Source organism: Monodelphis domestica, chromosome 5 (assembly GCF_027887165.1).
Source record: "Monodelphis domestica isolate mMonDom1 chromosome 5, mMonDom1.pri, whole genome shotgun sequence".
Lineage (NCBI taxonomy): Eukaryota > Metazoa > Chordata > Mammalia > Didelphimorphia > Didelphidae > Monodelphis > Monodelphis domestica.
Window position 1 is genome coordinate 6089737 of NC_077231.1, and position 68931 is coordinate 6158667.

The window sequence follows — 68931 nt, forward strand, 5'->3', positions numbered from 1 at the left end:
TGTACCATGTGCTGCTAAAAAGAAGGTATATTACTTTTTGTCCCTATTCAATTTTTTCCAGTTATCTGTTAACTCTAACTTTTCTAAAATTTAATTCACTTCCCTTACTTCTTTCTTCTTTCTTTTTTTTGTTGGGTTTATCTAGTTCTGATAGGGGAGGGTTGAGGTCCCTCACTAGTATAGTTTTACTATCTATTTCATCCTTGAGCTCTTTTAGTTTCTCCTTTAAAAATCTGGATGCTATACCCTTTGGTGTATGTATGTTGAGTACTCATATTTCTTCTTTATCTATACCACCTTTTATCCAGATGTAATTACCTTCCTTATCTCTTTTAATCAAATCTATTTTTTGCTTTACCTTTGTCATAATTGCTACTCCTGTCTTCTTTTTCTCCACTGAAGCCCAATAGATTCTGCTCCAGCCTCTTACCTTTACTCTGTGTGTTTCTTGTATACAACATATGGTAGGATTTGGGTTTTTAATCCACTCTGCTATCTGCTTCCGTTTTATTTGTGAGTTCATCCCATTTACATTCACAGTTATGATTACCATTATTAGAGGTTGATAACTTGAAGCTCATCTAGATATAGATCTGAGTGCCCTTTATCAAGAGGTCGAAACTCAAAGTCTGTCTGAGAGTGAGCCCAAGTACCCTCTCTCTCTCTCCCCTTCTTTAGGCCTGTCATAGTAATACATATCTGTTCCTGGCAAAGACATGCTGTTGCTGACCTTTCTATGAACCTTGAATTGTGCTTACCCCAAGTGCCTATCTGCATTTCTTGGAAATATTCTCTCACCCTATTTCCTGGAATCTTTATCCTGCACCAGGTGTCATATCTACCATCCTTGTTGCATTTTCCCAAGGACTGTCTCAGCCCTTTCCCAGGGATCTGTCTCAAAGGAACTCTTTCATTCTGTGTTATCTGTACATTTAAAAATCCTTAGCTGTCTGCAATAAATCATATTTGTCTGCTATCAGTGGGCAAAACCCTTCTGACTCCAACCTTTTATATTCTCTCCTATTTTCCTTTGACCTTACCTTCGAAGCTCTGGTCCAAGTCTGGTCCGCTGTCCACATACCATCTGCATATTCACCTCCATCTTGATTTCCTTTTTTAATCCTGCCCTTTCTCCTTTCACTCATTACCTTCACATCAATGTTTTGCTTTTAATTACTTTACCCTTTCCCCTCCCTTATTTTACTCCCCTTCCCACCACCTCCCTTCTTATTTCCCTCCTACTTCTCTATGGGGTCTTTTAATCACTACCCCCAACTTTTCCCTCCCTTATATTACCCCCTCCCCATAACGCCCTTACTTATTCCCCTTATACTTCTCTATAGGATAATATAGGATCTAATACTCTAGTTAGAATAAGATTTAAGTATTGCCCATCACCACCCTTATCCTCTTATCCTTGTCATAGTATTCTACTCCCCCTGCACCTCTTTATGTGATAAAATTTGCCTCATTTTACTTCTTCCTCCCATTTCTTTCAGTATAATCCTTTTCTTTTTTCTAATCCTATTTTTTACATATCATCCTAAACTACTACCACACCCTCTGTCTATGTATACTTCTAATTACTATGATAATTATAACAATTTTTAAGAATTACAAATGTCATCTTTCCATATAGGAACATGAACAATTTAACCTTTCTGAAGTCCTTAAATTTTTTCTCTTTCTTATTTACTTTTTTCTGATTCTCTTGAATTTTGTATTTGGACATCAAATTTTCTGTTTCAGTCTGGTTTTTTCTTCACGAGTGCTTGGAAATCTTTTTTATTAAATAATCATACTTTCCCCTGAAATATAGAGTTAATTTTGATGGGTAGGTGATTCTTGGTTGTAAACCCAGTTCTCTTGCCTTTCAGAATATCATATTCAAGACTTGTAGTCCTTCAATGTGGAAACTTCTGGATCCTGTGTAATCCTGATTGTGGCTCCATGATATCTGAATTCTTTCTTTCTGGCCATTTATATTATTTTCTCCTTGGCCTGGCAGCTCTTGAACTTGGCTATAACATTCCTGGGAGTTTTCATTTGGGGATTTATTGTAGGAGGTGACCTATGGATTCTTTCAATGTCTATTTTGCCCTCTTTTTAAAAATTATCCCAGAAGTTTTTTGGATAATTTCTTGTAATAAGATGTCTAGGCTTTTTTTTTTTTGTCATGTGATTTTCAGGTATTCCAATAATTCTCATATGTCTGACCTGGATCTATTTTCCAGGTCTGTTGTCTTTTTCAATGTGATATTTCATATTTTATTCTATTTTTTCATTATTTTTATTTTCTTTTATTGTTTTTTGATGTCTAGTGAACTCATTAGTTTCTATTTACCCAATTCTCATTTTTAAAGACAGTTTTTTCCATTACTTTTTTCTTCCTTTTCTAGTTTTTTCCATTTTACTTTTTATGACACTCTTTTCTTCATTTTTTTGGTCTCCTTTTCCAGTAGGTCAATTCTGATTTTTAAACAATTTATTTCTTCATTGACTATTTGTACCTTTTTTGCCACTTGACCAATTTAGCTTATTAAGACATTATTTCTTTTTGCAGTACTTTCATTTCTTTTCCCCATTTTTCTTCAATCTGTCTTATTTGATTTTTTAATTTCTTTTTTAGTTCTTCCAGAGCTTGCCACCAGTTCTCTGTTTTTTTGGATATTTTGGACGTGGTTGCTTGAATTTCACCATTTTCTATTGTTTTTCTTATTAGCTCTTTATTCCCATAGACATTTTCTAGGGTCAAGAGTATTTTTTGCTACTGTTTGCTCATTTTGCCACCAGTGGACTGGGAAATTTGAATGTTGCTGGCTAGTTCTGTCTTAGCTTCTGGTTCACAGGGTTTTGCCCTAGGGCTGTCTTCACTGCTGCTGAAGAGACTTGAGAGTGCCCAAAGATATTGCCCTCTGGGTCTTACTGCCAGGGTCTGGAACTTTGAGGCATGGTTCTGAGGTGCTCTTTTGTTGGTGTATCCCAGGACTCAGGATCCTGAAGTTGCCTATGCCCAGGTTCTGAGTTTGGCATGGTAGGTGGGGGGTGCCCTTTTCTTTTTTTATATATATATATTTTTTAATTTTATAGTATTTTATTTGATCATTTCCATGCATTTTTCATTAAAGACAAAGATCATTTTCTTTTCCTCCCTCCCACCCCCCCCCCCCGTGGCCGACGCGTGATTCCACTGGTATCATATGTGTTCTTGACTTGAACCCATTGCCATGTTGTTAGTATTTGCATCAGAGTGTTCGCTCCGAGTCTTTCCTCTGTCATGTCCCCTCAGCCATTGTAGTCAGGCAGTTGCTTTTCCTTGGTGTTTCTATTCCCTCAGTTTGTCCTCTGCTTTTGGATAGTGTTTTTTTTCTCCTTGATCTCTGCAGATTGTGCAGGGACATTACACCGCCACTAATGGAGAAATCCATTACGTTCGATTATACCACAGTGTATTAGTCTCTGTGTACAATGTTCTCCTGGTTCTGCTCCTCTCGCTCTGCATCACTTCCTGGAGGTTGATCCAGTTCACATGGAAATCCTCCACTTTATTGTTCCTTTGAGCACAATAGTATTCCATCACCAACATATACCACAATTTGTTCAGCCATTCCCCAATTGATGGGGGGGTGCCCTTTTCTGTTTGCAGTTTTGCTTCTGATTCCCCCCTTATATTGTAGAAATCCATTCTCTCTGTCTATGTTTCACATTGTACTCAATGGGAGAGCCCCCTCACTCATCCTGCTTTGGCTCCTGTACTTTTGAGGTGCCTTTTAAAGATCAGTTTGGAAGGATATTCAGAGCAGTTTCAGACTTTCACTGATTCTAAGCCACCATCTTGGTTCCACCAATACATCGATTATTTCAAGCATTCCTGATGAAAAAACCAAAATTCCGTAGAAAATTTCGCTTTCACAAGAGAAAGCATAAAGGATTCAATCAGATTAAATTGTTTACATTCCTATGTGGATAGAAGATCCTTGTAACTGCTAAGAACTTTATGATTATGAGGGCAGTTAGAAGGAGTTTGCATAAATGAAAGGTATGGGTATGAATTGAATATGGTGGGGTGATTTTTTTAAAGAATAAAATTAAGGATGAGAAAGAAGAATGGACTGAGGAAAAGAGGAAGAGAGAGGTAGAATAGGGCAAATAATCCAACCTAAAAGAGACATGACCACTTTTATAGTACAGGGGAAGATGGGGGAGGGGAAGGGAAGCACCTGAACCTAAATTTCATTGGAACTAGCTCCAAGAGAAAATGAGATACACACTCAGTTGTGTATGCAAATCTATTGTGGCCTATAGGAAAGTAGGATGGAAAGGAGATAAGAAAAGTAGAGAGTTTGTAGAAGGGAAAAAGGATTGTACAAGGCAGTAGCCAGAAGCAAATTACTTTTGAAGATAGAGTAAAAGGAGAGAAAATAGGATAAACAGGGAAAGGGAATAAAATGGAGGGAAATACAGAGTAATCATAACTATAAAAATTTTTTACAATATTTCTCTCATAAAGGACTCATTTCTCAAATATATAGAGAACCAAATCACATTTATAAGAATTCAAGACATTCCCCAATTGATAAATAGTAAAAAAAAAAAAAAGTGAACCAAGGGCAGCTGGGTAGCTCTAGTGGATTGAGAGCCAGGTCTAGAGACAGGAGGTCCTGGGTTCCAATCTGGCCTCAGACACTTCCCAGCTATGTGACCCTGGGCAAATCACTTGACCCCCATTGCCTAGCCCTTACCACTGTTCTGCCTTGGAACCAATACACAATATTGATTCCAAGATGGAAAGTAAAGGTTTTTTAAAAAAAGATATGAACCTAGCAATTTTTGAATGAAATATTAAAGCTTTCTATATTCATATGGAAACGTACTCTAAATTCCTGTTGACTAGAGAAATGAAAATGAAAACAACTCTGAGGTACCACCTCACTCTTATCAGATTGAGTAACATGACAGAAAGAGAAAATATTGGAGAGGATGGAAAAACTGAAGCACCAATTCTCTTTTTGTGGAATTATGAACCATTGGACTCAACCATTCTGGAGAGCAATTTGGAACTATGCCCAGAGAAAACGATGAGCAGGCTGGTTTCAGAAAAGACCTGGAAAGATTTACATGAACTGATGCAAAGTGAAGTGAGCAGACCCAGGAGAACATTGCACACAATGATAGCAATATCATACAATGATCAACTGTGAACAACTTAACTATCCTCAACAATACAATGATCTAGGACAGCTCTGAAGGACTTATGATGAAAAATGCTACCCCCCTCCAGAGAAAGAATTGATGGAATCTGAATGAAGACTGAAGCATATTATTATTTTAATTTTAATTTTTCTTTGTTTTGGCTTTGGGAGAGGTTGTGTTTTCTTTCAGAACATGACTAATATGAAAATATGTTTTGCATGACTGCACATATATAATCTAAATCAAGTTACTTGAATTTTCAAGGAGGGGGAAAGGAGAGAGACTGGAACTTAAAAATAAAAAATGTTTTAAATGTTACATGTAATTAGGAAAAAAATAAAATGTTTAAGTTTTGAGAAAAGGATAAAAAGGAAAAGCTTGATGCCCTTTGTCCATTTCCAAAACGTAGGTTACTGATTGGGGTTCAGGATTTGCACCTATGAATTCCCTATTTATGCTGAGAAAGTGTAGGTAAGTTAACGGCAACGCAATATTCTCTTGCCATTCTCTCACTTATCTTCATGGAACCTTGGAGTTGAAAGGAACATCAGAGATATGTAGTCCAACCTGTACTTACAGGACTCCTGAATTGCGCTCATCCAGCCACTGCTTGAAACTCTCACTATATAGCCAAGGAGCCCATTCCACTTCGGGAAAGCTGTAATTAGCAGGAACTTTTTCTCAACATTGAACCGAAATCCAGCTCTCTGAAATTTCCTACCGAATGCAAATGAAAGCACACAATTTTTCATTTATTTGGATATATGTTGTTGGGGGCTGGCTTTATAACATTAATCATTTACAAAAAAGGAACAATATGGAAATATGTTTTGCATGATAATGCATATATAACCCAGACTGAATTGCTTGCCAGCTCCAGAAGAAGGGAGGGAAGGAAGGAGGGAGACAATTTGGATCATATAACTTCAAAAATTTAAGTGGAAATTGTTATTACATATAATTTGTAAAAATAAAATAAAAGAGGGAGCAGCTGGGTAGCTCAGTGGATTGAGAGCCAGGCCTAGAGACAGGAGGTCCTAGGTTTAAATCTGGTCTCAGAGACTTCCTAGCTGTGTGACCCTGGGCAAGTCACTTAACCCCTATTGCATAGACCTTACCACTCTTATATCTTAGAACCAAAAAAAAATTATTGATTCTAAAGTGGAAGGTAAGGGTTTAAAAATAATAATAATAATAATAACATAAAATAAATTATTTAAAATGTCCTCCCATCATTTTGAGCATTGTTCACTGGGACCAAGCACAGCAAGTCGAATTTTTCTTCGGCATGACAGCCCTTGAAATACTTGAAGACAATGGCCATCTCCCATGCCCCCGATCTTCTCTTCTCAAGGTTTAACATCTTCAGTTCCTTCAGTTGATCTTCACATGGCCTGGCCTCTAATCTTCTCATTTGTCCTGGGTTTCCATTCCATATTAAGCACTCTCATTTTCTACTCTGAGGATTATTCTTCTTATTAGAGAAAAGAAAAGCTTGTTGAAATGGTGTATTTCCACATTCCCTCAGTTATATTCTTATCATCCCATACACGCCAAGGAGGGTTCTTCTCCCTTGTTCTTTCATTTTATTCAACATGGTTTTGAAACCTTTTTATAAAAATTGTCCTTAGCCTTTTTTTGCCAGCTTTAGTTCATGCTGGGCTTTAGCTTTTCTAATACTATTCTTATAGGACTGTGCCACTTTTAGTTTCGTCCTCAGGCATATGCCCTGGCTTCTACCTTTTAAATAAACTTGAATGTACCCTTTGAAATGTGAGCTCATTGGCGAGCTCCCCATGCAGTAATGCAGGTCTCTTCAGAAGCTGCAGCCTCTTCTTCATCAGAATTCTCTCCTGAGAATTTCCTCTCTCTCTTCAGCTATCTCCCCTTGGGAGCTTCAGGCCTCTCTTTTTTCCGAACTTTTAGAAATATGCTGTCCGAAAGTTCCAAGTAGATGCCCATCTGTGACCTCATCTACCTTCTCTGCCAGGAGCCCTAAAGCTAATGACTTGCTGAAATAAGCTTGTACCTGTCCAGGTGATTATTACATTTTCTGGGTGAGCAATTAGACCTCAAAAAATAACCACTACTACCAACCAGGGGCGTAATTTATTCTTTTATTGATTTCTAGACTTTAAAAAGTGATAGAAGATGTCAATAAATCATATTAAATTTTAAATTATGCCATGCATACATTTCCCACCCCCAACCCCAAGAACCAGCTATTAAACATTTGCTAAAGCCACTTTGGCCAAGAAAATTAATGCTTTTTCTTCACTCTTCTTGATGTTCCTCATTGTCCAGGATTAGTTCCAGGCCCTCCCTCTTTCCCTTATACTCTGAAAAGTCACGTTATCGCCGTTTTAAGAGTCTTAGCTGTTCTGTCTTGAGCAGAGTCAGACTTCAAGCAGATTTTTGGAGAGCTAAAATCTTCTATTAAAACAGAATTCCCCATGCGCCATTTTCGAGAGTCATTTCATTCATTATCATCCATTTCCTCCTTCTAGCCAGCTAGTCTATTAGATATTCCAACCATGAAAGTACCTTGTGTTTCTCCCTCCTTTTAGCTATATCTGAATGTTTTGCCTTTGCTTCTTCCCCAAGGTTTGTAATTTTCTATATAGGAAAATGCATTCACTTATTTATTCAAGTGCCTACTGGTGCTTAATACAGCACTGTGATGGAGGAATGGGAATTCACATTTTATTTTATCTTTTATTTCATTTTTTAATAACCTTTACCTTCCATCTTAGAATCAATACTGTGTACTGATTGGTTCCAAGGCAGAAGAGAGGTAAGGACTAGGCAATGGGGGTTAAGTGACTTGCCCAGGATCACACAGCTGGGAAATGTCTGAGTCCAGATTTGGACCCAGGACCTCTCATCTCTGGGCCTGGCTCTCAATCCACTGAGCCACTCAGTTGCCCCCAGTATACACATTTTAGATCAAACTTGATGCCTGTCCTAATTGCAATCATAGATCAACGTCTGATTACAACACACATTATAATCACTATATAATATATAGATTGTTATACTACACATTCTAGAATGCATGTTTACAAGAGGGGCAAAATCAAATGCTTTGTGAGGTACCCAGGTTAGAAGTGTTACTGAAGGAAAGATCAAGGAAGGCTTGGAGGAGATGAGATTTGAGATGGGATTTAAAAGGGGGCAAGAATACCAAAGGTGAAGAGTGAACATTCTGGACCTGGGGAACAGAGAGAGCAAAGGAATGGAGGAAGATTCCTAGAGCTTCTAGATAGGCCATCTAGTTCAACCCCTTTATTTCACAGAGAGGAAAACTGAGGTCCAGAGAAAATTAACTGCCTAACTTTTATGAATTGATACAAAGTGAAGTGAGCAGAAACAGGAGAACATTGTACATAGTAATAGCAACATTGTACAATGGCCAAGTGTGAAAAATTTCACTCTTCTGATCAATACAACAATCTAAGACAATTCATAAGGACTCATAATAGAAAATACTATGCACCTTCAAAGTAAAAAACGGATGGAGTCTGAATGCAGATCAAAGCATAAATTTTTTCACTTTATTTTTCTTGCATCTTTTTTTTTTACAACTTAGCTAATATGAAAATATGTTTTGCAGGCCAAGACACAAATTCAGAAGAAAACATGAAAACAGCTACAAGCAAAGCCTAAAAGAAAAATGCTAATGGGATACAATTCCAAGAATTCTTGAAAGAGTTAAAAAAGGAGATGAGAGTGGTACTGGAAAATTGAGATAATAATTGAGAGTGAGGAAAGAAAATAAAGGGGAAAATAGCTTTTTAAAAGAGGGACAGGGGGCACCTGGGTGGCTCAGTAGATCGAGAGCCAGGCCTAGAGATGGGAGGCCCCAGGTTCAAATCTGGCCTCAGACACTTCCTAGCTGTGTGAGCCTGGGCAAGTCACTTAACCCCCATTGCCTAGCCCTTACCACTCTTCTGCCTTGAAGCCAATACACAATATTGATTCCAAGATAGAAGGTAAGGGTTTTTTTAAAAAGAGGCACAGACTCTAAATCACTAAAGAAAGGAACTTCTTAAAAATCATAAATGGCCAAATGGAAAAAAGAGGTACAAAAGTTCAATTAAGAAAATGATTTTTTTAATTAAAATTAGGCAACTGAGCTAATGACTCCATGAGGCATCAAGAAAAAAATAAAATAAAATTCAAAAAAATAAAAAAAGAAGAAAATGTAAACTATCTCTTTGGAAAAATAATTGATCTGGGGAATAGATAAAGGAGAGATAATTTAATCAGGGGAGAAGCTAGGCAGTTCAGTGGATTAAAAATCATGCCTGAAGATGAAAAGTCCTGGGTTCAAATCTGGACTCACAGTTTCTAAACTGTGTGATCATGGCCAAATCATTTAACCCCAATTGTCTAGCCCTTGCTGCTTTCTTGCCTTGAAATGATACATAGTATTTATTTAAGATGGAAAGTAAAGTTTTTTTTTTTTTTAAAGAATTCTTGGTCTACCTAAAAGTCATAATCAAAAAAAAAAAAAAGCCGAGACATAATTTTTCAAGGAATTATCAAGGAAAATTGCCTCATTATTCTAGCTCCCTATAATATTATAGAAATTGAAAGAATCCACCAATCCTAAAAGAGTTCCCAAAATGAAAACTCCCAGTAATGTTATAGAAAAATTCCAGAACTTCCATTTCAAGGAGAAAATATTACAAGCAGCCAGAAGGAAATCATTCAAATATCATAGAGCCATAGTCAGGATCATGCAAGATTTAGCTTCCACATTAAAGGCTTAAGTGCTTAAAATATGATGTTTCACAGGGCAGAGGATTAGGATTATAACCAAAAATCACCTATCCAGCAAAACTAAGTCTAATTTCTTGGGGGAGAGGGGAAATAGATATTTAATAAAGTAAAAAACTTTCAAGCATTTCTGTTAAAGATCAAAGTTGAATAAAAAATTTGGCATTCAAACAGAAGTCTCAAAAGGAGCATTAATAAGTAAACACAAGAGAGAAATCATCAAGGATTCAATAAGGTTAAACTGTTTTCATTCTTAGATGGAAAAATAACATGTAACTGCTAAGACATTTATAATTATGAGAGCAGTTAGAAGGTGTCTATATAGACAGAGGACACAGATGTGAACACCCTCTCCTCCAGATTATATTGGGATGATCTCAAAAGAAATTGAAGGGGTGAGAAATAGGTATGCTCTGGGAGAAGGAGGAAAAGAGGAAGAATTGGGGTAAATTACCTCACATAAAAGAGGAACACAAGAAAATTTTACAATGGAAGAAGAGGGAATTGGGCAATGCTTGAACTTCAATTTCATTGGAATTGGTTCAAAAAGGGAAGAACACACAAGTACACATACACACACACACACCTTTAGGTTTAGGAAGATCTAATGCAACAGGGAAGTTGGAAGGGAAAAGGAAGAGAATGGAGCAAGGGAATGATAAAAGGGAAGATAGATCAAGGGAAGCAGTAGTCAGAAGCAAAACAGACTTTTAAGGGAGAATAAAGTAAAAAGATAAAGAGAATGATAAACAGAAGAAGGGAAGAGGGAGGGAAATACACAGTTAATAATCATAACTGTGAATGTGAATCAGATTAACTCATCCATAAAATGGAAATGGAGAGCAGAATGTATTAGAAACAAGAATCCAACAATATATTCTTTACAAGAGTCACCCCTGAGTTAAAATAAAGGACTAGAGCAGAATCTATTATGCTGCAACCAAAGTATAAAAAGACAGGGATAGCAATCATGATCTCAGGCAAAGCAAATGCAAAGAATTAATAGAGATAATCAGAGAAACTACATTTTTCTAATAAGTACCCCAGAGAATGAAATAATATATTTAAAATTACAGGGATTTTAAAGGTCTCATTTCTCAAATATATAGGGAACGGAGGCAAATTTATAGAAGTAAGAGTCATTTCCTGATTGAAAAACAATTAAAGGAAATGAACAGGTAGTTTTCAGAAGAAGAAATCAAAACTATCTATAATCATATGAAAAAATGCTCCAAATCATTGCTGATTAGAGAAATGCAACTCTGAAGTACCACTTCATATCTACCAGACTGGCCCACAACACACAAGGAAAATAATATAAAAGGAAAACAACAAATGCTGAAGGGGGTGTGAACAAATAAGTATATTCATGCCCTGTTTATAGAGCTGTGAACTGGTTCAAATACTCTGGAGGAAAATTTGGAACTTTACCCAAAGAACTATAAAACGGTTCATACTCTTTGATTTGGCAATACCACTACTAGGTCTGTATCCCAAAGGGATCAAAGAAAAAGGAAAAAGGACCTACATGTACAAAAATATTTATAGCAGCTCTTTTTGTGGCAAAGAATTCGAAATGGAGGAGATGCCATCAATTGAGGAATGGCTGAACCCGCTGTGGTATAGGATGTGATGGAATATATTGTGCTATAAGAAATGACAAGGGAAAGGGTTTCAGAAAAACCGGAGGAGATCTAGAGGAACTGATACACGTGAGCAGAACTAGATCCTTGCACATAGCAAGAGCAACATTGTAATGAGAATCAACTATGAAAGACTTGGTTATTCGGATTCATACAAAAATCCAAGACAGTTCCAAAGGACTCGTGATGAAAAACGTTAGGTATCTCCAGAGAGAGAATTACTGAACTCTCAGTGCCAAGTGAGTTATAATTTGGTTTGGTTTTCTTGATTTTTCTCATTTTTTGTGACATGGCCAACACGGAAATGTTTTACACACAAATGTGTAACTGACGTATTCCTTCCCTTCTCAATAGATGGGTTTGTGGCTGGAAGAAGGGGAAAATCTGGAACGAAAAAAAACCTTTTAGAATGATAAAAAGAATTGATTTTTTAAAGAAGAAAGGTGATGGCTGCTGCCATTACCCTGATAACTTCCACCCTTCCCCTCCAGAGCTATCTAGAGATAGGAGAGAAGTAAGAAGTTCCCTGCTCTAATGCTACGGAAGTCATCTGAGTAAAAGTCCCACAAACTCTCCCCAGTATCTAATCCTAGTAGCGATTTCTCTATTAATCCTGCTACCTGCCCCCTTCACATCATTCATCCTAGCTTAATCCAGCAATCCTCTCCCTCCCTCCCCCCCCTCCACACACCTTACATTAATTCACTTCCTCCATCCCACAATTCTATAGAAGCCTTCTCTTGACTTCCCTCCTTTATCTAGTTTTATCTAACCTCCTTCCTCTGCTCCTTAGGCCCCTCCACCCACATCAGCCTACTGAAGTTGCTCAGTCCTCCTGAACCAGTCAGTCTGACCTGGCTGCTCACTCACTCCTTCCTTCTTGCTGCCCCGTTCTTTGAAAATATTGAGGGTGTGTGTTTTATGTAAGCTCTCAACTCTCCATCTTCCGTCTCTGTTTCTTTGCACTAGCTGTCCCCCCTTTGGGGGATGCTTTTCTTCTTCATTTCTTACTCATATCAACTTGGGCTTCCTTTAAGACTCATCTGGAACGCTGTCTTTTACAGATGGCTTTACCCAGTCCCTCTGTCTACTTGAACCTCCCCCGGCAAGTTAATTCCATCCACTCAGTAGTATTTTATATGTTGTCATGTAACGAGTTATTTACATGTTGCCTCTTCCAATATAAGCTCTTTGAAGGCAAAAATGCAAACCGTTTTGTAGCCCCATGACACGAGGTAAAAACCGTCAGTCCCACTGACAGGTTCAACCCAAGGCAAATGAGGCAAGAGTGGAGGAAAAGAGGGGGCAAAGGGCAAAGGCCAATGGCAGTAGGAATGGCAGTGGAGTGGGGGTGGGTGGAGAGGAAGGAGGAAGAGCCCAAAACCAGTGGATGGTTAGGGGTCTCCACCAGGGTGGAGATGGAGGCAATCTCTGAGAGTGTGGTTGGTTGTCTGGGATGAAGTAATCTGGGTTGCCTCTACTGGAAAAAGTTGGGCTACTTGAGTCCAGTTCATTGGATGTCCATGAAGGGGTTGGCTTTGGGAACGAGGGCTTTTGGTTCCCAGGCTTGTATAGCCCTTAGTATGGTACAGACCGTGTAAGTCCAGAACATCAATCCATCATGGATTTGTCAGGTCACAGCATGGGCAGTAACAGTGCCCTATGAAGTGGAACCACTGCTTTGTTCTGGGGTTCGAGCAGGTGCAGGGGAAGATACTGAAGGTCTCAGCAGGGATTGGGGGAAGGGGGGGCTTTGGTCCCAGGGTCACCTTTTTTTAAACCCTGACTTTCTGTCTTAGAATCAATTCTAAGCATTGGGTTTCAAGGTAGAAGAGTGGTAGCAGCTAGGCAATTGGAGTGAAGTGATTTGCCCAGGGTCACACAGCCGGGAAATGTCTGTAGTCAAATCTGAACCCTGAACCTCCCTTTTCCAGGCCTGGCTCTCTATTTACTGAGCCACCTTGTTGACTGATTGGTAATGACACTTTCCTGATCCTCCCACCACTATCCCTCTAACCACTCTTCTATCTCCTTTATATTTATATACTAGTGCTTTGGAGTTTGTAGTGTTCTCCTTAAAAACAGTACTGGAAACAGATTATTAACAGAGTGTTATTTTGCCATTTAGTGGAAAGGAAGTTCAGGATCCCAGTGAGAAAGTGGCCTGCCCACAGTTCCAGGTCATGGTCACAGGCCTTCTGCTTTGAGTTCAGACAATCCTTCTTCCAGAAACTTTCGTGTGGGTGGACTCCCCCCAACCCCCTCCCCCAAGGATCTTCTCTTCTCTTCTCTTCTCTTCTCTTCTCTTCTCCTCTCTTCTCTTCTCTTCTCTTCTCTTCTCTTCTCTTCTCCTCTCTTCTCTTCTCTTCTCTTCTCTTCTCTTCTCCTCTCTTCTCCTCTCTTCTCTTCTCTTCTCTTCTCTTCTCTTCTCTTCTCTTCTCTTCTCTTCTCTTCTCCTCTCTTCTCTTCTCTTCTCTTCTCTTCTCTTCTCTTCTCTTCTCCTCTCTTCTCTTCTCCTCTCTTCTCTTCTCTTCTCTTCTCCTCTCTTCTCCTCTCTTCTCTTCTCTTCTCTTCTCTTCTCTTCTCTTCTCTTCTCTTCTCTTCTCTTCTCTTCTCCTCTCTTCTCTTCTCCTCTCTTCTCTTCTCTTCTCTTCTCTTCTCTTCTCTTCTCTTCTCTTCTCCTCTCTTCTCTTCTCCTCTCTTCTCTTCTCTTCTCTTCTCTTCTCTTCTCTTCTCTTCTCTTCTCCTCTCTTCTCTCAGCCCCTCATCTCATTTCTCCACTCCATCCTAACTCATGCCCATTAGTTTCTCTGAGGCGGATTCCCAGGGCTATATCCCTGGCCCCACTCCTGGCCAGAGGTTTAGCTTGCCATTTGCATAACTGATATAACCCCCAACCTCCTCAGACTCCTTAAGTCTAAAACCAAACTTGCTCTTAGAGCCATTTCTCCATCTGATTTCCCATCTCTGCCCAGCATATCTCTCAATTTCAATTTGTTCTAAATAGTTCTTCTAGCCCCCACCCACCCACCCACCCCCCTGCTTTCCTCTACTATTCTTTCTGAATTTGTAGCCAGTCTTGTCCTTTTGAAATAAACTGACATGCTCCTGGAGTCTCAAGAGCACACAGTGGGGAAAAGGGAAAGAAGGGATAGAGGTCACAACTGGGGACAGGAGCAGGCAAATCTCTGGGCCTCCAGAGCCACCCGGAGGACTGGAGGAGAATGGCCTGAAGCCATGTGGGCCAGATCTGACAAGGAACCCCACCCACCCCACCCCACCTGGGGCAATAAGATCTATGATCCTGGAGGGCTAGAGTCCTCATGGCCTTTCTCTCCTTAGTCTCTGGGTCTCTTTCTCTAGTCAGGAGTGAGGAGCTAAATTGTGTTCTTCCAATTCCCATAAAGAAGGGGTCCAGCCTTCTCATCTGGGGAGGCTGACAGAGTAAAAAAATTCATAGGGAGCCACAGTAGCCTACAGAGCCCCCAAGTTCTATCACCCCCCCCCCCGACCCTGTCACTTCCCCTTCTAAAAAAGTACACCAGAAAAAAACAAGGATCACACCAAGCAGATAGTTTATTGAGGGCCCCTTGGGCCAGGCCTGGATATACAGCATGGGGAGGGGGCAAATACACTCGCACTAGACAGCTGTGAGCAGGCCAGTGGCGGCAAAGCAACGGTGTGGTCAGGCACAGCAGGGCCAGGGAGATGCTGAGGGACCCCCTCCCCTAGACTCTGCAGGGGGGCCTTTCTGTGTCCCCCAGGCTCTGGGGGGGGACAAAAAAGCTCTCCCTGTGTCTCCCAGGCTCTTCTAGGAACTGAGAACACCAGTGTGTCTCCTGGGATCATTGAGGGACAAAGAATCCCTCTACCTACCTCCTGGACTCCCCAAAGGGTGGGACAGGGAACTTCCTTTCTGTATCACCTGGGTTCTAGGGGAGCTGAGAACTCCCTCGGTCTCCTGGGCTCTAGGGGAGTATAGAACCCATTTTGTAATTCCTGGTTTTAGGAAGGACTGAGATTCCCCCATACACACACCCTTGGGGTATGCCCTGAGCCTGGCCAAGCTGGGCAGAGCAGGATGGGAAAGACAGCTAGCTGATGATCTCTCTAAATTCTCTATAAAAATTAAAACTCCTTTAGAAATAAATAGGAAGGGAAATTGAGGAGGGAAATCCTTTGTGGGGTAGGGTCATCTCACACAGAAGAGTACCCTATCAGAGCCCCTAATTCTGACCAAAAGCTAGTGGAGGGGCAGCGGCAGACACGAGGAGAGATAGAGGTAAAGAAATACACAGAAAGAGAGAACTATGCCAAGGGAAAAGACACACAGAGGGAGAGACACAGAGAGAGGGGAGACAGAGAAAGAGGGAGAGACTCAGAAAGACAAACACAGAAAGGGATAGCCAAAGAGAAGGGAGGAACATGGAAGGGGGAGGTCTCAAGTGACTCCTGGATCTGCTCAGGGCCCCTATTCCCTCACAGAGAAGGCCAGTGTCTCCCCCTTAATGTGTCCTAGGTGGGGAGGGGAAAGGAATAAGGGCCAGAGTTCCCAGTGCAGCCTCAGAGATCTCTAAGCACATAAGGTCACTCCCTCCTCCTGGCCCAGGCATGACTACTCCAGGTAAATATCTTCTGTGGGGCACGCATATTCCAGGTGTTCTTGATAATATTCCAGGAAGGCTCGGCTAGGAGAAGAGCAGGACAGAATAAAAAAAGGGAGAGCCCCAAGCTCAGTCAACTCTCTTCTTCCAACCCTCTACCTGCCACCCTACTTTTCCCACCTCTTTATTCCCATCCTTGGATGCTTCAATTCATTCTCTGAACACCTTCTACTCACCCCACACTCTGGGCAACAGGCCGCATGGATTCTTGGGAGACAAACACATGGCAAGCAAAGCGGCTGAGAACTGGATGTTTGGTAATGAAGCCAAAGTAGCTGTGAAGAAAGAGGTGAAGAGGAGAAGGCTGGAGGTAGGAGATAGGGCTCTTCTGGAATGCTCCTCCCCTTCCCTTCAAGGCCTCTGGATGTATCAACATCCACTTTGATGACTGCATTCACAGTCTATCCTCCTAGTGTCTCCAATTCATTCACTCTTGTGACCTCTATCTACTTCTAGGGAAGAGGAGGAATTAAGGGGAAAGAGGGGAAATGTCCCCTTAAGCACCTTACCATCATTCACAATTGTTCATCCTGAGCCCTGGAATTCCCCTCTGACCACAGTATCATACTTTCCATTTCTCTTTACCCCCTCCTTGTCAAATATATTTCTTTATCTTCATTATTCATTGCCTTCAGGATCACAGTTTCTCTTTATGGTCTCATTCTATTAACCCTAACCTGATCTTACTTCCTTCTGCAGCTTGACACAATGATCAAAGACTCCAGGAATGCCCTCTTTTTCACATTTAAATCCCTTGACCCCCTGACCTTATGCCTTGATAACTCTCAAAACTGGTTAACTTCCCTACCACCTCTCCCTACTCCTGAAATTGAGAGCAAAAATCATGAAACCATGTTTCCTTCATCTGGGTCCTCACTACTGCATGGCAAAGCTTTTCCTCATCTATGAATAACTATCAAATTCTCCCAACTGGCTATTTTAAGCTTTCCTCTCTCTTCAAGTCCTTAACTTCACCCTTTCTCCTCCTATTCTCAGAAAAAAATTTTTCCTCTTTACTGAATCCAACTTTACTGATCCAACATGAATTACTTTGGTCTTTTCCTCTTGGCCTCTCAATGACCTCCCATGGATCCTTCCTCCAAATTCCAGTCTCAGAAGAAGATATAGCCCTCCTCTTGAGAAAGCTACCACCTCTACCTGTACCCTTTATTCTAACTCTCCCATTACCTTGCTCTAACAAACATTGATGAGGGAGAGAGAGCAAGAAAGAGAGAAACATGCTTAGATTTCTCCATTTTTTTTTAGATTTCTCCATTCTTTAAGGGGGAAAAAAACCCTTCTCTTGAGAGGGTACCATACCCTCAAGGAGAGCACAAGACCCTTATTTTCTTCTCTCATTCTTGTTTTACTGCCAAACTTCTAGGAGTACCATTCTGTAGTTATTCAACATTTACCAACTACTCAAAAATCAGTCTGGCTGTGGTCTGCACCTCCATTCTATTGGAAGAGTTCTCTCCAAGTAAATGAATTCCTTCTTTATTACCAAACTAAATATTATTCTTTCTGTCTTGTCTTGAACTATCTGTGTAATGTAACTGTTAACTACCTCCTCCTCAATTTCTTCTCCTCCTTTGTCTTCCATGATGGGACACCCTTACTTTAACGATTGCTTTCTCTTTCTCTCTTTCTTATTTTTAATTCTCTTTAAATGTGGCCATTCCCTGAAATTCTGTTTTTGGTCCTCTACTCTCCCTTTATTATCTCTCCTTTGACAATTTTACCCACTCACATGGCTGTAATTATCAATTCTACGCAAATGATTTCCAAATCTATATATCCACCCACAGCCTCTCCCCAGAGCTCCAGTCCTATATTTCTAACTGCCAACTGGACATCTCCACCTGGATGTCTCACTGACACTTCAAACTCAACGTGGCCAAAACAGCATTCATCATCTTCTCCCACATCCTTTAAGTTCATTACAAGCATCACTGCCTTCCCAGTCTCATAACCCTCGGATTGTCTTTTCTTCCTCCTTCTCCTTCACCCTACAAAGATGTCAAGTCCTGCCATTTCTACCTTTTTCCCATTCATCCCCTCCTCAATTGGAAGTGATCTCAGAGGCCATCTAGTGCAATCTGATTCAAGTGTGCTCCCTTTCTGACAAGTGATCATTCAGTTTTTGCTGCAATATTGCCTAGCACAGGGGATTTACTAACTCCCGAGTCTGCCTATTCTTGAGACAGCTGTTAGGAAAACCACTCCCTACCTTACCCTACCTACAGGAATCACAGAATCTGAGTTAAAGGGAACCCCAGAATCTAACTAGTTCAATCCATACCTGAGCAGGAATCCCCTCTACATCATACACAATATGTGGTCCTCACCTAATACCCAGTATTCCCTCATCCCCAGACTCTAAAGTCTTGCTTTTCTAACTTCAGTCAGTCCTAACCCTCCCTTTATTCACTCAGATGAGATTTTCTCATGCTCCCTAGAAGACAAAATGGAGAGGCTTTGATGAGATATTAATCCAGACAGTGTATTCAGAACTAGTCAAAAGATTTGTCTCAAATGGTAGTGACTTATGGGATGATGGAGGGAGGACTCTAGAGGAGTCCCCTCAGGGTTGTAGCCTTGACTGATTAAAATGTTTCACCAATGTCTTGATGATAGTGAGGTCATGGATGCTGTGCTTGTCCAGTTTTCACATTATACAAAGCTTAGAGAAATAGATAAATATGTATCCAATAATAAGGACTCAAAGGGGTCTTGACAGACTACAACAAGAATCTAAATCTAAGAAGATGAAAACAAAAAGAATAGTTGACAATCAAGTCTTTCTCCTGATTTAAAAAAAAAAAATCAGTTGTACAAACACCACTAGGGGAATTGTGGCTAGATAACAGCTCCTCTGGGAAAAACTCTGAGGGTTTTAGTGCTCTGAAAAAGAGTCAACAATGATGCACAAATAGCTCCAAACCCTACTTCAATCTTAATCTGAATTAAGACAGAGAAACAAACATACAGAAATCATGGAGATGATCATCCTGTTATGCTCTTCCTTGCTCCTACCACATATGGAAAACTGTCATACCAAAAGTGCCCCCTTCGAGGGCAAACATAACAAATTGGAAAATGTCCAGAGAAGCTAGAATTCTGAGGAAAGTAAAGATTACACCTTGAGGGGAAGAACTGGTGACATTTAGGTTAAAGAAAAACTTGGTCGGGGAGGAGGCTTGTGATGGCTGCCCTCAATTATGAGAAGAATAGTCATGTAATCTTAGGACTGTTCATGGCCCAAAAAGGCAGAACTCAGAGGAAAGGGTGGCAATTGCAAACAGGTAGATTTTAGTTTAATGTGAGTCAATCTCCTAAAAATTAGAGCTGTCTAGAACTGGCATAGGCTTGTGATCTGGGTGATCAGGGTTCCCCAACCCCATCCCTAGATTCTCCCTTCCTATATCATGCAGTCTTTTCCTCTCTATTGGTTCCTTCCCCTACCTTCTAATATGCTCAGGTATTACCCAATCCTAAAAGATAGATAGATAGATAGATAGATAGATAGATAGATAGATAGATAGATAGATAGATAGATAGATGGGATGGATGGATGGATGGATGGATGAACAAATAAAGAGATAGATAGGTAGATAGATAGATAGATAGATAGATAGATAGATAGATAGATAGATAGATTAGATGGATGAACAAATAAAGATAGATAGTTTAGATGGATGAACAAATAAAGATAGATAGATAGATAGATAGATAGATAGATAGATAGATAGATAGATAGATAGATAGATGGATGGATGGATGAACAAATAAAGATAGAAAGATTAGATAAATGAATGAACAAATAAAGAGATAGATTAGATGGATGGATGGATGGATGGATGGATGGATGGATGGATGGATGGATGGATGAACAAATAAAGATAGATAAACGAAAGGAAGAATACATCAATTAATAATTTAATTAATAGCTGTAAAGCCTTCCTTTGACTCTGCTGCCCCCTTGTGGGTAATCTCAGTAAGAACTCAGTAATAACAAAAGAGAACATTGATACAGCTTGCATTTGGAGGTCTGCAAAGCACCGTGGGTCATTCATTTAGTCTGCAAAACACTAGGAGATATGTGTTATTATTTCCATTTTATAGATGGGCGAAACTGAGGCTGAAAGTGAGGCCTCAGGTGGTCTTCCCAGAGTAAGTACAGTGTTTGAGGCAACACTTTTCACCCCTTTGCCTAGCTGTCCCTACTGTATCTCTGGGGAAGGAGAGAACCCGAGTCTGACAGGAATGTGCAGCCACTCCCTCACTTTACAGTCCTGACAGAAACCTGGGTAAGAATTTGAGATTCTGACAGAGGGGAGAGCCATTGGCTTTGGAGAAGAAAACATACTTCATCCTTTAAGGCTAGAGAAAATTGGAGAGGCCAGGTAGCTCTTCATCCAGGTGAGGGGACCTTCATGAATTGTGACACCCAAAGGTGTCCATTCTTTACCATTTCATCAGTTAGTTCCTCCTTCCCTCAATCATCAGGTTTTCACTAGTCTGCAGACTCAAGGACCTCTTTGAATCTTCATCTGCACAGAATAGTCTGATGCTTTTGGTGGTGTGAACCCCTACAGCACTCTCCTTACACACACACACACACACACACACACACACACACACACACACACACACACACCACATTAATTCAGCTCTTATCTGTAGGGGTGGGGAATAGCCCCAGGGGACACACAAGGATCTCCCAGGATGGACCTAATATCCATGAGTACATGGGAGATCCACAGAGGACATTCACGTGAGGTTATGTGGAGATACATGGGAGCACGTGGAGACATACGAGGTCAGAGACTTGGCTGGAGGACAGACCATTCACAGAGGAATGGAGGACTCCACAGGTGGAACCTGAGGCACACTAGAGTTAGCAGGGGGTCTGTGGAGCCCATGGGAACATATGGCCAACACAGAGTCATGTGGGAGCACACATGGGTTAGACAGGGATTTACAGAAACCCCTGGGAAACAGAACACAGGAGGGTCTCACCAGCTGTTTCGAGGGTGGCAGCCGCAGAACGAGATATTCTTCATCTGGAAGAAGTGACTGCAGCGCTCAAACTGGGGCAGCAGAGAATTGGGAAGAAAGTCCGGCAGAGGCCATCACCACCTGAACACCCCCCACCCAGCACCACTGGCCCCACAATCACTTTGAACCATCCCAGGAGCAGAAAACCCAGCTACAACAGAATGTAGAGATCATCTAGTCCAACTCCACCCCACCCCTCCCTGCACACGCACATATACACACTCATTTTTGGCTGAAATAACTGTGGTTATAGACAAAGTGACTCAGCCAAGGTCAAACAGACAGTAACAGAACTGATATTTACCCATCCCATGATTCCTCCACCGAATCATGCTTTCTGTCCTGGCCTCCTACCTCAAGCACCCAAGTCCACCCCACCATGAATCCTCAACTCTCTCACCTCGGGCCCACCCCCACTCAGACTCAGCTTGACCCCTCGAAGGGAGATTTGGAGGTCACAGGAGGCTGGAGGACGCAGATGGACAGTCAGCTTCCGGGCTGTGGCAATCTAGAGAGGAGGAGCTGGGGGTCAGAGTGACTCCATATATGGCTTGCCTCTTCCCTTAATGTAAATCATGTTTATGCCACTTTTTATATATATATATGTGTGTCATATATATGTATATAATGTTTATAGGCTTTGAATTTTGCAAAAGTGCAGGGACATTTGGGGCAACAAAGCCTTACAAAGGCAAGGGGGCTTCAGATCCAACAGACTCTGATCTCTATAAATGAGTTCAGAGCTGGAGGTGTGTCTCAGAAAGAAAACAGGAACGTTTTCAAAGAGGGAAAGGAGGCAGCTTCTCTCTGAATGGCCAAGGAAGGTACTGAGTCCAGGAAGGATTGGTCTGGGAAGGACGAAGCTACTCCTTAGCCTAGGTCCTGGGAAAGAAGAGCTCTTTGAGCAGGGCTGAGATCTGTCTGCAAAAATGGATTTGAGAGAATGGGGGAGAATGAGTTAATTATACTCCCCCTTTAACCACCAGCCTCCTCTCAGCTAAGGCTTGGAGTAAAGTCAGGATTGAGGCCGCCTAGGGATGGAGACGGTCTGAAAGCTGCAGCAGATCCTGGGGGAGGTGGAGGAGCTGGGGACCGGCAACTGGGCATGATGCAGCCTCTGCCCCCCTCCTTTCCTGGGCCATAGTGAGTCACTGGCATAGTCTCTACCCTCCCAGCCCTTCCTCCCTCACCTTCTGCATGGCAGCACACAGGATCCCATTGCCCTGGTGACAGGGAACCTCCACAGAGCCCAGAAACTGCACGTTAAAACGTTCCACCCAGCATGGGCTCCGCTTTCCCCCTGCAGAATCAGAGCAGGAATGACAGTGGGGCAGGCACTGGGAGATTCTGTCCCTCGCCTTGCCTGCCCCTCCACAACAAGGCCCCTACAGAAGAAAAGATGGCGGCATGATGAAGTCAGAGGCAGAATTCCCCATGGCCTTGGTCCCCAAGCCAATGAATACCAAAGCCCAGAGGGGCAAGGGGTCAGTGCCAGAGTCTAGATTGGGGCTGTGGGTCAAGGAAGAGACGGGCACAATGCTGAAGTGAGGACTGGGCTCAGGGTCTGGTCTGAGGCCTTACCCAGCAGATCCTTGGTGGGGCCAGGAACAGCATGGGCATAGAAGGCTGGGAAGATACCCCTCTCTCCTGTCCTCATGTTAAAGCCCCGAAACCAGAAGTCGTCTTCCTCAGCCTCCACCAAAACGGGGTCATCCACATCCAGCTCCACCTCATCGGAATGTCTTGGGATGAACCTGAAGCCAAGGGGCAGAGATCATGCAGCTGGAGGGGGGCAGAGGTGCCCAGGGCTGGAGGGGCCAGTGAAGCTAGCTCAAGAGCCAGTGATCAGCCAAGATGGTGAGACAGAGGAGCCGGTACCTGAACACAGCTCGATGGGTTTGCTCTCTCTCCTCACCATTGATCATGCAGGAGAAAAGCCCGAAGGACTCTGTACCTGAGCAAGAAGAGAAGGGGAGTATGGGGAAGGAGCAGAGAAAAAAGCAGGGGAGCGGAAAAGAGACACGACAAACAGAGACAGAGATGGGGCGGGGTGTAAGAAAGGGGAAGGCTGCCCACTGAGTGCCAATGGAATCGATTCCTCCCTCCCTGTCACCCTCAGCCCCAAGGTCGGGGCAGAAGGGTCTACTGGGAGTAAGCAGATTTGGATGGAGTTCCATATTGACACCCCTCCCTCCGTGGGCTTCTCCGCGTCTCCCCACCCCAGTCTTCGAGCTGGCATACTTCCGGGCGCGGGCCCCAACCTTCTCTGTCCCTGGCGTCCCCGGCCACCCCCCCAGCCCCTCTCCTAGGGCACCCTCGGCCCCCGGCTCTTACTGGAGGATCGGGACGTGCTGTTGACGAAGACGTTGAGGAATTTCTTGGAAAAGGTGAGGTCGGGGCTGTCCGGGCTGTCTGGGGAGGCTGCGCCGCTGCGGCTGCCCAGGCGCAGGTCGCGAGCCCCTGGAGCCCCAGACCCCGGCGGGGAGCCCGGGTCCTCGCTGCCGCTGTCGCTGCCGCTGTCGCTGGCCGGACTGTCGTGGCTGAGGCCTGAAGCGCAGCGCCGGAGACTCACCAGCTCCAGCTGCGTGTGCTCGTCCACCACCAGCGTGTATTTGACCGCATCGTAGACCAGGGACGCGTCTCGGGCAGCTGCTGGGCCGGGCCCCAGGTTCAGGCCGCGAGGGGCCACTACCCCCGCGGCCTCATCTTCTTCCTCCTCGTCTCCTTCCTCTTCCTCTTCGTCCTCGTCCTCGTCCTCCTCTTCCTCGTCCTCGTCCTCGTCCTCTTCCTCTGAGCAGGCAGCTGAGCAGGCGCGGCTGGCGCGGGCAGCACGGCCTGGTGCGCCCCACACGGGAGTGATGGTGTCCCGCGTGGGGTTGCTGAGGAAGAGGAAGGGCCCCGGCTGGGCGGGTGGGGGCCGCACCGGGGCCGGTGGTCTGCCGGGTGGCTGTAGGGCACTGCCTCCTCCGCAGCTGTTGCCGCCGCCGCCACCTCCGCCTCCACACAGTGTCTCCATGTCCACCAGCTCTAGCTCAATGCTGGCAGGTGCCCCCGGGGCGCTCTGAGGCTCCTGCTCCTCCTCTTCCTCTTCGTCGTCGTCCTCTTCTTCCTCTTCCTCCTCTTCAGTGTCCTCGAAGGCCAGGCCGGGCCCCGAACGGCTCCCGCGACCCCCTCCGTCTGGACCACGGCCGAGTTCCGAGGCAGAGACCGAAGCGGACGTGGGGGAGATGGTGTCACTGGGGGAGGGCGGCGCAGGTGGAGCTGCTGCAGGGGCCGAGGCTGGGGCCGGGGCCGGGTGTCCGGGCCCGGGGGACAGGCACTGAGCCGGACAGCTGATGGGCGACGAGCCCTCGGAAATGAGACGGCTCACCAGGTTGCTGAGCAGCCACGGCGAGTCAGCGTCTTCGCTCACGTCGGGTTCCGACTCGGAGCCGGACTCGTACTCGCTGTTGGCTTCGTCAGGCCCGGCAGGCTGACTGGCTCCAGCCCCTCCCGGGCCCACCGGCAGATAGGCGGGCCTCCGCAAGCCGCTGGAAGGCTCCGCTGGAGCGGGCGCGGGCACCGCGGAGGTCTCGGGAGGCCGCGGAGAGGGAGCCAGGCCGGCCTCGCGGGGCTCGGGGTCCGGCCCAGATTCGGCCTCGGCCTCGGGATCGGAGGCGGGCGACGACGCCTCCTCGATGGAGTTGGTGAGGTGGGAGGAACGGCCGCTGCTGCTGCCGCCATCGCTGCTCAGGTCGAGCTCGGTCTCGGAAATGGAGGAGATCATGTGGCCCAGGCCTCGGCCCCCGGACCCCGGCCCCGCAGCCGCCAACTCCCCTTCAGCATCCTCCGAGTCAGAGCCCGAGCCTGAGCCTGGGGAGGACAGTTCCTCACTGCTCCGAAGGCCCCGGCCACGGCCCCGGCCCCGGCTCCGGCTCCGGCTCCCGCTGGAATGGCTGCGCAAGTCGGCCTCGATGCCCGGGTCCGAGGAGGGCGAGGAACCTCCGGGCGCAGGTGGGGGCCCTGTGGACGCCTCGGATCCCTCTCCCGACCGGTTTCCTTCGCAGTCGTAGTCACTGGGGGGCCCACACTGTTCCTCACGGTGCCCATCTGCGGTGCAAACATGAGGCCCCCGATGTGCTGCAGGGAGGAAGGGGTGGGGGCGGGCAGTAAGGGCCCACCCACACAATCCCCAACTTCCCTCCAGTTTAGCAGATCCTCTCCCCCACCCCACCCCCATGGCCCAACCCAAAGCCCCTACCCCACCTCCCATCCTCTCTAACCCTTTTCCTTCTCTGCGCCCTAAGATCCACCACTCCCCCAACCTCTTTCATTCGCAGTTCCCCCAGCGGGCTGGCCACCCTCCTAAATGGACTCCCTGGCTCGGGGCTGCACCCCAGGATCTCAGCATCTCCCCTCATTTTCTGAGACCCTTTCTCTGGACCTCACTTAGAGTTCTCTCACCATTGTGGGGCTCCTCGGGGGGTGAGGGCAGCAGGGTCTCCTGCCAAGTAGCCCGGGGAGGAGAAAAGCCCCCATTGTTGTTCAAAGAGTCCTGGGGGGCGGGTGAATGAATGGGTTAAAAAGGAGCTGCCCAACTGGGCAAATTCATCAGGGTTGCATTTGCTCCTCCCCCATCCCATGGGGGGACCCACTCCCAAATCCCTCTCCTTTCTCCATACAGAGCAACACCTCCCTCACATGCAGGGTGGGCAGGGGCTGCAGGCCACACTGTGGGGGGGGGGTGGAGGATGGGGGACAGCTTCTGCTCTCCAGGCAGATCTCACCTGGGTCCCAAGTGAGGTAAGGTTCAAGGTGGTAGGACGAGGTTTGTGGGGCTCTTGGGCAGAGGGAGATGGGATGAGGGGTGGTGAGGGGGGTGCTTTGTGCCTGTGGCCCCCATCTTCCACCTCCCCTTCCCCATCTTCCTCCTCTTCCTCTTCCTCATTCTCATCAATCATCTCAAACTCCTGAAAATCATCCTGGAAGGAGCAGATAGGGTGCGGGTGTTCCGAACGTCCTAGGGAGAGACTGTCCTGGAGGGAGACAGAAACCCAGAGATGGGGAAAAGAGCCCCAGAGGTGGGCAGAGCCTGAGACATGGGGAGTGATGAAGGCCCAGCCAAAGGGAACCTTGGACATCCAAGTGTGAAGGAGAAGAAGGGAAAGGAAGGAGGTCCCACCCCAGGCTACCAGCCAGCTGGAGGAGACAAGTGGCCCAGGTGACTCAATAGGCTCAGACCACGTGGGACTGCATTGCCCTGCCTCATGTGCCCATGTCTGGCTGCCACATTTGAGGAAGAATTCTGACAATCTGATTATGAATACCGACCACCCAGGATGATGGCAAATGAGCTTCAGTTGAAGGGCCTGGGACTATTTTGCCTGGAGAGGGTTGGGCTCTGCAAAAGCAGCAGTGTTGTTTCTGAGGGAGAAGTGGCAAAGTAAGCTGGAGAGATGGCTTTGGCTCCAAGAAGGCCAAGGTTCTTCTTGTCTCTGACAAATCCTGGCTGTGTGACCCTGGAAGAGTCACCTGATAGAATAGTCCTCTAGTCAGCTCTCCAAGGCATAAGTTGCAGAGAAGCTGTCCACACTTTATCATCTAGGAGTTCCCTATTTCAGTGAAATCCAAGGTCCACTTCCTATCTCTATTCCTGCTTGGTCCCAGAGGCCTAACCCAGGAGCAATGGGAGAGAGGAGTTTACAAGGGGATAACTTAAGCCCTGATTTAAAGGGAAATGGCCCAACAGCCAATGCTGGCCTAGAAGAGGAAGGGTGGTCTAGAAGAGGGGTGGCTTCCTTCTCCCTTGAGATTTTCAAAGGTTGCTGGTTGATCATGTGTCCAGTTTGTTACAGAGGAGTCTTTTGGGAATGGATCCTGTGCCCTTTGGGGTTCTTTCACCTCCAGATTCTGCTCCTGGGCTGGGATGTCTAGAGACACAGTGATTCACAACATGAACTAGCACCCTTAGGGATAAGTCCCAAGAGGAAGGTTTCCAGCAGCAGGAGGAAAGAAGGTTAGACCTTGAGGGGATTGCCATATCCAGAGGCTGATAGGAGCCCAAAGGCTCCCCAAACCAAGATCACCCAAAAATAGATCAGAATAGCAAAAGCCTCAGCCCAGCCCACACCCACTACACCCCATCTGGCCTGTCTAAGCTCCCATGCCTACCTAGTCTTCACCGTGCCCTGGCCCCACCTCTCCCCACCTTCTCACAAGGATCCGAATCATAGTTGAGACCAATGCCACAGTCGTCGGTGATCTCAGACAAATCTTCATCATCAAATTCTTCTAGGCTGATGTCCTGGGGAGGCCTGAGGGGGCAGAGGGATGAGAGATCCTTAAGGACCACCCTCCCACCCTACTCCCAGCCCTTGATCCCTAGGAGGGTCCTGCTGAAGCAGGGGGGCAGTGTTTAAAAAAAAAAAGCCTTTCTGGTGTGGAGGTGGGACTCTACCAAGTTGCCCATATCCCCTGCTCTCCTAAGCATATGTGGGATATGTGGAAAAAGAGTGCGTCTTCAGGGTACCTGTCCTGCTTCTTGACCTTTCGGTCCTCTGAGAAGAGAGTTTCTCCAGAGATTAAAGTAGAGAAGCAGTATAACATATGGGAGACAGGAATCAATCAAGTGTTCAATAAATAACCCTGGTCAAGTTACTTAACTCCTACAGTGGTCCCATGTAACTTTCTAAAAGGGACTATATAACAAGTCTTATAAAAGAAGAAGAAGAGAGAGAGAAGGAGGGAGGGAGGGAGGAAGTAAAAGAAAAGGTGAAATAAACAAATTCATAGAGCTTAGGCCCCTTTATCCCTGCAGGCTTGATCTTCAGGGCTAGGCCCCTCATCCAGATGCAAAATTCCTTACACATCTCACAGTAATTGGCCCTTAGACACCCATGTTCACATTTCCTCTTTTTCCCTGCTCCAATGTCAGCTCTACCCACAATCCCCAAGTTTCAGGATGATTCCTGAGCCCTCAGGGAAGTGTCCAGCTGGAGCCTCATTTTAGACAAATCCTGAGAGCTCTCAACAACAGAAGGTCATTTCACCACATACCTCCTACCTTTGGTGCTCCCAGAGTACAAGAATGTCTGACTTCACCAGGCCTCTGTAGAGAGTCCTCCATTCTCCCCATATTAATGATATGCATTTCATGACTTTTGGAAAACATTTTTAGGCTGCTTTTATCCAATACAAATTTGTGTTTTCATAACTTTAGCTGAACCTTCACTCCTGCCTGGCAATCCTTTTTATTCACTTTGTATCATCCCTTATTACACACTCCTCTGCCATCGTGCCCAGCCTTCTCCTGAAACACTCAGGGCAACCTCTGCCTCAGTGGATAGCCTACCTCATTTTTTGAAAAGCTTGAGGCCATATCTACTCAGAATATTTAATAGCCCCCCACCCATCCACTCCTCCCTCCTCCCATAAATAGCATTGCTTCTTTTTCCCTTAGTTTTCCTTTCTTCATTTTTTAAACCCTTATCTCCTGTCTTAGAAGAATTACTAAGCATTGGCTCCAAGGCAGAAGAGTAGTAAGGACTAGGGAACTGGGGTTAACTGACTTGCCCAGAGGCACACAACTAGGAAATATCTGAGGCTGGATTTGAACCCAGGAACTCCCCATCTCCAGGCATCTCTCTCTACTTACTGATCCATCTAGATGTCCCAGTAGCATTGCCTCTTGCCAAAGCTCACTCTACCGATGTCTTTGATACTAAGATTTCTCGAATCACTCCTAGGACCTCAATAATTCTCAATTTCTGTCTCTCTGTGTATGTGTCATCTGTATCTCTGGCATCCTCAGTCCTGTGAGTAACTCTTTCCCCTCATCTTATAAATGTATTTGGGTCTCCTTATCCTTAAAAAAAAAAAGCCCTGCCATTCCCACAAGGTCTTGAGAAAGGTTCTAGTAAACAGAGGGCTGGACCTGGAGTCAGAAAGATCTGAAATAAAATCCAGCCTCAGACTCTTACTAATTCATTTCATGACTCCCTAATGTTGATGCACCCAAGAAGTCTGCCCTGAGACACATCTCTTCCCTATCCACTTGCTTGCCCACTCCACTCTCCAGCTGTCACTACCAACCAGAAGACTCCCAAATCTGCATCCTCAGAACTGTACTCTCTCCTGAGCTTCAGACCTGCCTTGTGCATTGACTGCTAGGAGTCTCCATCCACATATCCCACAAGCAACTCAGAGTCAATATGTCCCAAGCCAGTCTTCCCACCCCACCCCTGTTCCTTCTAAATTTGTCATTTCTATTAAGGGAGCCACCATCTTCCCTGGCACCCATTCTCTCAACCCCATCTCCAAGCAGTTGTTAAATCTTACCATGTCTCCATTCACTTCTCAGGATTCATCCATCCATCGTCCCTTCTTCCCCCTCACCCAAACACTACTTTAATTCCAACTCTCACCTTGTCTCACCTGGATTATTGCAGTAGCCTCCTAACTTGCCTGCCTGCTTCTAGTCTCTCCTCTCTCCAATTTGGCCCGCTCATTTGATCAGATCTTTTTCTTGGGTCTTTCATTCCCTTACCGGGAACTGTTTAATGACTCCCAAATGTCTATGGAATTCCTTGTTTGAGCTTTAAGGACACAACGTTTCCTTTCCAGTCTTACCTTCAACCTCCCTCCAACCCAATTGGAGCTCTCCATGGTATGGCACACATCTCACATTTTCCCATCTCTATGCCTTTACAACATCTCATTGGCCTGAAAAGCCATCCCCCTTCAATGAAATCCTACCCATCCTTGAAGGCCCATCACAAATGCCACCTCCTCCAGGTGGCCTTCTCTGATTCCCTCCCCCAAGGCCCAGTTGGTAACAAGCTTCCCCTGAGCATTCTCAGAGAACTTGACTTATATCCCCCTTTCTGATGCCCTTATTCTTTGTGGATATGTACTGCAATTGTTTGTTTCCTCTTGGCCTGACTGTGAGCCCCCTCAATTCCCCTACAAGGGCAAAGCCCAGGGTTCATTGGTCTTTGTCTCTCTGCCAGTGCCTATCACTGTTGCAACTGGCACAAATAGGGGCTTAATCAAAACAATGAATGGTTGGAACCTACTGTGTCCTTGACTATTATGTATCATTCCCTTGATTCTCCAAGGGTTCCCCTTAATCCCCCCAACAAAAGCCCTATCAGAGGTTCCCCAAACCTACTTCCTGTGGCCCACAACTTCCCTCAACCCCCCCCCCTGCACCTAGCAAACTCATCTCACACTAGCACAAGAACTTTGGCTCCCCAGGACAGGACAGGATAGAGTCAGGTAGGACTAGGCCAGCTCCCCTAGGTTTAGTGTCTGCTCAGAGGTCCAGGTTAGGCTCCGGACCCTCTCCTCTCCGTTCCTCCTCTTCAGCCCTATCCAACAACCCCGCCCTTCCCCAGGGGAGCTTTGCTGAGCTAGAAGGGGGGGGTGGCAGGACTGGTGCTGCAGCAGCTGATGGGGAGGAGGGAAGGGGTGGAGCATAATGAAAGGAGCAAGGCCCTGTTTGTCCCCCTCCCCCAGGTATCCTACCCCTCCCCAAGGACTCCATTTCCCTTCCCCAGACTACTGGCCTGACTCCACCCCCTAATTCCAGCTCTGGCCCGGCCCCCCTCCCCCATTTTTCCTATTCCCCCTCCCCCAAACTCCTCCACAGATTCCATCCTCTTTCCTTAGACCCAGGACCCCAGCCTTTTACCTAAGCTCCATTACCCCCCTTGCTGTCCAGGCCCAACTGCAGACTGGGTCTGAGGTAGTAAAAGGATATCACAGGTCTGGGACCTAGAGGCAATCGCCCTGGGTCCAGGATTGTGGCCAGCTATGGCCTCCCGTTACAGGCCCCAGACTCGGGGGCTGAAGGATAAGAAAAGGGGGACCCAGAGACTGGAGGGGTTGGGGGAGGGGCAGGAGACCTGGAACCAGAGAGCAGTAGAACAGTTGAGTCGGGGGTGGGGGATCAAAGGTGGGGAGGCAGGAGATGAGGATAGAGAGAGGGGGCACCAAGAATCGAGGTTGCAAGGAAGCCAGGGGATAGGGAAGGAAGGAGGAAAAACCAAAAGCTTAGGGTCCAGGAGATGGGGGTGGGAGACGGGCCAGGGGAGGGGGTCAATGAGTAACTGAAGAGGGGGGAGAGCGGTGACCTGGGGAGGGCCGGAAAGGGGGAGAATGCAGGAACCAGCCGAGGTCTGGGGGCCCTAGGTGCCTACCTGCCTCCCGGCGGTGACAGGGAGTGGAAGGTAGAAAGAGAAAACATCTCCGCCCGATCCGCCATCTTCTCCCGGGGAAAGGCTGCCCGACTGCGGAGATGGGGGGAGGGGTGGACGGCGCTGCCAGCCCCCACCCCAGCTCCCTTGCTCGCCGTTCGCCCCCCCACTGTCCAGGGAGCCCCACGTACCCCGCAACCGCCGCCGCCGCTGCCCGCGATAACCGGAGCAGATGCCGCGGCTGCACAAGCGGCAGTGCCGCAGGGGGAGGGGGAGGGAGGGGCAGGGTGAAAGGGGGGAGGAGGGGAGATGAGGGGGAGGGGAACCTGGCCGTAAGCTGGTTGGTGGAGGCGAGACCTAGGGGATCCGGTGCAGATGAGGGGATCGGGTGGAAGGGAATGAGGAAGGGCAGCGTTGTGGGGGCGAAGACCGCGGAGGCAAAGGATGCAGAAGAGCCATCCGGTTAGGGACGGATGATGTCGTAAGGAAGAGGAAGAGGGGCTGCTGGGTAGCGGCGCGCAGCTGCAGGGGACCAGAGTGGGCCGGGGTCCAAGGCCTCGAGGGGCCAGCTGGAGGACAGGCTGACTGATCTGTCGGACCCGGGCCGGAGTGGCAGAGGGTGCCCGGAGGCAGTCGCATTGGAGCTGTCCACGAATGAACTGAGATGGAGCTGTCCATGAAGAGAGTTCTGATGGGTCTGAGCCCTAGCGGCATATCCTCAAGGCACTAATGAGAGCTGCCTATAAAGTGGACATCGCAGGGCAGAGACGAAGTGGTCCACACCAAGGTCCTGGCGGGGCTGGAAAGGAGCTGTCCACGAAGAAGAGACTGCGGGTGAACATAGTGCTGACAGGGGTGGGACCGAGATGCAGCAGCTCGAAGAGGACCCCGGGGGTCTGAGACAACATTATTCATCCTTCGGGCACTGCGGAGGGGCTGAAGTGGAGCTGTCCATGAAGACGGTACTGACGGGTTGGAGCGTAGGTGGTTACTGATGGGGCTGGAAAGGACCTGGGTCTAAGCTATCCATCCTCTCTACGAAACTTTGTTTTAAGCATTTACTTGTAAACAACAAATTGCTGGATTTTGCTTCCTGCCTCATTCCGTCGTTTTCATATAGAATTATACTTGTTAGTCGCGGTTTTTCCCCCCTCTCCATCTTAGAGCCTCGTATTTTAAAAGGGGAAAGAAGTGGGGGAGGAGAGGTGGCATAAGTTCAAGTTATCTGGAATTGAAGCAGTATTACCCCCAATCCTGTCCCCTCTTCCTCCTACCAGGAACATCTCTCTCTCTCTCTCTCTCTCTCTCTCTCTCTCTCTCTCTCTCTCTCTCTCTCTCTCTCTCTCTCTCTCTCTCTCTCTCTCTCTCTCTCTCTCTCTCTCTCTCTCTCTCTCTCTCCTACAATAACCCACCTGTTCTTCATGTTTGAAATTTTTTTGCTGATGACTATCCTTAACTCTACCTCCTACCTTCTCTCTTAAACCCTTCTCTTGTCCTCTTGACTCTCCCAATTCCCAGCCCAGTGTCCTGTTGATTTAATTCCATTTCTACATTATACTCTTCCTCCACGTCCACATAAGAGTTGTTCTTTAGAATCGAACCTCAATCCCCACATTTTTATATCTTTCTTCTTTGGGGACATGTCAGTTATTAAAAATGATAAGTTCCTCTCTCTTCTTGCACATTCTGTCCCTAGGATAGTCCTACAGTAAAAAAATAATGGCCAAGATCTAAGCTTGCCTGTCTTTGTTCCCTCTTCTTCTCTTAAAGTATTGGAGGAGGGGCTTCTGAAAAAGTGATAGTCTCTTCTCCCTTATTCAGGATGCTTGCATTTTGTCTTTATTTAGTCCTTTTTATCCTGAATTGCCCATCCTGACGACCTGTGATGAATGTGGGGTGAAGATTTTTCTATTCAGGGGATGCTGCTGATGCTAGACAATGGAAAGAACAGCAGGTTTGGCATCAGAAAATCTGGTTTTTAGATTCTGATTCCGCTACTGGTGTGACCTTGGGCAACTCACTTGCTGTCTCTGTACATCTGTTTTCTCATCTGCAATATGAGGGGGTTGAATTGGATGGCTTCCAAGGTCCCTTCCAGCTTCCAGTATAGGGTCATATGATGGAGTTTAATGGAGTTGTCTATTCTGAAATAGTGATGGGGTTGGATGAGAGCTGCTGACTCAGGAATGAAACTTCCTCTCCAAAGCCTCTCAGCATGACTAGATCAGTGTTGTCCAAATGGAACTGTGGGGCTGGATCAATGTGAACTATCCAAAGAGGACTAATGGAACTGAGTCAGTGACGCCGATCAAATAAAACAACATCTGTAAAGTGTTTTGCAAACGTTAAAGTGCTATGGAAATGTTAACTATTAACAACAATGCTGACAACAGTGATGATGATATAAAAACATCATCATCATCGTCATTATTATTATTTTCCTGAGGATAGTGATGAGACAGGCTATGATGATACATTTCTTCTAAGGGCATCAATGGATCTGGAACAGATTTGTTCATCCTTTATACTCTTATTCATCTATTCAGAAAGCATTTATTCCACTCCTCTTCGCAGAGCATTCTGATGGATACTAGGGGGAAATACAAAGTTTAGATAAGATGTGGTCCCTCCCCTCGTGGAGCTTATAGTCTATAGAAGGGATAAAAAATCAATGCAAATAACTACAGGATATAGAAAAACATGCCAAGAACGTCTGAGTGTTAGAGAACCAAACAGCCTGTGAGTTCTGAGAGGGAAGGTCATTATTGACTGACAGAATTAGGGAAGGTTTCATGGGGGCGAAGAGCCTGTCACATAGCAGACTCTTAATAAATCATGTCGTTTGATTGGTGGAACTAGGATTAGGGTCAGAAGAAAATTTCACTGGAGCTGGGCTTCAAAGAATGGAAAGGAATTCAACAGGAAAATGGGAAGGGGAGACGTTTCCAGCACAAGGAATGACCTAAAATAAGGCACAGAAATGGGGAACATGCACCATGTATCTGTGTAGCAGAGAAAAGAACATTTTGGTCTGAGTGAATAGGAGGGATAGGAGATAAGTTTGAAAATAGGAGAAGTGGCATCAGATTGTGGAGACTTTTTTATTCTAGGCAGATGAGTTTCAAGATGGCCTAGAACAATTGAAGTCAGAGCTTTTCCAACCCTGGAAGCAGAGAGGTCTGGAGAATGATTTATGACAACCCAACCCACCCCAAGAAATCCCCACAAATTCTCCAAATACCCCTCTGCTCTGAGACCTGAACCAAACAGTTGTATTCTCATCTTTCTCCCAGCCCCCACCACCACCTTAAGGCAAAGCTGAAATAGCTGTTCTCTTCTCTGTGGCCTCTCCTTTACTCAAGGGGACAAGGGTGCTTAGTTGTTGCTATGGTTTAGCTGGGTGGAGTTTTCAGATCTTCAAAACCTGAGAGGCCTCCAAGGAGTAAAGCTATGGCTCTCGTCAATAGGGGAAGGAAGCCTTTCCTAGTCCCCCTTCCATATCCCCAACCTATCTGCATACCCCCAGGCCACAGCAGTCCTCATCCCACTGTGGCATGCCCTACCCGCTCAGTCGTGCCATCACTATTCCCTAAAGTCTATCCCTTTTCTTATCCAATTCCTCTTCCCATCTCAATGATCTCCATCTCTCTCCTTTCTCCCCTGGGAATAAGGTTCCTTTGATATCCCCTCCCCAGCCTAGCTGAAGAAGGAAAGAAAAGACAGTAAGTGTAACATAATGTTTAGAAGTGAATGATATGAAGGTGCTTTGGTGAGACCCAGAGCCCACAGCTCCCTTAGGGGACAGAAAGTCTAGGACCCTTCTGAAGAACAGGATATAAGGATCCCCTATAGCTTTTCCCTAAGAACTTGTTCATCTCTGTTAATTCTCCCTGGTTTTCTCCTTACAATGAAATTTGCCCTCAATATGACTCTCAGATGACCAATAAGACCTCAGGCCTGATAAACCATCCAATCCCAGACTCTCAAAGCTACATTTGACCTCAGTGGGTATTTAGTCCAACCTCTGTCTGAAGAGGAATCCACTCTACAACATGCTCAGTACCTGATCAAAATGCCACTTGAATACAGCCAATGACAGAGAACTTACAACCTCAAAAAAGAGTCTATTACATTTTGGATTCATTTTTTCCCTTATGTTGAACCCAAACCTTTCTCTCTACAGTTTCTATCCTAGTTCTCCCTCCTGAGGCTACCCAAATGAACCATATCCTTCTTCCATGAGACAACATTTTAGTCTCATTTCCAAGATACATAAGAATCTACTTCCAATTTGTGAGATGAGGATCCACTCCCCAGTTGATTAATGGTGAAAGATCTCAAGAGAAGAAATCCAAGGGATTAATAGTCATATAAAAATATTCCCAATCACCTATAAGTAGATAAATGCAAATGAAAGCAACTCTGAGGGTCCACTTCACATCTATCAGATTAGCAAAGATGTCAAAAAAGAAAAATGACAAACATTGGATGGTTTGAAGAAGAACAAGTACAGTGTGGAACAGTAGGATGGATTGGTCCAGCCATTCCAGAAAGTAATTTGGAACTCTGTCCAAAAAGATACTAAACTATGCATGACAGTACCATTAGCAGGTTCATGTCTAGATACCGAGGTAACTGATGGTGCAGTAGATAAAGGCTGGACTTGGAATTTAAATCTGGCCTCAGGTACTTACTAGCTGTGTGATCCTGGGCAAGTCATTTAATCTGTTTGTCTTAGTTTCCTCAACTGTGAAATGAAAGTAATGAGTACCTACCTTGCAGAGTTATTGAGAGGATCAAATAAGATAATATTTTTTAAAATAACTTTTACCTTCCATATTGGAATCAATACTGTGTATTGGTTCCAAGGCAGAAGAGTGGTAAGGGCTAGGCAATGGGGGTTAAATGACTTACCCAGGGTCACACAGCTAAGAAGTATCTGAGCCCAGATTTGAACCTAGGACCTCCCGTCTTTAGGCCTGACTCTCAATCCACTGAGCTACCCAGCTGCCCCCAAGATAATATTTTTAAAGGCATTTGTTCAGTGCCTGGAACACAGTAGGCATTTTGTAAATGTTTATTCCCCTCTCTTTTCCTTTAAACACACAGAGAAAAACACTTGCCATAAAGGTGAAAATCCAGTCAAGAGGTGTGAAGTTATTGAGCAATAACTTCAGTCAGCCACCAAGTGGCAATCAGAGCCTGAACTCTTATCCACAATGAAAGCCAGTTGCTTTGGCACTGCACACTCCCTGGGATGTTTACACCACTGACCTAGACATGTTTCTTTCCAGGGTTCTAATCTAGGGAAATATATATATAAATGCATTGGAAAAAATAATAATTGCTATGATTATATTGTCTCTATCCCTACCCCTTGGAATAGTTTACACTTTCAATTACTTTCCCATATGTAGCTAATAGACTCAGATATAAAACACTTCAGTTTTAATATGCATTAAATTAAAGAGATAAGCTCTTTACTTCTCCACCAAGGACCAGCATCACTACATCACTATCTCTTTGTTTCTTTCTCCTCCCAACCACTCTTCCATTCTGGGAATATCTCCACATACTCTCATGACTTATAGAGTATTGAAAGGGAAGTTTCTCTCAGCATTCCTCAGTTTAAGAGGTGGGCAAGTTATCTTCTTCTAACAAGTAGAAGTCATAGCACCTTGCCATTCACAGGAGGCTGTGGGTATTACTGATCCCTTCTGCCAGGTTCACCCCCACAAAATTATAGTTGTTTCCTCTTTATAATATTATCCATAATAAAGAGAATTGGACTTCAGTGTCACAACTTTGTCCAATCTACAATAAAAACAACTGAGCCAGAGCTCAGAGCCAATAACTATTTTTAGAAGGACCTATCCCCTCCAAAGTATAGAATCCCAGACCTTCTACATGATCTGAGACCTTTATCTTCTCCATGTTATAGCCTTTATGCCCTCCAGTGTCCAATCCTGTCTTTATATACCTAGTAAGTACAAGTATCAGCATGGCATCTCATTGGTGAACTCTAAACTCTTGGTCACACTGCTACCAAGCAATGAGGTAGGTATATAAAAGCCAGCCTATATGCCCCCCCATCCTCATGACATCCAGCCAATCTACACCCCATCCTCAAGACACCCACTTTAGTAGTAGGCTCCATGCAATAGACCCTGACCTAATATGGTTGGGTATTAGATCTAGCCTCATATTCAGGCCTTCATGATGGGTCAATGAGAAAGTGATACAGGGTAGAATGACTCTTAATATGTCTCAGGTCTTACCACTGAGACTTGTGGCTTCAGAATGGAGGTCTCCTGCAAATGATGCTGACAAGTTAAAGTTTGACATAAAGTTTAACATGAGAAGAAAGACTTCTGATTATTATCTATTAACAATGAGTAATTACCATCCCTATGGAATCACATTAAACTAGATAATACTACTTAGAACTAAATCTAAAAATATAGAAAAAATTATTGATTTCTGCTAAAATGGGCTAGGGGGTCAAATTATTTCTCACAAAACAGATTCTAGGGCAGTCCCTTAAGGGCACAAAGGTCTCAGTTGCTTCTCAATCTTGCTCACCTTCCAGATCTCCTGGGTCTATGCAAAGTTCAAATGGCACAGATGACAAGGCCCTGATTACATGTCTATTAATGCATCCTAAGACCATAATAGCTTTCTTGGCTGCTATTACATACTGTTAACTCCTATTGAACTGCCCTTCACTGAAACCTTCAAATCTGTTTCCTTTGAACCCTCTTCCATTTGGCATTTGTAAATTTGTTTTACAGATTTATTATATTTTATATTTTTATTATATATAATTATATATAATAAAAATATATATTATATATAATATATATTTATATATATAATTAAAGATTGTTGTTGTTGTTGTTTTTAACCAAGAGGAGGACTTTACATTTACCTTGTAATAAAGGGGTTGTTCTATGCCCAACCACTGCTGATGATGGAATCCTTGCAGCTCCACCAGACTTTCCTTCCAAAAGTCCCTGGATTTTCTCTCTCTTACAACCTTTACAGAATTTAATCTTGAGATCTTGTCCAATTCACATACCTACAAAGATCTTTTTAGATACCAATTCTATCATGCAACATGAGTTATTCATCTACTAAGTATCCATTTCTTTTGAACATTATCTCAAAACATTTATGCCTTGAACTAGGCAGTCAATCAGTAAACATCGATTAGGTACCTACTATGTGCCAGGCAATGAGCTAAGTGCTGAGGATATTAAAATAGTCCCTGCCTTCAAGAAGAATAAAAAATATCTAGAAACATAATATATATAGGATAAAAAGAAAATACTTAAAAGACAGAAGGCACTAGAATGAAGAGAATTGGTCAAGCTTTCTGTAGAAAATGGGATTTTAATTGGAAATTAAAGTAAGTCAGGAAAGCCAGTAGGCAGAGATAAGGAAGGAGAGCATTCCAGGCATGGGGGACAGTCAGAGAAAATCCCCATAGCCAAGAGAGAATATCTTCTTCTTGGAATAGTGAAGAGGTTGGTGTTCTGGATCAAAGAGTAAATGTCAGAGTGTGAATATGGAATTAACTCTCATTGAGTAATAAGCTGTCAACCACACTCTTACAAATTTAGTCCAACCCTTTTATTTCTACCCCTTACTTTCTGGCACTTAGAAGAGTAAGGTGTAAAAATACTGGAAAGTAAGAGGAGGCTAGATTATGAAAGGCTTTGGATGTCAAATAAAAAATGTTAAACAGATGAAAAATTGAGGCTCAGAATTTTTCAGTATATCAAAGAATCTGAACAAATGGTTCTCAAAAGAAGAATTGAAGTAATTAGCAATGAAAAGTTGCTGCCAATCAATAATAAGAGAAATGAAAAACAAAGAGATTTCATATCACCCAGACATTTGTCAAAGTTGACAATAGATGGAAAGAGTCAATGCTGGAAGGACTGGGGAAAGACAGGCATATTGATGCAATGCTGGTGGAGTCATAAATTAGTCTAGCCATTCTGGAAAGCAATTAGGAATTCCATGAAGAAAGAGACTAAAATACGTATGTCCTTTGACGCAGAGATTCTACACAGTCACATATGCTAGAATATTCATGGTAGCACTATAAAATTTTTGCCTTTTTAAAAAAGAAATAAACATACTCAGGTAAAACATATCTACTCAGTTCTGTACCTTGAGTCCATTGATGCCTCTGTGGTAAGGAGAGCAGGATGTTTCTTCATCTCTCCTCTGAGATCATGGTTAGTCCCAGGTACAAAAGTTGAACTCCATTAGCTGAAATTCAGTACTTTTGATGATCTGAGTTGTTCTCACTCCATCTTCCCTTTCTATTTCACTCAACAAACATTCTTAGGTCTACAACATGTAGAAGATCATTCTAAGTGCTGGGGAGAAACAAAATCTACATAAGATACCACCTTTGTTTTCACAGAACTTGTGGAGCATATTAGAGCCAACAGTAGGAGCCCATTGGGCACCAAGAGTCATCCAGTCTGGCTGTCACATAGTCTGCATAGAGGAGAATAACAGGAGATAAGACTTGAAAAGTGGGTGATACCAGATTGTGAAGGGCCTTGAATGCCTAGCCAAGGTGTCTAAACTTTTCTGGGTAGACAGTAAAGAGTCATTGAAGATAACTAAATAAAACAGACCCTCAATTCTATTCCATTCAGTTCAACAAATCTTTATTGACCATTAACTGGATGCAAGGCATAATTCTGATGGTGGAGTGGGAGGAATGTTTCTGGAAGCAATGGGAAGAGTGGCAGGAGCTGGAACAAGGGGTCTTCATGTGCCCTTAGCTTCAAAAATCATAGGGATTTCCCCTCCTCACTGGGTATATAAGCAATATACCTACCAAAACTTCAGATCTCCCATCTTCTCACCTTGTCTGATGAAATAGTTTCTTTTCTAAAATTCATGGCAACAATATGTACTGTTGAATGCATTGTAATATGAACATGTAATATTACCTAACACAAAATCTTACAACCAATTGTCCATTAATCACCTGATCCTCTTCATTGAAAAGTCTTATTTAAAAGTTTCTGTATTGTCCTCTGTAAATCATTCACTTTCTGCACAATGTCCTCTGTTGTCTCTGGATCCTTCTCTTCTATAGGAATCTCCTCTTCCACTGGAATGGTCCTCTCCTTACTGATCTTTTTGACTACAGACTCTATTTGACTGATGCAATCTCAGCTTTCCACTTCACCACTATTCATCAACTCTTCTTCTCCTTCAGTTTCTCCTCCTTCTATCTCTTCTATTTCCACATTCTCATCTTCAATTCTATGACCTAATTTTACATGAGAACAATGGAACCAAGAATCTCTTTCTAATACTTTCACTGATGAAGGTGAAATTAATACAATAGTATAAGGACCAATCCAACTTTCTTGTGTAGCTGATATTTTGGCAAATTTTTTCATATATACCATATCACCTGGTTGGAATTTGTGTAGAGAATAATCCAATGGACTAGATTGGATCAATATTCCCCTATCATGCAACTCTCTAAGCCTTTGTTGTAAAGCAATTAAATATTAAGCAATTTGACAATCTCTGCCAAAGAGAGGTGTATAAACAACTTTACAAGTTTTTGCTTGCAATGGAGCATGACCAAATAGTATTTCATAAGATGATACATGTAAATCTGCTCCAGGTCTTGTACACAGGAAAAACAAAGCTATGGGAAGAATATCTGGCCATTTTAGATGAGTTTCAGCACAAATTTCCCCCACCATAGTCTTAAGTTCCCTGTTCAAATGCTCCACTTGACCTGAACTTTGTGTGTGATAAAGAACATGAAACTTGGGTGTTATTCTTAAAGTCTCATAGACTCTTTTCAGAATATCTTGAGTAAAATGAGATCCTCTGTCTGAGGCTATGATAATTACAACACCAAATCTAGGAACAATTTCCCTAAGCAACACTTTCACCACAAAGCTAGCTGTATTTGTAGTAGATGGAAATGCTTCAGGCCACTTTGTTAACTGATCAACAATCACAAGGCAACACTTGAATCTTCCAGCTTTTGGCATGCTTATATAGTCTATTTGCAAACTCTTGAATGGGCAATATGCTAAAGATCTACCACCTAAACCTTTCTTTCTGAATGCACCTTGATTGAACTTTTGGAAAATAGAACAGCTACTACAGATCCTATTTGCAACGGTACTAATTCCTGGTGCTACCCATGATCTCTTAACAGGATCTACAACAGCTTGTGTACCAAAATGACCTTTTATCTATGGCTTGACACAAGTAGGTGTAAAAATCTTTTGGTATGTAAGAATTGAAGGTACTTGAAGGTACAGGGGATATAGAAGGGCTAGTGACAGGGAATGGAGAAGTTGAGGAACAGAGGGAATATGGAGGCTGGTGAGGTAAAAGGAGAGGTTGTAATAAGGAATGGAGGAGGAGAAGGGACAGAGGTACCCACTGGGGATGAGAGACTCTCTTTGTAATTTCCTCACACTCAACCCACAAGAGAGGTACTCCTGGGTACGTCTGGGTTAAGAATGCCAGGACCAGAGTTTTGAGTGAACTTCTGGGAATAGGGGAGTTTAATCCTCAAGGCTTGTCAGGTAGTTGAAACCCAGAAATTCCCTTTGTCTGCCAGGCAGACCATCACTATTGGCTTTCTTTGTTTAGCCAAGGCTAATGGCTATCATTAGCCACCAGCCTCTCTTTCTTTGCTCTCCCTTCAATATGAGTCTGACTGTGATCTTCTATTTGTCAAGTAGTTTAATAATTATAGTAAATCAAGAAAGGGGCTAGGTAGGTGAGAATAGGAGACCCTTGCTTCTTCTTTAGCTGAGCCAAGATGGCTCGGCTTCAGCTTATCTATCTTCTTCTTTGCTAGTCACTATCTCTATTCTGATAAACAAAAGGCAAGTGTCCTTCTTGGGAAGGTCGAAGTATGTAAAGGACCTTCAGCATGACCCCCTGAAGTTAAGGGATCAGCCCCTTTCAGCAGATGTAGTTGTTTGGTTTCTTCCTCTAATAGATGCTCTTTAACATTCAGGAATCTTCTTCTTCGGGGTAAGGAAAATGGAGGCAAGGTTTCTCCACATGTTAGGATCTAGAGCTCCTGGTCTTTGCTCCACATCCCACCGAGTTCAGAGGGCAAAGATCCTTTCTGTTAGCAGTTTCTCCCACAATCTTCTTCTCTCACTCTGTCACTCCACCTCCCATCACATTCCAAATGATGTCTACTAACTCATAAATGGGCATAAATGCAAGAGCTTGATTCACAGTTTTCCTTTCCACAAGTAAGGGTGGTTTCCCAGTGTCTGCAACCCATATACCATGTTCTTTCCTAGATCCAAATTTCTCCTTCTATGTTTGAATCTCGGAGTCTACATAAGCTTGTTGTAAATCAGCAGACTCAATAAGGTAAAGATCCATTACATACACTGAAACATTTTGGGCTGCATACTTTGCAGTTACATCAGCTCTATGATTTCCTTTAGACACTGAGCCTCTACCAAAAGTATGACTTCTGCAATGAATTATAGCCAGTTCTTTTGGCTTCTGGATAGCATATAATAACTCAGTTATTATTTCTGCATGTGCATTTGGTTTTCCTTATGCAGTAATAAAACCATGCTTTTTCCAGATTTTCCCTGTTGCATGACACACTGAAAAACTATACTGAGAGTTTGTATAGATATTTGCACTTTTACCATCAGCTAGAAGGCAGGCTTGCTTTAATGTCACTAGCTCTGCTTCTTGAGCACTTGTATTTCCAGGTAATGAGTCAAACCACAGGGTCTCAAATTCTGTGACCACTGCAGCACCAGTACAATGAATACCAATACACAAATATGAAAAACCATTAGTGAACAAAACCAAGTCTAGATTTTCAATATAAATGTCTTTCAAATCCATCCTAGGCATGTCCATCAAACCAACTACTTCCACACATTCATGTAATGGCTCATGATGTTTGTGTAGAACAGGAAGAAGGGTAGCTGGATTTAATACACTACATATCTTCAACTGCATGGTCTCTCTCTCTAGGAGAATAATTTCATACTTCGAAATTCTTTGATCTGAATAAGCTTGAGTATGAAATTTTCTCATTGGTGCCCAAGTTCACACAGGTAGGCAGTGTCTTAGACCATGAGCTGAATCTTGAAAAATGCCAGGGGAACTAGGAGGTAGAGTTGAGTGGGGAAATTATTCTAGGCCTAGGGAATATCCAAAGCAAAGAAAAAGAGACAGGTGATGGAATGGTGTGTTTGAAGATCAGCCAGAAGGCCAAAGCTGATGGATTAAGAGAATATGGAAGAGAGGGAAATGTGAGAACAAAATGGGTGTGATGCCAGAAATTTGTCCAATCTTCAAAAAAACATTGAGGCAGAGCTCCAATCCAAGAGCTGTTTATTAGAGGGACCTGGCCCCCCTCCAACAAATAGGGTCCCAGACCTTACTCATGGTCTGAGACCCCTGTCTTCTCCAGAATACAGTTTTTATACCCTTTAGCACCTAGCCCTATCCTTACAAGCCCGGATAGTCCAGGCATCAATGAGTTATCTTGTTGGTGGATTCCAAACTCTTGATATGCACCTTGGCCATGCTGCTACTAAACAATGGGATGGGCAGAGAGCAACCAGCCCATCTACACCCCATACTCAAGACACCCATTCTTAGCAATGTTCCCTGGGTATCCTAGTGATGGGCCCTATACTATTATTGTTCAGAATTAGGTCAAGTCTCTTGTCCAGGCCTGCCTGATGTGGGTCATGGGGAGGAAGAGATATTGGGTGGACAGGAGTTTTAATATATCATGGGACTTTCCACTGAAGCTTGTAACATTTGCAAGCTATGCTGATGAATTAAAGTTTAACATAAAGTGTAGAAGAGACTCTTATTATTTTTAGAACCCATACAACTCTGACTTATAACTAGTTCTTTCTGATTATTAGTATTTGTTAATAATAAATAACTGCTCAAAATGCCTATGGAACCACACTAACCTAAATAATACTGATTTGAACTAATCATTGGGATAGAATTATTGATCTAAGATGGGAAAGGATCTGGTAAAATAGGGGAGGGATCAAATTCATTCTCAGAGGTAGGGAGGGCCTTACATACTAAAGAGATGACTTGATATTCAATCCTGGAACCCATAGGGAACCCCTACAGGGTAATGAACCAGAAAGTGGCATGGTCAAACCTAGACTTAAAAACAATCTTGGGCGCTGGCTGTGTAGAGGATGGGCTGAAGTGGGGAGATACTGGAGGTGAGAAGACCAACCAGGAAGGCTGTTGGGGTAACCTTGGCATGAATCAATAAGGCCGTTTGTTCACCACAGTGAAGGGAAACTGGGCAAATGGGAGAGATAGCAGAAAGGGAGAAATGGCAAGACTTGGCAACACATTAAACAGAATAAATTGAAAATAATCCAAGAAGGAAGGACCAGGTCAGAAGGGCTGGGCCTTTAAGAAAGCTGGGAAAGCCAGAGGGCAGAGATGATGAGGGAGAGCATGCCAGGCATGGGGGCTAGATTATAGTCTAAGAACTTGTTCAAGGAATGGCAAGGAGAAGAGTGCCACTGAATGTATAAGAAGACAGAGCAGGTAGGAAGGGGATAGGCTGTGAAGGGCTTTGGAGGCTCAACAGAAGATATTGTGTTTGATCCTGAAGCTGACAGGGAATGGTGAGGGTAGGGGGTGACATGGTCTGATCTGTATTTTAGGAAAATCGGGATGATGGACTTTGAGACTGTGCCACATAAAGACTGATCTAAAAATAGGGTTGGATTCTGGAGGGCAATTTGGAACTATGCCCAAAGGGCACTAAATGACTGCCTGCCCTTTGATCCAGCCATAGCACTACTGGGTACTTTGTACCCAAAAAAGATAATAAGGGAAAAGATTTGTACAAGAATATTCCTAGCTGCGCTCTTTGTGGTGGCCAAAAACTGGAAAACGAGGGGATGCCCATCAATTGGGGAATGGCTGAGCAAATTGTGGTATATGTTGGGGATGGAATACTATTGAGCTAAAAGGAATAATAAGGTGGAGGAATTCCATGGGGACTAGAAAGACCTCCAGGAAGTGATGCAGAGCGAAAGGGGCAGAACCAGGAGAACATTATATAGAGTCTGACATACTGTGGCACAATTGAACATAATGGACTTTCTACAAGCAGCAATGCAATGAGCCAGGACAATCCTGAGGGACTTATGAGAAAGAACACTATTCACATACAGAGAACGAACTGTGGGAGCAGAAACACTGAAGAAAAACAACTGCTTGATCACATGGGTCAATGGGGATAGGATTGGGGATGTAGACTCTAAACGATCACCCCAGTGCAAATCTCAATAATATGGAAATAGGTCTTGATCGATGACACTTGTAAAACCCAGTGAAATTATCTGTCAGCTATGGGAGAGGGTTGGGGGGAGGAGAGGGAAAGAATATGAATCTTGTAACCATGGAAAATATTCTAAATTAATTAATTACATAGTTTTCCAAATTAAAAAAGAAAAATAGGGTTCGAAGATGAGTCAGCTCAGTGGTATTCTGAATCTAGTGCTGGACTTGGAATCAGTAAGACCTGAGTTCAAATCCTGATTCAGACTCTTACTCTCTCAGCCTCAACTTCCTCACCTAATCAAATGAGGATAATAACAGCACTTACCTCCCAGGGTTGTTGTGAGGATCAATTGAGATAACCTGTATGAATTTCACTCTATAAACATTAGCTTTCATTATATATCTGGGGAATATTTATCCAAGGAGGCTATGTGGCTCAGCGGCCAAAGTTGTGCTATGAAGCCAAGACCTACCTTCCACATTTCCCACTTTACCTCGGACAAATCATTCTTTGAGCCTTGGCCTCCTCACCTGTAGAATGGGAAGGTCCCACCCAATGGCCTGGAAAGTCATTTCAGAGTAGTTTACTCGAGAGCTCCACAGATTGGGAGAGAACAATCACAGCTACATCTCAGCTAATGTTCATGGGGTACTTAGAAGTCAACCAAGCACCTTACAAACCCATGGCCTTCCACAAACCGAGGAGACCTACAGAGATGAAGAGATTTGTCGGTAGTCACACAGCTAGGAATATTACTCCATTTCTATAGCATTGGAAGGTTCACAAAGCGCTTTGTGTAAATGATCTCATTTAATCGGCACCCTAGTGGCAGTGAGGGAGGATTGATGCTATTTTTGACACGCGACAGATAAAAAAACAGGGGCTAGAGAGCAGTCACTCAGCTAGGATTGGAAGTGGGTTTTGAACCCAGGTGTTCCCTGATTCCAACTCTTTTTCTTTTTTTAAATTAAAACTCTCACAGTTCCATCTTAGAATCAATACTATGTACTGGTTCTAAGCCAGAAGAGCAGTAAGAGCTGGACAATGGGGGGATTAAGTGCTCAGGGTCACAGAGCTAGGAAATGTCTGAGGTCATATTTGAACCCAGGACCTCCTATCTCTAGGCCTGGCACTCTATCCACTGTGCCGCCTTGCTGCCCTGATTCCAGCCCTTTCTATTGTGCCCCTGTGCATCTCAGGATCTTGAGACCAGCTTCCAACAAAGAGGCTCCTAAGAGCTGGGATTTCCATGTACCCTTTTCCATCTGAGCCTCGATTTCCTCCTGTATAAAGTAAGGGTTGAACTCCCCAATCTCTTCAGTCCCTGGCCTGCTCTATGACCTGTCAGGCTATGTCTTAATATCAGTAACATGTGAAAGCCCTGTACCCTCTGGGGCCTGCTTTGGAAATGCAGAATGGCCACAAAGGTTAGCAGCAGCTATGACCTCACTGGCCTGTGTTCTCCCACTAATCTCCCAGGCAAATCATCCTCTTTGAGGATTGTTCCTGCCCCTTCCCCTTATATATTCCATGGAGACATCTCTCCAAGCCCTGCGCCACATCAGGGCACCAGGGCAGGTGGCATGGGCCAACCGTGAGCCATCCCTCACTCTGGCCTGATGATGCACTCTCCTCCTTCTCTGATTGAACACAGCATGGGGGGGGGGGGAGAGAACATCGTCTAGACCATTTACTAAGAGCTGGGAAGAGGCTAACACCAACTGGCTCAAGCCATCATGCCCCTCTACCCTTGGGACCATCAATAACCATGATTCCTAAAAGACTTTGGTTACCCACAAAACATCCATACAGCATCATGGGGACAATATTGGTGTCAAATGATATCAGCCATATGTTGGCTGAACGTTTTTCCTGCACTCTTTGTTTTCCTCTTTTTTATTCTTTTTTGGCATGGGGTAGCCCTTGAGGTGGTGCCACTAGCCCTTGAGGAGGTAGCAGTGCCTCCTCTATAGGGAAATGAAAGTAACTCTAAAAAGCCAGGTAGGACTAAGGGTCTCCATCTATAATTTCACTGATAGCTCAGATGAGGAAACCCTTCCTACCAGTGGAGGTCAGTGCATTCTCCACAAACTTAGGCTCTTAAAGAGGTAGTTAGGGCACCGAGAGAATAGCAGCTCCCCTGGGCACACAGCCAGGATAGGACTTGACCCAAAGCTTCCTAACTCTAAGGCCAGCTCTCCTTTATCCACTATGCCAAAGTTCTTCTAAAAAAAAAAGGGGGAGATTTTTTTAAGAGTTTGTGTGAGGGGGAAGCTTGTAGTTATTAAAAGTACTTTACAGGGGACCTATAGGTGCCTCAGTGGAATGAGAGCCAGGCCTAAAGACAGAAAGTTCTGGGTTCCAATATGGCCCCAGACACTTTCTAACTATGTGACCCTGAGAAAGTCATTTAACCCACATTGCCTAGCCCTCACCATTCTTCTACCTTGGAACCAATACAGAAGGTAAGGGTTTAAAAAAAGGAAGAAAGAACTCTACAGTCCTCCAAAGTCAATCCATCTTTATATCCTGAACCAAGGCCTGGACAAGAAGAGGTCCAAGATGCTCCAAGGAAGAGGGTAGAAAGAGCTGAGGAATGGGTCTGAGCCTCTACCAGGGAAGAGATAGAGCCTGTCCTGTCTCAAGCTGGACAGCAGGACAAGACTTGCACAGTGACCCCTCATCCCACCCCTAGAGAAAGCACAGGGGCACTCCTTGCCTTTCCAGGTCTAGGGTCAAGGGGAGATAAGTACTCTTGTGGAGACAAGAAACACTCATTACTACAATATGATCATAGCATTTAGATCAGGAAAGAATCTTGAGGAAGCACTGGGGCCAATCTTCATCTTACAGATGAGGAGACTGAAGCCTGGAAAGGGAAATGATTTGCCCAAGGTCACATAGGCATGTCCTTTGATTATTCCTCTTCTGGAGAAGAGCAGAGTCCAAGCCTGAAGGATGCAAGGAAGGTGGGCTCTAGGATGAAGAGAAACAACGCCACTTGCAGTGGGGCTGAAAACAAGAGTTAAAACTAAAGCTTGCATGAGCTAAAAACAGCATCAATTCTAAGATAGAAAGTAAGGGTTTTACAAGAAACTGAAGCTGAGCAGACTAGACACCTTGAATATGCACTGAAGATATTCCTCAACTGAACAACATGTCCCAGGAATCACCCTTTGACTACATATGGGACCCCTGCAATTCTCTTCTCTCTTGGCTGGCTCACTCTCTCTTCAATCTGCCCTCGTGAAGGAAGGTCTGTAAAGAATAGGGAAACAAGTGTGGGATGGAGCAGCCTTAGTCATGACCATACTACTGCTGTTATTCATTGTCAAGGTGCTAATGGGAAGCCTGAATACACTCATACTTTTTGCCATTGTGACTACTGAGCCCCAAGTAATATATTTCCCATTTCCACAGAATCAATCACAAAGATGCCACTGACTCAACCGTGAAACATTTTAGTAAATATAAAAAATAAGGCAAAAATAAAGAATAATTTAAAAGTATACTTGGAAAGAAAAGTTAGGAAGCATCATAATGTTTCCTTAATAGAAGGCAAAAGCAGAAATAATAAAAATATAGTAGTATATCCATAAACCTGGGTCACATTCCAACCATTGCAAGTGGTACCCTTGGGGAAAAGTGGGTATATTTTAAAAAGTCTAGCAGTCAGGAGTCAAGGGTCTAACATGCAGGCTTTGATTGCCTGGTCTCTTTAGAGAACACTCCATTCCACATAGCAAAACCACTTTTCTGTTCCTCACAACCACTGAACCACTGTAAAGCTCATTTAGCACACAGCTACACTTGGTAGGGTGTTGAGAAAGTGTTATGTTCTTTTAGCAAAAACAAACAAGCATAGCTCCCAGAAAAGCATATATGTCTTTCCCCTTCTCTTCAGCTATAGAGAGAATAGGCAAGACCAGCACCCACAGAGAGGAGTCCCCTCTCTGAGAATATAGATAGCATTAAAAAGCAATATCTCTTTCCTTCTGCAGTTCTACTGGATTTGAACTCTACTGAATATGATGTCCCTGGACCATTTTCCACCTTCCATCTTCTCTTCCATGTGATCTTCCCCCATTAGATTTTAAACTCCAAGAAGGGAGCAGCTATCTTTCTCCTTTTTAATATCTCCAGTCCTTAGCACTGAGTTCATTAATTTGAATTGAATAAGTCCAAATTGCTTTTTAAATAACAAAGGAGTCTACTTTCTTCCAGTCAGCTCCCAGTAATTCTAGCACTCTCTTCCACTTAAACAGCTCCCATCTCCAATACAAAGCTTCAGTTTCGCTTAAATCTTTTGTGGTTTATCAAAAAGAAAATCAAATACACTTCTATCAGTTGTGAACCTAACAGTCCTTATGTAACCATCCCATATTCCCGAGTTATTGGATTTCTAATTTATATATCAGCCATATCCTTTAAACTCTGTTAATGACTCTTTGTAAATGAGGTGGTTGATAATAATGTATTGCAGCATCTTACTTCTCATAGGTTCATCAGGCATTATTTTCTCTCTGGTCCTCAGAGCCATCTAAATCTCGATCCAAGCCTTTTTCTCTAAGGGGCTATGTTGTTCCTTCCACCCACAAATGTCTGCCTCACAATGGATCAGAACCTCTTACCCCCAACACACACACACACACACACACACACACACACACACACACACACACACACACACCCTATAGCATCCCTATACATGAATATCTACACAGTTACTTGTCAAGTGATTTGGACTGCAGGAGTCCCTGGGCTATAGAGATGTGAGATTCTTTTTTAAAAAACCTTTGCCTTCCATCTTAGAATCAATCCTGTATATTGGTTCCAATGCCAAAGAGAGGTAAAGGCTAGGTAATGAGAATTAAATGACTTGTCTAGAATTATACAGCTGGAAAGTGTCTAATGTCAAATTTGAACCCAGACCTCCCATCTCTAAATCTGAGTCTCAAGCCACTGAGCCACCTAGCTATCCCCTCCTATGAGATATTTCTAAGTGGAACGAAAGTTCCTACTGCTCCTGATTCTGCCCCTTAGAGTCAGGGAAGACAAGGTTAATGCCTCCTTTATGAACTTAAAGACAGCTACTGTGTGTTCCCTTTGGGTCTTTTCTTGCCAGTTCTTCCAACCACCTCTCCTTTGCCCTGAAGTTGAGTAACAAAGTCCTTAAAGATTTTCCCTGGTGCTTTGCTGGAATTGAGGTCTTTTAAGGCAACTCTGTTCCTTTGACTCACTAGTCTAGTGCCTTGTTCAAAATAAAGTCCTAGCCTGGTCTGCTCTTGATAAACAAACACTGGCTCTCAGTGATCACTGATTCCCCTTTTAGTCACAACCATCCCTTTAACTGGGCAGGGAAGTGGCAAAGTGGATTAAGCACTGGGCTTGGGATCAGGAAAACTCTTCTTCCTCACTTTGAATCCAACCTCAGCCACTTCCTAGCTGTGGGGCCCTGGACAAATCACTTTAGCTCAGCTGGCCTCAATTTCCTCATCCGTCAAATGTGCTAAATAATGAAATGGAGGAAGGAAACCACTCCAGTATCTTTGTCAAGAAAACCCCAAATGGGGTCTCAAAGAGTGGAATATGATCAAACAAAAATGCCCTTTAACCACGTGATTGATCTTGGTCCTGTTAGGTTTCTGTACTGCTGGGACACCTAGATGGATGTAACCAGAATGAAGTTGTAATGTAGGACTACAGTTCTCTGGGGGAGATGGGGTAAGGGAGATGCAGAATTCAGAGCCATTAGGCTACAAACAACAGTTACAAGTGGAATGGATGAGATGCTCAAGAGAGAGTGAAGAGGGAATAACCTAAGAGGGAGTCTGAGAGTGGGAGAAGGAAGAGGAGGCATCTAGAAAGGAGTCTGGGAGCACTGGTCAGACAGGTAGCAAGATAGCCAGGAGAGAGTCTTGTTATGGAAACCAAAGGAGGAGAGGATGTTCAGTAGAGATGACCAATGCAGTAACATCAAAGAGATTGAATTGAGTCTGATTGTTCATGATCCCATTTGGGGTTTTCCTGCCAAAGGTACTAGAGAGGTTTCTCATTTCCTTCTCCAGTTCATTTCACAGATGAGGAACTGAGGCAAAGTTGCCCAGGGTCACACAGCCAATGACTGTTTGAGTCCGGATTTGAGTTTGGGTCTTTGAGTCCAGGTCTAGCACTCTGTACACTGGGCCACCTAGTTAGCTGTCCTAAGCAACTTCTGAACCAGGAACAAGACTCACTATTGTAGGAGTGTCTAAGCAAACCTCCTGTGACAGGGAACTTAGTGACTTCCTGGCAGGAACTGGGACAAAGTGTGGACAGCAGGAAGAAAGCACACACATACACACACGGCACCATTAAAAACATCAAGCAGTTTGTCTGCAGACATTTCAAAGACATCTTTTAGAAGAAACCCTGGGCGAGGGGATCAGGCCACAATAAGCTAAGCCTGCAAGGTCAACGTGTCAAATCTATTATCTAAAAATGGGAACAGAGCTGTGGAGGAGACAGAAGCCAAAAGAAGGAGGCTTCCTGAGAAAGCTGTGACCTCAAAGCAGCTACATTCCAGGAATAGTTCTGATAAAGGTCCCCAGATTCGGACAGTCCTGGGGAGGGGCTGGGTGGAGGCAAAGGAGAGATCAGACCAGGGACAATGAGGACTTTGGGGGGGGGAGGAGGGGATAAATCTCTCTCATGTAGATTGAGGTGGGTAAATATTATTTTTGCAAAACTATCCAGGGACTTCCAGAGCCCAGTCCAACTGGGGAGTCCTCTGGAAGGAAGTTGTAGCTCACAGAATCACTTCTTAACTATGTGGTCCAGAGATATCTCACAGACGACCCTGAGGTCTCTCCAGCTCTGATTTGGTGGGGAGGAAAGCTCCTTGTCTGACAGTGAGCAAACAGGATGTGACATCTTTGTTGGGGACTTTATGTCTTCTTCTGGTGAAGTCTGGGGGCCATGGTTGGGAAATCTCACTGGAAAAGATTCTGGGGCAGACAGGTAGCTCAGTGGACAGAGATCCAGGACTAGAAACAGGAGGTCCTAGGTTCAAATGTGGCCTCAGAAACTTCTCAGCAGTGTGACCCTGGGCAAGTCACTTAACCTTCATTCCCTAGCCCTTACCAATACATAGTAATGATTCTAAGACAGGAGTTAAGGGTTTTTAAAAAAAAAAAAAAGGTTCTCTCCCCACTCTTCATTTGGGGATGACTCAGTTCAGAATGCTCTGGGTTGATGCCCTTCCCAGATGTTAGACCTACAGAAATGAGGGTTGATTGCAGAACTATTTGACACATAGCAGGGGACACGCTATCTGATTGATTTTTTTTTTTTTGAGAGATACGGGAGCAAACTCAGAACATATGTTAGGCCTAGTAGCTTAGTCCAGGAGAAGCCCACCCCAAAGTGAGCACCCATTCACCTCTCCCAAGGAGACAGCACCAGAGAGGAACAATTTCTGGACCAGCTTTTTAGGGAGAAGAGGGTTGAGCACATGAGGTGTTCCCTTGTAGACAGGGAAAGGAACAAGCATTTATTAAGCCCCTACTATATGCTGAGCATTGTGCTAAGTACTTTTTAGATATTGTCTCTGGCAGCTGGCACTGAGGCAAGAGATTGAGACCTAATAAAATAAAACAGAAACCTGGTCTTTGCCCTTGCTCTTCCCGACTCATTCAGACAGTGCTGTCTGACAGGGACAAGACCCAGTTCCTTTTCCTTCCCAAGGCTATCTAGAGACCAGAGAAGTTCGATCAGACTGGAAGAGTAGCCCGGGGAGGAAAACGGAGCACACTCCAGGGTTAGGAGGGCATGGATGGGCGGTGCTCTCTAAGCTACCATCAAGACTTGACTGAGTTTTCTGCATTCTCTGAGGGGACAATTGTGTCATCTACTTGATTTGCCTTGTGACCTGAGTAAACTTACATGGAAACTGGGGACCTTTCTGCCCTCATCTATGAAAACGGGTTCGTGCTACAAAATGCTTTCCAATAGCTCCTTGGTGATTAGTGCTCCTTTCTGCTCCTGCATAGGACAGCTAGATAGAGGGGGAGTGGAGTCAGGACGACTTACTTACTAGCAGTACAAGCCTGAGCAAATCACTTCACTGTTAGCCTCAGTTTCCTCATCTGTAAAATTAACTGGAGAAGAAAATGGCAAACCAAGCCTCAGCCAAGAAAACCCTAAATGGGGTCAAGAAGAGCCGGAGGGGACTGAAAACGGACTGAACAACAACTGTACCCACACCCAGTCCTCGGCATCTTTCCAGCCTCACTAGAACACCTAGAACGCATTAGAACCCTCTGCAGAGGAGGGAAGGGGGCCTTCCAGGCAGGTGGCAGCGCTGGCCTCGGGGTGACCACCTCGACCCTGTGGGGCTCAACACCCCCCCCCCCCCAAGCACTTTCCTTGAGGCTACGTGCCGGTTTTACTGAGAGAGTAAGAAGCCAAGTCCCGGAGGCCAGAGGGTAAGTGACAAAGCCAGGGCTGGCCCGACCCCCAGCAACCGCAGCTTCTCTGCCCTAGAGAAGCAGCGGGCGATGGGAATAGGCCAGCACAGGAATCGTGGGGCCGCGGGCAGAGGGCTGGCAGCAAGAGCGGTGGACCAACCCCGGGGTTGGGATGCGTCTGGAGGACTGAGGGCTTGCCCTAATCCACCCGGCCAAGAGGCGGAGCTGGGCGAGATGAGCTGAGCAGCTCTCCTGGAGAAGAGGACTGGGGCAGGGCGAGTGGGGCAGAGAAAGGCGGGGCTCCTAGTGCCTCCCGGAGCCGCACAGCGAGAAGCCGAAGGGCGGGTCGAGGCGGGGCGAGACGAGCTTAGCGGCGGAGCGGGGCGAGCAGGGGGCGGGGCCTTGGTGACGTGACCTATGAGCAGACGGGGCCGAAGGGAGCGGAGGCGGAGCCCGAGCCCGACTGGACTGGGCCGAGCGGGGCCAAGCGGGCGGCCATGGCCCTGCGGAGGGTATCTGACTGGGAGTGTCCTCTACAGCCGATCCGGCGCCACTCAGCCATCACCCGGGAGGCGGAGCAGCGCGCCTGGCAATGGTGCCGGGAGTTCTTGGCCGGGGCCTGGCGCCTAGTGAAAGCCGACGAGCTGGAAGTGAGCCCGGTGAGGTGAGGCCGGGAGGGGGGCCGTGGGAGTGGGGGGGGCCGGGGAAGGCCCCGAGGCGGGAGGAGCCCGGAGACCCAGCCCAAGCTTTCCTCCGCATCCGTGTCAGCAGCGGGGGACTCAGTAGCCTGCTCTTCCGGTGCTGCCTCCCGGAGCATATACCCAGCGTCGGAGACGAGCCCCGGGAAGTGCTCCTGAGGGTCTATGGGGCCATCCTGCAGGTGGGTGGGGCCCGGAGGGGGCGGGGCCTGGGGCGAGAAGGGAGTTGGCCGGTGGGGCGGCCATGGCGGAGGGGTGGGCGGAGCCTGGGCGGGTCCATCTTGGAGGAGGGCGGGGCCTGCTGCCGGTGTCCTCCCGCCCTCCGGCACATGGTTGCTCTGGGGCGGTGGGGGGCCTCGGGTCACGATGGCCGCCCTCCCCCAGGGAGTGGACTCCCTAGTCCTGGAGAGCGTGATGTTTGCCATCCTGGCCGAGCGTTGTCTGGGCCCCCGGCTTTATGGGGTCTTCCCCGAAGGGAGGCTGGAGCAATTTATTCCGGTACGGTGCCCCTTCCCCCAGCCCAGGGTTCCCCCCCCCATCAACGACCCCCCAATCTCCCACCTTAGTCTGGACTCCGTCCTTGAACGTGCATTTATTTCTGAAGCACCCACCAGGTGCCAGGGATCCCTGCTCTTGGGGCACCTTCCTTTTCCTTCCCCGGCCCCCTCCCCCCTCCAGCCAGCCCGGCGACCCCCCTGATAGGCCACTGGGTACAGAGCAGGGCGCTTCGTTCACATGAGCTGCAAGACCCCGAGAAGTCCGCAGTGATCGCCATCAAGATGGCCCGGTTCCACTACATGGAGATGCCCTTCACCAAGGAACCTACATGGCTGTTCGGGACCATGGACCAGTGAGAGGAGGACTTAGGGGCCTGGGAAGAGCGACTGGGGGGGAGGAGGAACCCGCAGGAAGGAGGGGGGCACGAGGGCCCTGAACCCCTTCTCCCTCCCTTTCTTTGGGCCCAGGTACATAAGGAAGATCAAGCGGTTGCCACCTTCCGATGTGCCCAAAGTCAATCTGTTAGAGAAGTACCAACTGGAGAAAGAAATTGACTACCTACGGTGGGCACTGGGCCCTGAGGCACTCCCTCCCCATGTGCTGCCTGCTGAGAAGGGGAAGCATCTTGGGAAAGGCTTCCCAGGGCGGCCCTACACCAACCCCCTCCCTTGGCATCCCCCCAAGGAAGGCCTGTTCCCTGCCATCTACGCTCCCCTCCCCCAAAGCTGGAGAAGCCCTGGGAGGGAGAAGTGGCCGTCTGGAACCTCAGTGTGAGCATGGGTGGGCACTCTGCCCTCTGGCACCCCTTCCCCTTTCCCTTCCCTGAAGATGGCCCCGGGCCCCATCACCCCCCAAACCAAAGTTTGCTGTGACCCCTATTGCAGGAAATTCCTGGAATCGACCCCCTCCCCGGTGGTATTCTGTCATAATGACATCCAAGAAGGTACAGGAGCTGGGGGGAGTAGGGCAGAGGGAGGCCCTGGATCTGTCCCCCAGCCAACCCCGCATCTTGGTTCCCCTGCCCTCAGGAAACATCCTGCTGCTCAGTAACCCCAAAACCTCGGCGCCTTTGGATAAGCTGATGCTCATAGATTTTGAGTACAGCAGCTACAATTACAGGTGGGTGGAAGCGGCGGCCCCCAGCCCCTCTGTCTGTCCTCCCCCCTCTCCTGCAGTCACCCACTCTGCCATTCTTCCCCCCAGGGGCTTTGACATTGGGAACCACTTCTGTGAGTGGATTTACAACTATGACCACAACGAATGGCCCTTCTTCCAGGCCCTGACTGAAAACTACCCCTCCCAGGAACAGCAGGTGGGGGGGACGGGATGGGATGGGGCCTTGCACCTTTTCAGGTTTGGGTGTTTCTGGGCCTGTGCTTTCACGGGTGAGGGGAACTCCCAGGGGAGGAATTCTTTCCTTTGTGTCTTTGGAGAGCTGGCTGTATCCATGGTTCAGGTGACTTGGCCAGGGTCACCCAGCCTGAGCAGCCTGGGGAGCATCCGAGCCCGGGCCTTCTTGTCCCCAAGGTGGTCTCTCACTGTGCCTTGTGCATGGGAGGCACTTCCCAAATGCCTGTTGGGATGGATTGGATTGGACTGGACTGAAGGAGTGTAGACCAGGGGCCTAGATTGGCAGGGGCACTCCGGAAGTCCTCTGATCCATGGGGCCTCCCCGTTGTAGCTTCATTTCATCCGAAATTACCTGTCAGAAATCCAAAGGAATGTGACTCCCTCCCCAGAAGGGCAAGCCCAGTTGGAAAAGGAGATGCTGGTGGAAGTAAACAGGTAAAGGCCGAGGAGCCAGCACTTGGGCTCAGGGGGGAGGCCGGAAGCAGCTGGCCACAGCTAGGTGTCTGCTGTACCTCCCCGCAGGTTCGCCCTGGCGTCGCACATATTCTGGGGCCTCTGGTCCATCCTCCAGGATGCTCTGTCCACCATTGAGTTCGGCTACTTGGTAAGCCCCGAGCCGGAGTTTGGGTTGGATCCCCTTGTTCCGGGGGGCGCCAGGGATGGGGCTGAGGGCTCTGGAGCCCCCGCCCCCATGCACTCCTCTCTGGCTGTCCTTCCCAGGAATATGCACAATCTCGATTCCAAGGCTACTTCAAGCTGAAGGAGAGTCTGGCCCCCTTCTAACAGGCCTCCTCCTCCCTGCTCTCCCCACCCCGGGACACTGGAATCCAAGGGGCAGGCGGCGACGAAGCGGAGATGGAGGCTCAGGAGGGCATCGGAGGACTCGGCTGGCCGCCGCTGAGAAGGGACCAAACACCAAAGGATCAGCCCCCGCGCTAGCCACACCCAGATCTCTCCCCAGCCCTAGTCTGAACTGTGATTCCCAGCCGGCGGAGGAGCCTGCCCAGCTGGGGTGGCCACTTCTGTACCCTCCACCTTCACACCAATAAAGGCTACCTGCTGCTGGCTTTGCCCAGCTGGGTCTCATCTCTCCTTATTCCATGACTCCAAATAGCGGCCGCCTTGGGGGGGCTGGGAATCCCGAGGGCCTGGGTCCTTCCCGGCTGCCGGGGGCGGGGCCGGCCAGCGACCTTTCCCCCACATTGGGCTATTTTTAGGTTGGGTGACAGTTCTCACGTGAGACACCCCCCCTCCGGGTCCACTGGACAGCCCCAGAGGCGCAGCAGCCAGTGCAGCTCCGGGGGGAGAGGGGCAGCCGCGGCGCTCTCCCGACCCCAATTTGGGAGCGGGTATCGAATTGCCGGGGCGGGGTGGGGGTGGGGCGGGGCCGGAGGCAGCAGCTGAAGGACGCTGGGGCACAGGCCACAAGTGCCAAGCCTCTTCCCGGAGCGGACCCCTGAGCCGAGCCGTGAGTACCGAGCAGCCCCCCGCGCTACGGCGCAGGAGGCGGCGGCCGGCGCTGGGTTAGCTGGCCCGATGGCCACCTCCGGCGGCGAGCCCCCCCCCCCCCCCCCCCCCCCCGCCTCCCTCCCCAGGCTTTCCATGTGGGGCGTCCTCCGGGCGCTTGTGTTCCATCCTGGGCCCTGGGTCCCGCGCGCCCCGCCCCGCCGGGCCGGGGGTCCATGGAGGTGGTCCCGCCCTCATGAGTGGGAGGGGCCGTTGTGGTCCCACCCTCTCGCGTGGGGCGCGTGGAACGGTGCGCTCCAGGGGGCTCGAGGCTCGGCGGCCGTTGGCGGCTCGGGGCTGGCCATGGGGCGGAGGGCGGCCGGCCGGGGCCGGGGCCAGGGCCGGGCCGGCGTCTGAGGGCGGCCCCACAGCCTCCGAGCCGAGCCCAGCGCAGCCCAGCCCAGCGAGCCCGGGCCGGCCGGCCCGGGGGCCGCGATCGAGCTCCGTGGTGAGGAGACGGCCTCGGTCAGGGAAGGGTCTGAGGGTCTGTGGTGGGGTCGGGCCCGCGGCCTGGATTGGGGAGGGGCATCCGAGGCTCTGGGCGGGCCCTTCGGTTCCAGCCTGGATTGGGGAGGGGGCTTTGTCCTGAAGCTGGCTGCTTGCGGGCTGGGAACTCGGTATTGGAAAGGCTCGGGCCGGTGACGGGGATCCATCCCAGGCTCCCAAAGACCGGCTCATCGGGTGTGTGCCCGCCGGCGCAAAGGCCCGGGCCCTCGAGGGGCAGGCCAGGAGCCCAGGGGAACGAGGGAGGCCATCGCGGGAGGAGCTGTGAGCACGGCCGAGCCCTGAGAAAGCTCACTCCGGCCCAGCTGGAAAGCGGGTGGAGCAAAGGCCAGTGTGGCTGCCCTGCAGTCTAGGGAGGCCTGGAGGCAGGGGAAGCGCTTAGAACCCCAGGAAAGTGGCTGAACTAGGCTGGTGACCGGCTCGGACAGGACTGGACTGCCTCAGCCTCACACCAGGAGGGGTTGGGGGGGCCCGAGGCGGGCCCCCTGCTGTCCCCAGCTGAGCTGGAGTAGGCGGTCAGAGTGGCCATAGAGGTGGACCACAGGAGAGGTGCCTTTGTACTGGGCACAGAGGAGATTGCCAAGGGCAAGGGCATAGAGAGGGAAGAGGAGGCGGCCCTGGGGCAATCTTGGGGGGGCCCTTTGGCTTAAGGAGGATGAGGTAGATGAGGATCTCCAAGAGCTTTGGGGGGCCACAGGAAGGAGGGCGGCCGGCCCCTGCCCCCCTTAGAGTTGGGCTTGGACCACTCTCCTTCATCTCCCCCAAAGGCTGAGGCTGCCCCCCAAGATGGCAGAAGCCCACCAGGCTGTGGCCTTCCAGTTCACAGTGACCCCTGATGGGGTAGACTTCCAGCTCAGCCGAGAGGCCCTGAAGCACGTCTACCTATCTGGCATCAACTCTTGGAAGAAACGCCTTATCCGAATCAAGGTGGGGACCCAGGCAGGGCCAGGCTGGGGGGGGGGGGGGCAGACTGCCACGAGCTTCCTCGTCAGTTCCTGGGAAACAAGGAGGCAAGAGGGAACCGGCTCTGTACTTGTCCCCTCCCACCTCCGCCCCCCTCTGCTGGTCCCCACACCGGCCACCTGGGGGCAGCACTCTTCCCTAAGAGCCCTGGGGGGCTCTGCCCCCGCCCCCGTCCCCACAGAACGGCATCCTCAGGGGCGTGTATCCTGGCAGCCCCACCAGTTGGCTGGTCGTTGTCATGACAACCATGGGCTCCTCCTACTGCAATGTGGACCTTTCCATGGGGATGATCTGCTGCATCCGGAAATATATCCCAGAGGGGTGAGCAGGCCAAGCCAGGGGCCCGGAGGCTGGCCTGGGGGGGCAGGGGAGCCTGGGGGGGCACTGGAGCCGCTCTGGCGTCCCCTTCCTCCTCCTTGCAGAGGGCCCTACATTTCCGTCCTGACACTGTGGTCCAGAAGGCTGGGCTCTGGGTCCTGTGGTCCCGCCAGCCCTTGCGGATTGGGGAGCAGACAGGGGCCCCCGGGAAGGCTCCGGAGTCAGCACTGTGTCCCAGCTCCTCTTTCCGATCCCTGGACAGATGCTGCCGTTACCTGACCCTGCAGACCCGAACGCTCATCAGCGTGGGCATCTTCTCCACCGGAGTCTGGGTGACCGGAATCTTCCTCTTTCGCCAGACCCTGAAATTGCTGCTCTCCTACCATGGCTGGATGTTTGAGTTGCACGGCCAGACCAGCCGGACCACCAAGATCTGGGCTGTGAGCAGGGGCTGCCAGGAGGAGGAGGGGGCCAAGAACAGCTGGGGAGTCTCGGGCGTCACCCAGAGATCTCGGGCCTCGGCCCTCGGCGCTCCTGACTCTTGGCCGGGAGTCGGGGTCTCCCCAATGCCCATAATGCTCTCCTGACCTCCAGATCTGCGTCCGGCTCCTGTCCAACCGCAGGCCCATGCTCTACAGCTTCCAGACATCTCTGCCCAAGTTACCGGTGCCCAAAGTGGCAGCCACCGTCCATCGGGTGAGGGGCCCTCCAGGCCGGGGTGGAGGGTGGCGCGGCTAGGGGGTGGGCCAGCGCCCTCCAGCCTCAGAGGAGGCGAGGCCTGGCGTGGGGATGGGACCCAAAGCTGATGATGACTTGGGGGCGGGGGTGCAGTACCTAGAATCTGTGAGGCCCTTGTTAGATGACGAGCAGTATTACCGCATGGAGATGCTGGCTAAAGACTTCCAAGAGAAGACTGCGCCCCGGCTCCAGAAATACCTGGTGCTCAAGTCCTGGTGGGCAACCAACTATGTGAGTGCCCTCGCCTTGTCCCCGCCCCAAGTCACCAGGAGCCTCCCCCGGCTGGCAGGCCTCTGACCCCCCTCCCCTTCCAGGTGAGTGACTGGTGGGAAGAGTACATCTACCTTCGAGGCAGGAGCCCCCTCGTGGTGAATAGCAACTACTATGTCATGGTAAGAGCCGGGCCCTTGGGGGCTCGGGGACCAGAGGGGAGGGCAGCCAGGGCCCCAGAAGTCACAGTCAGGGACGGGAACAAGCCTTGGGGAGCACACGGGGCACGTAACCGGGAAGGCCTGTCTGGAGAGCATGCAGCGATCCTAACTGGGAAAAGAAAAGATCTTTAAAAGATCAAGTAGGGTAAAGGCAGGAGAGTCCCTGAAGAGGACTGGGGGGTACTAGGGAGAGCCTCGAGACCAGCGGGCCTGCTCGGGGCTGAGTTCAGCATTTAGAGGGGGCTCCGAGGGAATGGAGCCGGCCCTTCGTCAAATCCGCTGGCCTCCCTCTCGGCCTTACCAATCCATCCTCCCCATCCCAGCCCTGCTACTTGCTCCTGGCATTCGAGGCCCCGTCTCATCTGACAAACCCCCTCTGCGTGCCTCCTTCTCCTGTAGTGGGGTGGAGGCCACAGCCCTGTGGGTGAAGGCTTGATGCTCCATCCTAGCTGCCTCAGTTTCCCCCGAGCCCCAAGGCCGCTGCTCTGGGACTCTGTATTTGAATGGAGTCAGCCCAGGTTTGGGGAAGGCCATTTTCCAGGAGCTTCATTCACGCCTGGGCTTTGTGCGAGGGCGGGCGGAGGCCACTTGCTTCGCTGTCCTCACACCCACTCGGAAGGAAAGCGAAGGCCCCCAGGCCCAGAGTGGAGGAGCGAGCCTGGGGCTTGCCTGATCCGGGGAGCCTGGCGTGCTTCACTGAGGCTCGGAAAACCTTGCCCCTGGGACGCCAGGCCAGTCTTCTGTGGCCTGCCATGTCCTCCACCACCAATGGGCTGCTCCCGGGAGCCAAGCCTCGGCCTGATTCCTCTTGGAACCTCTAAAGAGAGCGGCCTCCTGCCCACCTTCCCTCTGCTGACAGCAGGGAGGCTGGAGCCCCTGCCCGGAAGGACTAAGAGGGGAGATGGGGACGCTGCCTCGGCTCTCGCCAGCCTCTGTCCCGCCGGGCTTCTCCGATGCCCTCGAGACCTTCCCCTCCCCTCTCGGCTTCTCTCCCTGGGCCCATCTGACTCGGTCTCTTTTCATGCTTCGGACTGCGCCTCCCACGCAGTGGGGTCCCCCAGTGCGGTCCCAGCCCCTAATCTGCTGCCTCTCCACCGTCTCCCCCGTTATCACGCCTCTGCCAGTGGCTGCCAAGTCTCGGCTGTCTCTGCTGGGCATCATCTCGGACTCGAGGGGTCCCAAACGTTCATCTTCCCATCAAAGTCACCCCATGGTGGGAATTCCATCTTGTCCTGCACTCTTCCCTCTCCTTCCCCCCATAGCCGCCCAGTGGCTCAGCCTTGGCCCTGCGCTGGGCTCGAGTCCTGTGGGTGGCGCGCCTCAGTCGGTGGCCCTTCCTCTCTTCCAGCCTCGGGACAGCTGGGGCTCCCACCTCTGCCCTCCTCCCCTCGGCCTCGGGGGGCCCTCTCAAGGGCCCTCAAAGATAAGATCTCTTCTGGGTCCCCCAGCTGGCAGAGCCTCCCCTGCACAGGAGGCCCTTCTGCTCTTTGTTCTTGTGTCCTCGCGCACGCGTTTGGTTCGTAAGCGCTTGGCGCCTGCGGGTCAGCTTAGACGGTAGAGAGGCTCGTGGAGTCCACGGCACGTGGAACTGAGGGGGAGGGGAGGGCCCGCCAGGGCCGGGGCCCAGTGTCTGCAGGGAGGGGCGAGAATCAAGTTCAGGAAGCCTCGAGGGCTGCCCAGCTGCAGCTTTCCTTCTGTCCCCCACACGGACCCCCCTCCGCAGCCCCGCCGGCTTGTCTCCGGCCCCCTTAGTCGACAGCGAGCAGCCTGAAGACTGAGCGTCCTCCCGGAGCTTTCAGTGTTTATTCGGAATGGATTTGGAGCTGGAGGACCCCTGGGAGAGGCCCTAGCCAAGGCCCTGGATTTCCAGAGCAGTCAAGGGGAGGGGACGGGAGGGCGCAAGTGGCCGGCCCGAGCAGGCTGAAATCCAAGGCTTCCAGCCCGGGAGCCTGCAGGGCTGCTCCTCGCCGCCCCACCGAACTGGAGGGGGTCTAGCCGCAGGGAAGGCGGGCAGGCCTAGGGCCGGGCAGCAGTGGCTCTGGCCCTACGGCTCGCGCTCCTTCCTCCCCAGGATTTCGTGTTTACCCAGCACACCAACATTCAGGCCGCCAGACTGGGCAGCGTGGTTCATGCCATGATCATGTACCGGCGAAAGCTGGACCGGGAGGAGATCAAGCCGGTAAGTGTGGCCGCAGGGGCCCGCTCCAGAGGGCCCCCGAGGACTGGCTGACGGTCCTCTCCGGCCCGCAGGTGATGGCTCTCGGCATTGTGCCCATGTGCTCCTATCAGATGGAAAGGATGTTCAACACGACTCGACTCCCCGGCAAGGATACAGGTACCCAGGGGTGGCGTGGCTGCTGCTGCTCAAAGGCCAGGCCCTCCTCCCAGCCTGGCCTGCTCCTGCCTCCCCTCGCTGGCCACGGACAGGTCTGCGGGGGGGGACTGGGCTGGGCAAGAAGCTCCGTCCCAACAGAGGAAGACGGGCCCTCCCACTGAAAGGTTGAGGGGGGGGGCAGGGAAAGACCACGTGGCCCAAGGGAGGATGCTGGAGGACCAGTGGAGACGCGGGGCATGGCGTTGGCAGAGGCCGCGGAGAGGGCAGGCAGGAAGGGGAAGGCCGGCGCGCAGCGTCAGCTGCCTCGGGCCTCCCCTGCCCCCAGATGTACTGCAGCACCTCCTGGACAGCAGGCACGTGGCTGTCTACCACAAGGGTCGCTTCTACAAGCTCTGGCTCTACCAGGGCTCCCAGCTGCTCAAGCCTCGGGACCTGGAGATGCAATTCCAGAGGATCCTGGACGACCCGTCTCCTCCGCAGCCTGGCGAGGAGAAGCTGGCGGCCTTCACAGCCGGGGGCAGGTACTGCAGCTCTGGCCCGCTCTGGGTCCTGTGGTGGGGTACAGATTGCTCTCCCTCGCTGCCCCCCCGCATCAGAATTTCCCCAGGGGGCCAGGAAGCAAAGAGTCCCCCCAGAGCTCATCGGAAGGGGAGGGGCCTCCCAGCTGTCCCTGGGAGGAGCCCGCTGGACGGAGCCCTCCCATTCCCCTCCCCTCCACGCAGCCCCACGAGGGGGAGGGTCCCAGACGAGTCACCTCCGAGTCCTCTAAAGGAGGGGTTGGACTCGATGGCCCATGATGCTCCCCAATGCCCCAGCTGAGACTAGGCTGCCCCCACGTCCCCCCTGATGCCTCCATGGTCTCCCAGGGTGCAGTGGGCTGAAGCACGCCAGACCTACTTCAACACAGGAAAGAATAAGGCCTCCCTGGAGGCCATCGAGAAGGCAGCCTTCTTCGTGACCTTGGATGAGGAGAGCCACGGCCTTGACCCTGAGAATGAGGCCAGCCTCAGCCTCTACGGGAAGTCTCTGCTACATGGCAACTGTTACAACAGGTGCTTCCCCTTCTGCAGATGTCACCCCTGCCGCCCCTGCCCTCCCAGCAGCCCCCTCTCTTCCCCTGGCCTGGCCAGCTCGGCCACTCGGCCAACCCCGTCTCCCCCCGCTTTCTGCCCCCCAGGTGGTTTGACAAGTCCTTCAACCTCATCTCTTTCAAGAACGCCAAGCTGGGCCTCAACACGGAGCATTCATGGGCAGATGCTCCCATTGTTGGGCACCTCTGGGAGGTAAGGAGGCCCGGCACAAAGGCTGCGATGCGGGGGAAGAGGGTGCTCTGGTCAGTTCCTCAGACTATCCCTTCTACAGTTTGTATTAGCCACAGATGCCTTCCACCTGGACTACACGGACGCCGGGCATTGCCAGGGGAAGCCTAACCATTCCCTGGCCCCACCTCAGAGGCTACTTTGGGATATCCCCGAAGAGGTAGGCAGGGACCATGGGGCGTGGGGGGTCTAGATCTTCCCTCCACCCTCTGTCTGCCCAGCATCATTGCTATCAGTCTGGCCAGAATGGAGGCCGAGGGCGAGCCTCCTTGTCTCCTTTTATCCCCACCGAGAAAGCAGAGGCCATTGAGACGGCCACGGGAGGCCGGGGGGCTCAGCTCTTGCCTCTCTCTACTCCCTCGGCAGTGCCAAGAGCTCATCGAGAGCTCGTACCAGGTGGCCAAGACCCTGGCGGATGACGTGGAGCTGTACTGCTTTCACTTTGCCACCTTTGGCAAAGGCCTCATTAAGAAGTGCCGCACCAGCCCTGATGCCTTCGTGCAGATTGCCCTGCAGCTGGCCCACTTCCGGGTAAGAGCCCCTCCTGCCTAGGGCTGCTGCACTGGGGCGGGTGGTCGGGTGGGTGGGGCTCCCCGATGCCTGGAGAAGGGCCCCCGACACTTGCGCTCGCTCCAGGACAAGGGCAAGTTCTGCCTGACCTACGAGGCCTCGATGACACGAATGTTTCGGGATGGCAGGACGGAAACCGTGCGATCGTGTACCACTGAGGCCACGGCCTTCGTTCAAGCCATGATGGACTCTGGGTACATGGTGAGTACCTGCTGGGGCAAGGAGCTGGGAGCCACGTCTGCCCTGGAGGCCTGACTGGCCCCTCACTCCTCTGCCCACCTCCCCTGCAGAAGCCAGACCTCCAGGATCTCTTCCGCAAAGCCGCTGAAAAGCATCAACTCTTGTACCGCCTGGCCATGACAGGGGCCGGCATTGACCGGCACCTCTTTTGTCTCTACGTAGTCTCCAAGTACCTGGGCCTCCACTCCCCTTTTCTGGCCCAGGTGAGTGACCGCTGGGAAGGGACCTTGGCAGGGGATTCTGGGAGCTTCAAGGCCCCGGGCCCACCTGCCTTCTTCTTCCCTTCTCTTCCCTCTGCCCTAGGTACTCTCGGAGCCCTGGCGACTCTCCACCAGCCAGATCGCCCAGTTCCAAATCCACATGTTTGACCCAGAGAAGTACCCCAACCACATTGCAGCCGGAGGGGGCTTTGGCCCAGTGAGTGACCCACCAGGAATGGGGGGAGGGCGTGTATCTGTGTTCTAGGCGAACCCCAGTTATGTTCAGGGACAGCATCATCTGCAGGCAGACACCTCCAGCAGGATGCAGGCCCCTTTTGACTCCAAAATGGCGGCCTAGGCTGTTCTGCCAAGGTGCCATTCTCTCCTCTTTCCTGGCTTGAAACATTCATCAGTCTTTAGCCTTAGACACAAAGTCCAGGAGCACTCACTGCCTTCAGAAGGGGCCTCTCAGAATGTCTGAGCAGGGAGGGGGGCCACAGGGACTGGTTCCCTTCCACAAATGGGAGGGCAGGCTTCCAGGGAACAGACAGAATGGCTGCTTTGTGCCCGGGGGGTCTCTGGGAGCCAGGCCCCGGGGAGGGCCTGGAGGGGCCTGGCATGGCAAGGCGGGGCTGAACCTCTCGGCAGAGGCCTCAGGAGCTGGGGCCAGGCCAGTTTCTCACCTCCTACACGCCCTCCTTCCTCTCAATGCCATCCAGGTAGCTGATGATGGGTACGGGGTTTCTTACATGATCGCTGGTGAGAACACCATCTTCTTCCACGTCTCCAGCAAATTCTCAAGTTCAGAAACAGTGAGTTTAGGGCCAAGCTTGGCATCTGGCAGCTCGGGGTGGGGGGGAGCCCGGGAGTCCTAAGTAGGAGTCCCAGGGCGGCGGGTTGGCTCTGGGCAGGCCTGCCCGTCGGTGACAGGGAGCTCTGCCCCTACAGAATGCCCAACGCTTTGGAAATCATATCCGCCAAGCCCTCCAGGACATTGCTGCTCTCTTTGAGATTTCTGTCCCCAAGACAGAAAGCTGAGATTGGAGAAGGCGGCCAGCTGCCCTTCCCTTTGCCCCTGTCTCCAGCGGCAGGAGAGGAGGAGGGGCCCGCGGCCGGCTCCCAGGGATAGGTGGGCAGCCGGAGCCCATGAGCACGCCTTGGAGAGCAAGACCCCTCCGTCCACCTGGCCAGACACTGTCCCCTGACAAATAGAGGCACAGGAGGCGGGGGTGGTGGGGGTGGGAACAGAATTTGTATTTTTTTCAGTAGATGTTAATAAAAATAAGGCTCTTTGTGGAATTCTGTCCTAACCATTAGGTAACAGACTTTGGTTTCTGTAGTGTATGTGAGCTGAGCACCTTGGGGGTCCAGGCCCCATCCCATCCAGCCAGCTAGTGACAGAGCGGGGTGGGGCAGATGGGGCTGAGATGGAGACTGAGGGGGCTTGTGGCCCATCCCTGGATTGGTCCCCAGGATTGAGTTGTGTGCCAGGGCTGCTGGGCTTCCTGCTCTGGTGGGACTCGTGCCCCTGGTTACACTTTCAATAAAAACTCATGTTTCAGAACCCTCCGCTGTCTGTCTGCCTCCTTGTGTTCATGCCCTGCCTATTGGGACTGCCCCAAGGACATCCCTCCCCAGGCCCAGAGGACCTCTGTGACTCTGCTCTTAGACACAGAAAAGGTTGGGGCCTCAGCTGTCCTGTGGGGGCCCTGAATAAAAGAATATCTGTTGGGAGCTTCAGAGGCGGACTCCCTCCCTGTGCTGAGGCTGAGGCTTTCCCCTCATCCCTCATTTTCCCTTTGGAGCTGCTTGGGTAGGGGTAGAGGGCCAGAAGTCTAGCATTAATGGAGGGAGGTCCGGACTGGCTGCAAGGAGCAAAATCTGTGTGCGATGAGGAGCCGGCAGGAATCCTGAGCCAGGGAAGTGTGAAGGATGAGGGGAGCTCAGGGGCCCCCAGGCTGGGACGAGGCCTGGGCAGATTACCCTGCTTGGCATCTTGGTATTTCTGAGCCTGTGGGTTCTTGCCCTCCCCCAACACCCTAGAGAAGCCATTTGAACCATTTAAGACTGGGGAGGGAGAGAAGGAAGGAAAGAGGAAAGTGCTTCGTGGAAATCCAAGGTGAAATGCAGGGAGATGCCTGGGAAGTGGGAAAGCTCCAAGGAGCTTGGGGAGGCCCACCTTCCAGGCCCGGCCCAGGGCCCGAGATGTTTGTTCATGAGCCCCGTTGGTGCCAAAGACAACAGAATGGAGAGAGCAGTTCTGGAGTCAGAAAGATGGCACTTGGCTGGTGAGCCTCAGTCCCAGGGTGAGGATCTGATGAGATATCTGCGAGGCCTCCAGAAACATCACACAAACAAAAGCTATTATTAGGCAGGAAATGGAGGGCAGCTGGGTGGCTCGGTGGATTGAGAGCCGGGGTCCTGGGTTTAAATCTGCCCTCAGACGCTCCCTGGCCGGGTGACCCTGGGCAAGGCACAGGCAGAAGGGAAGGGTTTATAATTTGGGGGTGGAGCCGCATCGCGAAGGACAGTGAGGAAGAGAGGGCCCACCAGTCACAGATCTGCCATCCCAGGCGACTTTCTTGGACAGAGAGGATTCTGGGAGGGCTGGGAGGCAGAAGGGGAGCTGGAGTGAGGGCCGGCTCCAACGGGGAAGGGAGTGCCCCTGGGGTCAGGAGCAAAGGGCCCGGCAGGGAGCAGGGCGGAAGGCTGAGAAAGTACCCCGGGTGTTTCCAGGGCTGGCTTAGGGAGAGGGAGAGTTGCCCCCGCTCTCTGATTTGTAGCCACGTCTCTGTCTCTCGCACAGCTCCTCCCCTTCCAAGATGCAGGGACTGCTCTCTCCGCATCTTCTTCTCGTTGGGTGTTTTCCGTCCTGGCCCGCTCGCTGGGGTTTTCTTGCAGAGATACCGAAGTGGCTTGCCCTGTCCCTCTCTGGCTCATTGTGCGGATGAG

The 68931-nt window shown here is 48.4% G+C and overlaps 3 protein-coding genes across 11 annotated transcripts; 2 read left to right on the forward strand and 1 right to left on the reverse strand.

The window, feature by feature from the left end:
• Positions 1-15176: 15176 nt before the first annotated feature.
• On the reverse strand, positions 15177-34023 carry MAPK8IP2 (mitogen-activated protein kinase 8 interacting protein 2). Of its 2 annotated transcripts, none has more exons than XM_007502771.3 (12): positions 31522-34023; positions 27531-27636; positions 26110-26358; positions 25787-25877; positions 23678-25432; positions 23222-23297; positions 22925-23097; positions 22534-22643; positions 21744-21851; positions 21305-21375; positions 16459-16557; positions 15177-16306 (listed from the first exon to the last, which is right to left on the reverse strand). In XM_007502771.3, exons 1-12 carry the CDS (start codon positions 31584-31586, stop codon positions 16234-16236), a joined length of 2976 nt encoding a protein of 991 aa, XP_007502833.1. In that variant the 5' UTR covers positions 31587-34023; the 3' UTR covers positions 15177-16233. The 2 variants fall into 2 exon arrangements, with proteins under 2 accessions (XP_007502833.1, XP_056653489.1); XM_056797511.1 differs by having other exon boundaries at positions 23678-25462.
• Positions 34024-54540: 20517 nt separating this feature from the next.
• CHKB (choline kinase beta) lies at positions 54541-57941 on the forward strand. Of its 6 annotated transcripts, none has more exons than XM_056797516.1 (11): positions 54541-54973; positions 55081-55189; positions 55392-55505; positions 55724-55857; positions 55973-56068; positions 56390-56448; positions 56534-56624; positions 56709-56817; positions 57187-57290; positions 57378-57459; positions 57576-57941. In XM_056797516.1, exons 1-11 carry the CDS (start codon positions 54807-54809, stop codon positions 57636-57638), a joined length of 1128 nt encoding a protein of 375 aa, XP_056653494.1. In that variant the 5' UTR covers positions 54541-54806; the 3' UTR covers positions 57639-57941. The 6 variants fall into 6 exon arrangements, with proteins under 6 accessions (XP_056653494.1, XP_056653492.1, XP_056653496.1 ...); XM_056797514.1 differs by having other exon boundaries at positions 54551-54973; positions 55973-56275; XM_056797518.1 differs by having other exon boundaries at positions 54689-54973; positions 55078-55189; positions 55973-56275.
• A 181-nt stretch (positions 57942-58122) lies between these two features.
• Positions 58123-67543, forward strand: CPT1B (carnitine palmitoyltransferase 1B). 3 transcript variants are annotated; one of them, XM_056797513.1, is made up of 19 exons: positions 58123-58323; positions 59633-59792; positions 60010-60149; positions 60409-60586; positions 60741-60842; positions 60978-61115; positions 61199-61276; positions 63387-63494; positions 63566-63650; positions 63976-64171; positions 64517-64702; positions 64828-64933; positions 65013-65129; positions 65336-65500; positions 65606-65740; positions 65830-65982; positions 66083-66196; positions 66699-66791; positions 66928-67543. In XM_056797513.1, exons 2-19 carry the CDS (start codon positions 59652-59654, stop codon positions 67015-67017), a joined length of 2325 nt encoding a protein of 774 aa, XP_056653491.1. In that variant the 5' UTR covers positions 58123-58323; positions 59633-59651; the 3' UTR covers positions 67018-67543. The 3 variants fall into 3 exon arrangements, with proteins under 3 accessions (XP_056653491.1, XP_007502831.1, XP_007502832.1); XM_007502769.3 differs by lacking the exon at positions 58123-58323 and adding an exon at positions 58629-58809; XM_007502770.2 differs by lacking the exon at positions 58123-58323 and having other exon boundaries at positions 59654-59792; positions 60042-60149.
• Positions 67544-68931: the final 1388 nt, after the last annotated feature.

Bases quoted from the DNA above. Each gene is read 5' to 3' on its own strand.
- MAPK8IP2 (XM_056797511.1), bottom strand. From the start codon at position 31,586: ATGGCGGATCGGGCGGAGATGTTTTCTCTTTCTACCTTCCACTCCCTG. The intron at 25,878-26,109 runs GTGAGATCTGCC...CCCGCCCCCCAG, and splicing joins TTACCTCACTTGGGACCCAG to GACTCTTTGAACAACAATGG. The intron at 16,558-21,304 runs GTGAGACCCTCC...CTTTCTTCACAG, and splicing joins TGCCACCCTCGAAACAGCTG to CTACTTTGGCTTCATTACCA.
- CHKB (XM_056797518.1), top strand. From the start codon at position 54,807: ATGGCCCTGCGGAGGGTATCTGACTGGGAGTGTCCTCTACAGCCGATC. The intron at 56,625-56,708 runs GTGGGTGGAAGC...TCTTCCCCCCAG, and splicing joins TACAGCAGCTACAATTACAG to GGGCTTTGACATTGGGAACC. The intron at 57,460-57,575 runs GTAAGCCCCGAG...TGTCCTTCCCAG, and splicing joins CCATTGAGTTCGGCTACTTG to GAATATGCACAATCTCGATT.
- CPT1B (XM_056797513.1), top strand. From the start codon at position 59,652: ATGGCAGAAGCCCACCAGGCTGTGGCCTTCCAGTTCACAGTGACCCCT. The intron at 61,277-63,386 runs GTAAGAGCCGGG...CTTCCTCCCCAG, and splicing joins ATAGCAACTACTATGTCATG to GATTTCGTGTTTACCCAGCA. The intron at 66,792-66,927 runs GTGAGTTTAGGG...CTGCCCCTACAG, and splicing joins AATTCTCAAGTTCAGAAACA to AATGCCCAACGCTTTGGAAA.